Consider the following 72,089-nt stretch of genomic DNA (forward strand, 5'->3'; position numbering starts at 1 on the left):
TAATTACTCTTGATAGCAAGGTGCTAAGTTATTTTAGCTTAAGGATTTAATTGCTACTACTGCCTCCATTAAATTTCAGTATCCTAGAGTAAATCCATGGTCATCCTATCCTTTTTATTGTTTTTCTTGAATAGTAATATCACTTCTTACTTGTTCTTCTCTCCATCCAAAAATTTCTTTCACTGGGCCATTTCCCAGAATGCTATTGCAGTTGTAGAATCTCTATTAAGTACAATCATCAAAGTATTAACTGTGGTAGGTTCCATAAATGATATGCCATTAGAAAAACTTAGCTTGGGATGTAGAAGAGGATTTCCAGGAGCCAAGGTGGAAAAGTAATAAGTAAATTACTATAGCTCTCCCATATGCAACTGATGGAACATAATATTCTGGAGGCAAAGGACCTAGGGCTACAACCAATAATCATTTATCTAGCAAAATTAAGCAAAATACATAAGGGGAAAATGGTCATCTAACAAAATAAAAGGGTTTCAAGCCTTCATAAGGAGAACACCAGAACTAAACAGAAAATTTGATCTTGAATATCAAGGCCCAAGAGAAACATAAACAGGTAAAAAGGGAAAAGAAAACAAAAAGGATTCAACAGAAATAAACTGTTTATATGCCTGAACAGGAAGAGGATATTTGTAACTTTTTAAAATTGTATCACTAGCAGTATAGATTGAAGGCATAATCATAGACAAAGGGAATGGCTAAAAGGTGTATTTGAGGGAATGACAAATAATAGGAGTTGAGAAAAAGAAGTAAAATGGGGACAGAAGGAAGGAAGAGATAGAATGGGGTAAATTATCTCACATGAAGAGGTGAGAAAGACCTATTACAATAGAAGGGAAGATGGGAGGTGGGGCAATGGGTATTGCTTGATCCTTACTCTCATCAGTACTGGCTGAAAGACAATAATATACACAATCAGTTGAATATAGAAATATATCTTACTCAACAAGGAAGTAAGAGAGGAGGAGATTAAATAAAGGAGCAGTAAGGGTGGGGACTGACAGAAGGGAGGGCAGATCAAAGGTGGTGGTAGACAGAAGCAATATATTGATGATATGGAAAAAGGTGAAAGGAGAGAGAGGACAAAGAAGAGGAATAATAGAATGGAGGGAACTACGCAGGTAGTAATCATAATGGTGAATGTGAATGGCAGAACTCTCCCATAAAATGGAAGATGATATCACAGTGGATCAAAAACCAATATTCAAAAATATGCTGCTTAGAAGAAACATACCTGTAGCAGAGAGACACACAGAGAGTAAAGGAAAACCTGGAAAGACTTGTACAAATTGATGTGAAGTGAAATGAGAAGAACCAGGAAAACACTCTATACCATATCAGCAATAACATGTGATGGTGTGATGGTGAGTTACAGATTGAGTTGAGCCTTCCTCAACAACACAATGATCCAAGACTAGTACAAGTACAAAGTCCTTTAGGAAAGAAAATAGTAACCATATACAGATAAAGAATTGATGGACTCTGAATGCAGATCAAAGCATATTTTTTCACTTATTTTATACTTTCTTGTGTTTTTCTTTATTGCTTTGGATCTGTTTCTTCTTCCTCATCTGTGATTAATAGGGAAATGTTTTATATGATAGCATATGTATATATTAAATGAAACTGTCTACTGTATTCAGGATAGAGGAGAGAAGGCAGAGAGGGAGAAAATTTTGGAACTCAAAATCTTGTAAAAATGAAGGTTAAAGGGGGGGGGAGCCAAGATGGCAGAGTAGAAGCAGGAAATTGCATGAGCTCCTGCAACAACCACCTCTAACATGTGTAAAATATTATTCTAAACAAATTTCAGAGGTGCAGAATCCATAAAGTGACAGAGAGAAACAAATCTCCTGCTGAAGGAAGCCTGGCAGGCCAGCAGGAAGATTCTATTACATCAGGCTGGGAGCAGTGGGCAGTTCCACATGAGCTACTTGGGACTGGACCCAGGGCAACCCAGCTGGTGTCCCAGACCAGCTGGAGTAGACTTCAGGAGGGTGAATCACCAGCAGCTGTGGTGGTTTCCAGACTTCTCAAACCATAAATGCCAAAGAGAAAGTAAAAGGTCAGTGGGGGACACTGTTGGAACTGGGTGAAAAAAGAGAGCAGTCTGCCCTCTGCCCCCAGGACAAGAAGTGGCAGAAGTGTGGTCTCTCCAGGTGGCTACTTTAGGAGCTCCTGACCTCAGATTGTAGGGGAACCAAGTGACCATTCAGAAGGGAATTGCCCTTGCTTGACCTGCCTTGATCTGGGTCACAGTCTTTGGTGGTGGTCCTGGGGTGTGTGGCCAGTGTGCCAGAGCTTCTCATGTCTGTAGAGAGAGCACCCTCCTCAAACCTCTGACAACTACAAAAACCCCAGCAATTTGGAACACGGCTCTCTCCATTCTGGAAGCAGAGATCTACCATGGCAAATAGCTCAAAAGTCAATTAAATGGCTGAGAAGATGAGCAAGCAGAAGCACAATCAGACCATAGAATCATTTTTGGGGGACAAAAAAGATCAAAACATGGAACCAGAAGAAGTCAACAAAGGCAAAACTCTTGCATTAAAAGCTTCCAAGAGAAATATGAATCAGTTACAGGCCATGAAGGAGCTCAAGAAGGATTTTGAAAATCAAGTAAGAGAAGTGGAGGAAAAATTGGGAAGAGAAATGAGAATGATCCAAGAAAATCACGAAATGAAAGTCAACAGCCTGTTAAAGGAGACCGCCAAAAATACTGAAGAAAATAACACCATATTAAAAAAAGACTTTCTCAAATGGCAAAAGAGGTCTAAAAAGCCAATGAGAAGAATTCCTTAAGAAGTCGAATTGCCCAGATGGAAAAGGAATTTCAAAAACTAACTGAACAGAATAATTCTTTCAAAATTAGATTGGAATGGGGCAGCTAGGTGGCACAGAGAGTAAGAGCACTGGCCCCAGAGTTGGGAGGACCCAGGATCACTTCTGGCCTCAGATACTTAACACCCATACAAAATAACCAGCTGTGTAGTCTTGGGCAAGTTACTTAACCTCAATTGCTTAAAAAAATTTAGATTGGAGCAAATGGATGCTAATGATTTTATGAGAAATCAAGATACTACAAAACAGATCCAAACAAATGGAAAAATAGAAGGCATTGTGAAACATGTCATTGGAAAACCACTGACCTGGAAAATAGATCTAGGAGAGATAATTTAAAAATTATTGCACTACCTGAAAGCCATGATAAAAAAGAACCTAGAAATCATCCTTCAAGAAATTCTCAAGGAAAATTACCCTGATATTCTAGAACCCAGAGGGCAAAATAAATGGAAAGAATTCACTGATCAGCTCTTGAAAAAGATCCCCAAATGAAAGCTCCTAGGAATATTGCAGCCAAATTCCAGGAAAAAAATCCCCAAAAGAAATTTCCTAGGAATATTATGGCCAAATTCTCAGGTCAAGGAGAAAATATTACATGCTGTCAGGAAGAAACAATTTGAGTGCTGTGGACACACAATCAGGATGATAAAAGATCTAGCAGCTGGAACATTAAGGGATAGAAGTCTTGGAATATGATATTCCAGAGGTAAAAGAGCTAGGATTAAAACTAAGAATCACCTACCAAGCAAAACTGAGTATAATGCTTCAGGGGAAAATAAGGCCATTAAATAAAATAGAGGACTTTCAAGTATACTTGATGAAAAAACCAGAGTTGAACATAAAATGTTTTCTTCCCAATACAAGAAGTAAGAGAAGCATGAGAAGAAATCATAATTAACTTATTACAGTTGAATATTTATATTCCTATGTGGAAAAATGTTAATTGTAACTCATGAGACTTTTCTCAGTATGAGGATAGTTGAAAGGAATATATGTGTGTGTATGTATATGTATATATATAAGCATTCATCTATGTATGTATAGAAGGGTATGTATGTGTGTAATGTAAATACATATGTGAGTGTGTGAATATATGTGTACATGCATACATGGACAGAGGGCACAGGATCAGTTGAATAGGAAGGGATGATATCTAAACAACACAATTAAGAGGTGAGAGAGGAATATAATGGGAGAAGGAGAAAGGGAGAGACAGAATATGGTAAATTGTCTCATAAAAGAGGCAAGAGAAAACTGTTACAATGGAGGGGAATGGAAGGTGAAAGGGAATGTGTCAATCTCACTCTCATTGAATATGGCTTAAGGTGGGAATAACATACACATTCAATTGGGGATCTTACCCTACAGGAAAAAAGGGGGTTACGGGATAAAAGGGGGTATGACAGAAGGGAGAGCAGATCTAGGGGAAAGAGTAGTTAGAAACAAACACTTTTGAAAAGGAACAGGGCCAAAGTAGAAAACAGAATAAGTGGGGGAGGGATATGATGTAGGGAAATTCAGTTAGTCTTTCACAATAGAACTCCTATGGAAACATTTTGCATAACTACACATGTACAACCTATACTGAATTGCTTGTCTTCCCAGTGGGAGAGGGTGAGGAGGGAAGAAGAGAAAGAATCTGGAATTTAAAGTTTTAAAAACAAGTGTTAATTTTTTTTTAACATGCTACTGGGAAATAATATATACAGGCACTGGGGTATAGAAATCCATCCTGCCCTATTAGAAAGTTAGAGGGGGGTATAGGGGAGGATATAAGAGAGATCAGATGGAGGGAAGAGGTATTCAGTAGGCTCACTATTTTGAGGTGGGGCAGGGGAAAGACAGGGAGAAAGTTTGTCACTCCAGTGTCATGGAAATGAATATTGAAGATTTAAAATAAACAAATGAAAGATTAAAAACAACAACACCAGAACCAAAACCACGTCAAAGAAAACAAAACAAAAGAAGACTCATAGACAACAATCCTAAGCATGGTAGGTGTCCTTAGGATCCCTATATAGTATGCCTTTAAATGTTCATTTTCACTGCAGTTTCTCTAGTTTCCTCCAGCAGTAGAAGTAGTCTCCCATTGCTGAATATGCTTAACCTGGAATACTTTTCAGGATAAACATTTTCACCAGAGTTATTACTAGTAGTTGTTGCACATGGAACAATCAGTGTTAAATGCCTCTCCAATGTCTACTAACAAGATTTAGTATTCAAGATGTATAGACCATCAGAATGTATATGTACATGTGTACAATGCATGTAAATTTTATATGCAACATATTAATGTGAAATTGTTCATGTAAATATATAAACACACAATATTAATTATTGAATATATTAGTCATTAAAATACACACATGTGCATAATATTTGCATGTTTATAATTATTATATGCATGATAATAAGCACGTGTGCTTATATATAATATTACATCATATGTAATATACATAAGCACACACATTTTACATATATATTACATAATACATTTATATAATATATATGTCTATCTATCTATCTAAAAGCATATATGTATATGTTTATGTATAAAAATAGAAGGCATTCCTGACTACATAAGTGGTCATAATATAAATAACATATGAAAAAATGGTTCCAAAATTATAAATTCTTGCCAACATATGAAAGAATTTTCAAACAATTAATCATAAAACAAAAACTAATGAAAGCAACTCTAGGATTTCATCTTATCCTCCCAAACTGTTAAAGATGAACAAAAAGGAATAAACAGTATTAGAGGGGCTATGGGAAAATAAGCACAACAGTACATTAGGGTTGGAGCTATTTATTATAAAAATACTGATTAGAAAGATTTATAAATTATGTAAATAAAATGACTTATGTGGGCATGATCTTTCACCCAGTCAATAAAGATTTATTAAGCACTAATTATTTAGCAGGTGCTAAGTGGACATTGTACTACTAGATGCATATATAGCAAGAAAGTTGGTTTATATGTGCCAACAAAAGTAAAGTCTTCATAAACAAAATATTTATAATAGTGCTTTTTTTTACTTTCACATTATACATTAGTCAAGTTATAAAGATGGATTGTATCAGATGGAATGAAAAATGGTAAAGAGGACATAAGACCAAACAAGAAAAGGAAAAAGATCAGGTATTTTGCTTCCATCTGGATATAAACTCAGTTCTTTCTCTGGATGCACATCTTTCTCTCCATCATGAGTCTTTTGATATTGACTTATATCACTGCATTGCTGAGAAGAGTCCAGTCTATCAAAGTTGGTCATCACACATATGTTGTGTCTGTAATTGTGTACAAATTTCTCCTGGTTCTACTCTTCTCACTCAGCATCTGTTCGTATAAGCCTCTCCAGGTCAATATGAAGACCGTCTACTCCTCTTTTCTTATAGCACAATAGTATTCCATAACATGCATATACCACAACTTGTTCAGCCATTCCCCAATTGATGGGCACACCCTTAATTGATAATGCTTTTTTTTCCCTTTGCCTTTTGGAGGGCAATTGGGGTTAAGTAACTTGCCCAAAGTTACACAGCTAGTATTTTTGTGTGGGTAAGTGTCTCAGGCCAGAACCGAACTCGGGTCCTCCTGACTCCAGGGCCAGCGCTTTACTCACTGTGCTACCTAGCTGCCCCAGATAGTGCTTTTTTTTAAAGCAGCATAAAAAAACTAGAAGAAAATTGTGGAACATCATTTTTTTTACCAGAATATTAATTTGCTGAAAGACATGACAAATAAGATGAATGCAGAAAAGTATGGAAGGACTTCATTGAACTGATGGAAAGTAAAATAAGTATAGCCAAGAAAGCAACACAATGGCAACAACAAAAATGGAAAGAAAAATGACATAACAATTAAAAGTAAATGTCACAATTATAAAGAATGATTGTGAAATCAGTGTGTGTGTGTGTGTGTGTGTGTGTGTGTGTGTGTGTGTGTGTGTGTGTGTGTATGGAATTACCTTCTCCTATGACTTGGCTAAGATGAGAAGTCTACAGGTGTGGAACACTGAATACATTTTCAAATTGATTTAATATTATTGATCTTTTTCATTCTTTTTAATCTTTAGCTTATCTTCATTTCTGAAATAATAATATTTTACACATTTTTAGCTGTTTTAAAAGGAGTATCTCTGGCTATTGCTTTCTGCTGGGTTGTGCTGAAAATATAGAGAAATAGTCATGATTTGTGTGAATTTATTTAGCATCTTGCAACTTTGTTAAAGTTTTCAATTGCAATTAGTTTTTATTTGACTTTAGGGTTCTCTATCATTTCACTTCCTACTTGTCTATGTTTATTTCCTATCATTAGTATGACAAGCATTTCTATCATCATATCACAGTAGTGGATATAGTGAACATCCTTGTTTTTACCTTTCATCTTATTGAAAAGGGCTCTATTCATTTGCATTATATTCAATGCTAGCCTTATATGCTACTTAGTATATTAATTAAATGTTTGTTCATGTCTCTTTTGTTGTGTGTATGACAGCAGTAATTATTGCGTCTTCTCAAGAACTTTTTCTGTAATAGTTAATATTATAAGATTTTTGTTATCCTTGTTTTTAATATACACCTTGGTACAAAATCAAGCTAAGTGTAGTGCATTATCTTTTAGATATGTTGTAGTATCCTCTTTGCTTACATATTTAAAATTTTTGAATAAATATTTTTTAGTTATACTTCTAAGTTTTGATTCTCTCTGGTTTAAGTATGAAGACCATATTTCTATCACTGAAGGAGTTTGGTAGCATTTTTTCTCTTCCTATTTTTCAAATTGTTCATATATGTTCATATAATAATTATTTTTTAATATTTGATAGAATATATTTGTCAATCCATCTGGTCTTAGAGGTTTTTTATCTTTAGGAGTTTATTTATGGTTTGTTAATTTTTCTATTACAAAAATCTATTTTCTCTTCTTCATCCCTTCCTCTGGGGAAAAAAAAAAAACATTATTTGGTGCTATTGTAATCAAACTACCAAAGAATTACTTTATAGAGATAGAAAATAAGAGCAAAATAATAACCGAAAAAAAACCCCCAAAAGTCCAGAATATTGAGGGAATTAATGAAAAGAAATGCAAGGGAAGGTAGCCTAGCCATAACAGATCTAAAACTGTATTATAAAGCAGCAATTATCAAAACTGCTTTGTGCTGGCTAGGAAATTGAACAGTGTATCAGGGGAATGAGTTAGGTACATAAGACACAGTAGTCAATGCCTATAATAATCTACTATTTAATAACTCCCCAAACTCCAGTTTCCGGGATAAGAACTCACTATTTTACAAAATCTTTTGGGAAAACTGGAAAATAATTTGGCAGAAACTAGGAATAGACCAACATCTTACACCATGTACCAAGATATGTTAAAAATGGGTACATGATTTAGACATAAAGGGATAAATCAAAAGTTAATTAGGACACCAAGGAATAATTTGCCTGTGAGATCTGTGGAGAATGGAAAAATTATGACCAAATAAGATATAGAAAATATTATGAAGTGCAATATTTATAATTTTGATTACATGAAATTTAAAAGGTTTTGTACAAAGAAAGTGATTGCAGCCAAGGTTAGAAGGGAAGCAGAAAGCTGGGAAACAGTTTTTACAGTCAATGTCTCTGAGCTTCATCTCTAAAATATATACAAAACTGAGTCAAATTTATAAGAATACCAGTCATTACACAATTGATAAATGATCAAAGGATATGAATGGGCATTTTCAGAAAAATATATTAAAGCTCTCTATAGTCATAAAAATGCTCCAAGTCACCATTTATTAGATAAATACAAATTAAAACAACAGTGAGGTACCACATTACATCTATCAAATTTGCTAACATAATAAAACAGGAAAATTATCAATGCTAGAGAAGATATGGGAAAATTGGAACACTAATGTATTATTGGTGGAGTTGTGAACTGATCCAACCATTCTGGAAAGCAACTTGGAGCTCTGCCCAAAGGGCTATAAAACTTTACATTCTCTTTGACCCAGAAATACCACTTCTAGATGTGTATCCCAAAGACATCAAGAAAACAGAAAAAGGATGCACATGGACAAAAATACTTATAGAAGCTCTTTTTGTGGTGGCCAAGAATTGTAAATCTAGTAAATTCCCCATCGATTGAGGAATGGCTGAAAAAGTGGTGTTATATGAATATAATGGAATACTCTTGTGCTGTAAGAAATGATGAGCAGGTGGTTTTCAGAAATAATTGGAAAGACTTGTATTAAGTCATCTTGAGTGAAGTGAGAAGAACCAGGAGAGCATTATATACAATAACTGCAACTTTTTGTGATGACTGACTTTGATAGACTTAGTTCTTAGCAATGGACGGATCTAAAACAACTCCAAAAGCCTCACAATGAAAATGCTACCCACATCCAGACAAAGATTTGTGGATTCTGAATACAGATTGAAGCACACTATTCCCTCTCTCTTTTTTTCTTTCTCTGGTTCCCTCTTTTGTTCTTATTCTTCATTCACAACATGACTAATGCAGGAATATTAAATATGATTGTAAAAAAAAGAAAGGAAAATATTTTGAATACCATGATCCCACACTATAAAAGTTATGTTGAAAGTTATGATACACAAATATGGAGCCAAATAAAAAAAATGGAGAATGGCATACAAAAATATTTAGAGAATTTTTATAGTCAATAACTATATATTTATATTTATTGTTTAAATATGAGCATAATAAATTTTAAAAAATAATGTTAATGTAAACTAAAAAGATAAAAATTCCTACATTTCTTACAAGTAAGGATCACAGGTGTCACATTTCGATTGAGACTTTCAATGCTGCATGTTCAAACTTTTTATTATCTCATAAAGCCTAACTTAATCTATCACTTAACATATTTCTAAGAACTCAATAGGTATTTAATGAAGTAGTTTTGAATGTTTAATCAGTTTATTTTTTAAATGATCTGTATAATTATTAACAAGTACAGGTGGCATAAGTATTAGAGAAACAAGCAAATTAACTCTATGCTTTTACCTCAGACATTTCTCATATTCCTCTTCTCTATTTTACGTGGTCTCTCAGAGGAGCAGAATAATACTATATTTTTTTTGGGTGGAGGGGGGGGAGTGAGACAATTGGGGTTATGCAACTTACCCAGGGTCACACAGCTAGTAAGTGTCAAGTGTTTGAGGTCAGAATTTGAATTCAGGTCCTCCTGACTCCAGGGATGGTGCTCTTAACAATAAAACTTTCAATCTCAGCTTCCATGGATTTAATTTTGCAGGATGTTCTATGCTCAGTATCTCTCTTTAGACCAACCCTATAGGCTCTATTCCTTCCCTTCCTTATAGATTAATAGGATTTCTAGCTGGAAGTGACTTTGGAGAATGTATAGATCAGGTCTCCTCATTTTTAAAATGAAGCTTAAGAAGGTGAAATAACATCTCTATTGTCAAATTGGGAGGAAGGAGAAGAGCCAGGTTTCAAATCTGGGATGTCTGAGTACAGATAAAGTGTCCTTCACCACACTATAACACTTGAATTGGGGGAGTAGCAAATGACCTCCAATTACTTACACAGTAAGACACACAAGAGCATTTCTGAGATCTTCAATGATCTGGAAAACCCTGTTCCCCTTTCCAGAGTTCATCAACTACCTCTCTCCCTTATAGTGTTCCCATATTTTCTTCCTTCTCTAAAACAGTATCCTTACTACATAGGGCCATCATTCCAGAAAAAGAGATTCATTTGCTTTGTTTGTGAAGCACGTGGTCCCTTCTGGTGCTATCTTTTATTCCTTTTGGGTCCATGCCGATGATGTAGCTTTTTAGCCTCTCTTTAAATCCTGGTGAATCTGAATATCTCTGTTTCCTTCCCTGTCTTCAGTCAACAAGAACCCCAAATTATTTTTTTCTTCCTTTCATTGTGGTTGTGTATATCCTTACACACATCTATCTGAGAACAAAGCCTAGATGCATGTAATTTCCTGTTGAGGATATATGTCTATGCAGGACACTCTCTAGGCACTCAAACAGATATAACTCAACATTTCTGTGTCTTTGTCCATCTCTCAGTCCAGATCTACTTGTGCATGTGTGCATGTGTGTGTAGTCATGTGTATATGTTTCTGACTTTCTTCTCTGTTTACCTGAAAGTGCTATGTTTGCCTTCTGACAGGCCACACTTTTTAAAAAATCTGAATCCAGAACATATGACCTGTCAGATGGTAAATAGTTTCTTTTAGCAACTTGAAACCTTAGAAAAAGTAATTTTTTGCTAGGTATGGGGAACTAAAGTGGAATCTACAAGATAAAAGACAGAAAAGTCACCTGAGGTAAAAGTATCACATCAGTGAACTTAAAATACTTAAAGCTCCCACTCAGGCATCTCTACTTCCAACTAATTCTATATGCCCAGTACATGAATTCAAGGAAACCCTCAAGTGCATGATTTATTCCTTCCTTTCTGCTCTCCCTAACGAAGTGACTTAGGCTGAAATTCACTCTCTTATTCTATAAGAGTTGATGGGCACTGATTCTGCCCAGTTAAAGGAAGGAAATATAAAGCACCAGCAAGCAGGCTAGAGGAGGGTCAGAAAATTTAATCTGCATGCAGGTGTAGGATGTTTTCAAGAAAGACTAATAGCTTTGGTGTGATGAATGCTGAATTCTTCAGGGATACTCTCCCCTTTTGCTGTTCACCTGTTCCACCCAACTCTCACTTGTGGATCCAAGAAGTTGTAGCATGCTGAGCAGCCACACCATGGTAAACCATTTGGCAGATGGGCTAAACCAGGTTGCGAATAATCAAGGGGTCTCAAACCCATTGGTGTGTTAGGATGTTGTCTACCCCAAGCCTGTGAAGACTTCCCCTGGTGGAATGGGTGGATGAGAACAATTTGTTCCAATGGCCATGAAGGTAGCTGAATTACACCATGGAGCAATTAGAGATTTGTTAGTCATCAAAGATGCCAAGGTCATCTACTGCATCTTGAGTCTTGATTCTGTCCTTCCACTGGACTATGATGACTTTGAAGGAGGGAATGAGGCCAGTGACTCCTCTCACTCACCTAAATACAATTTACACATGAATCAAAAGACATGAACCTTACCGTGTCTAGCATAGTGATGTCATTTTGTTCCTTTTCAAGAACTACAGACAACAACCAAGTGTCAGAGTCATCCAGAGGGGAAAAGAACATTAAAACCTGAAGGAAAAGAGTGGAAACATAACTGGAGTAAGTCCTCTCCCTCCAGAGCTTACTCCAGACAGTTATCTGGGCCAGACTAACACACACACACACATACATGCACACACACACAACCACACACTCACACACAGGCTAAAGACAGAAACCAAGTTCAGCCTCTGGGGCCCATATAGTAGCAGAGGGGAAGTGAGTATCAATAAATGAGGGGGGAAAAAAAAGACAGGTGCCTGGGAATACAAGAAAATTATTGAAAAATCAAAAGCTCAAGAGAATGTTATAGTAAAAAATCTAACTCAAAAAAAGATTAACAGAAAAAATGAGTAGAAGGAAGATCAAATAAAATAAAAAAAATAATCCAAAACACCATGAAAAAGTATTCCCTTATGAAGGAAAATGAACCAAAATTACTTGATGAAAAAGAGAATCCCATGGACTCCTCAGTGCCATGTAACATCAGTAGGACCTGTGATTTGATCCAGCCATACTGGAAAGCAATTTGGAACAACCTCAAAGCCACTTAACTGTGTATACCTTTGACACAGAGTTAAGTTCTTCTCAGCTTATACCTTAATAAATAAATAAATAAGTAAATTAATAAAGTGGTAAAGGGTACACATATACAAAAACATTTATATTAATGTATTTTTGTAGTGGAATAAAATTCAAAACTAATTGGGGTATCCATTATTTGGGGAATGCCTGAACAAATCATGATATATGAATGAAATAGAATAATATTGTACTGGAAAAAATTTATTAAAAAAGACACTTTCAGATAAAAAGAGGGGAAGATTTAAGTGTAGTTATGGGAATAATTTATACAATTAAAACAACATTGTAAATAATGACTCAAGAACTTTAATCAATGCAGTAACCTATGACTATTCCAGAACAGTGAGGAAACACTCTACCCACTTCCTGAGAGTAAGGGAATGAACTCAAAGTGTATAATAAATTACATATTCTCAAATGGTCAATGGAGATTTGTTTTCTTTGACTCGTGTATTTGATACAGGTATGTGTTTTCTTTCTTCCATTTGGGGGATGGGGACCTGTGGAGTAGAAGTCTAACAATGGAGTTAACGAAATGAGGGGAAAAGAAGAAAAGAGGGTCATTGATGCATTTTCAAGATGCACAGAGGAGAATAGAAGTATACACATTAGGGATCCTATGAACCATTTGAGGATCTTTGAAAATAACAAATGGAATTTGTTCTATACCTGAAAGTATACAAAAAGCTGTGAATGGAGGTTGTATGTGGAATCTTTTTTTTTCTATACTGCTTTTTATAGCAAATACTCATCTTATTTGGTATTTGTTAACTTCAGTTTGATGGGACTCCAGTGCATGTGCACACTACCTAAGAGGGCATTGCCTGCATGGAAGACACGGAATATTCTTCCGGACACTGGAGAACTGAAGTGTGTGTGGACATTCTGCATTGACTTAGTCTAAGCTTGAGAGTCATCTTTACTATTTTCCACATAGATGGAAAAGTTAACATCTTTAATGTGGCCTGAGTCAGCAGTTCAGGTGACTTTTTCCTGAATTGTCATTTGAAGGCGAAGGACTCCTTCACTCATACCATACGGTAAGGGAGGAGGTCCTGGGGGCTATTTCCTTCTATCCTTCCTATTTAGTATAAGTAGTTCAGAGAAATTAGCATTCAGTTTTATTCTTTTCTGCATCCTTTTCCATTCTGTGTAGAGGGAGTGGAATCTCTAACCCAGGAGCTAGAGCCATGGGATTATAGAAATAAAGGCTTTTGTTACAACCATCCCCAAAAGGAATCCCCAAGAAGTCAAGGTCCTGAAATGGAAGCCCAATGAACCTTTGCACTTGAACTTGGTAGAATTAATACTATGAAGGTATTTAGTTAAAGTATAAACCATCTCTTTTCCCCAGAAACTAAGGAGTAGGAGGAATAGAAGACTTTATGCCCCCCCCAAAGGTTTTGACAGACATGTTTGTATGTTATTGCTTTACCTTTGAAGTAAATATTCCTTTATAAAAATGAATAGTGTTGAGTAGTTAAATGAAACTGAGGTGCTAGCCACTTAAAAGCTAAAATTGAGGGGGTACAGTCAATGGAATTTAATATAATGGCAGAGAAAAGAGTCTCCAACTTCCCTCAGACTATTATCAAACATCGGGAGGGGCCTTAAAAATTGGGGGTGTGGGTAAAATGTAGAAGGCCTATCCCTCAGAAAGTACAGTCAGAATTAACCATGTTATAGCACAATATAAATGATTTATAAAGCATAAAATTTAAATAAATATAAAGTATTATTTCTTTCATGTTGTAATTTTTATGGTTTGTTTTACAGATGTAACCGTCTTTCCCCAAAAATTTTAACTAACTTATGGACAGCTGCATGTTCTTTTTTCTTTCCTTATTTGCCCATACTTTGCACAGGGTTTTTTTTTAAGGACAGTTCTTTCCCAAAGGACTCTGATTCTCTGAAGGGGAAAGAAAAGTGAGAAATTAGGACAGTCCTTAAAGCTCATTTGGTCAGGAAGAATAGGTGGGCTTTCTAAGCTGACAATTTGCACACCAGACATAGTTTGGTGTTTGACATTCAGATGGGATTCAGGATTAAAAATTAAAGATGAACTTCTATAATTCTGGCCTTGCCTATTGACATGGGTGTTGAGTTTTTAATATAAACATTTTATAATTAGAGTTATAAAAATTTTGAGGGTGAGTTATAAAGTGGTGTGGCTTTAAGATACCATCACTGATATTATCTTTTCGATATTATCATTGGAAGGAGGAAATTCTCTTCTTGATTTTATGGGATTTAATTTTCTACTCTTTAATCAGTCATTAATCCAGCTAGCCCTTGAGCATTATAAAAGCACTAGCAGCTCTGAAGGACAGTTCAGATCCCTGAACCAGCCATGCAGGAAACACTTGCTCCCAACAAGATGTGGCTGCTTTCGCTGGTCCTGTGCTCCATCAGCTCTATCACTGCTTTCCCAGTTGAGGGTAATGTATTTTATTCTCCTTCCAAAATACAATAGACACTAAAAGTGTCTTCTTAGTATCTTGGGAGAAAATTAGACAGGTATTAGCCTTCCTTTTTTATTATGAACTTAATTTAAAATGAACAAAAGTATTTTAATGAACAGAAAAAAAGGTTGTGTTTAACCCTGGGAACTTCTGTTTCATGAGGACTAGTTTTGTGTCATTTCCTGTGGCTTTCCATGGGAAGGTGTGTGTGTGTGTGTGTGTTTTAATCCAGGATCAGGCGGAAGCTAACCCTTCCAGGCTAATGGATAGCTTACTTAGAACAATTGTAAGTGATTTTTTTAAGTCTAGTGAAGAGGTTCTTAACCAGAAATCTGTGAACTAACTGGCTTTTATTAATATTTCAATAATTACATTTTAATATATTTGTCTTTGCAATGCTGTGCATTTTATTTATGCATTTACAAACATTATTCCGAGAAGGGTTTCAGATTTACCAGATTGCCAAAGGGGTACAGGGCACAAAACAGGCTAAGATTCCATAAACATAGCATAGACAAAACCTGGGGAATGAGTCACTTAAAATAACAAAGTCACCCCTACTTGACATAATGGCAATGTGATTCTGGCAGCAAGATAAAAAAAAGATGGAACAACTATCCATATAATGCAAGACAAACAGGAAAAACAGTGAACTGATATTTCACTTAAATTGTGTAGCTCAGGTCCAGCAATGTGAGAGTTGGATGGAATCTCAGAGGTGATTCATTTCAATACTCCCCTTCTGCAGTGGCAACTGAGGACAAGAAAGAAAAGATAGAAGGATAATTCAGTTACAGAGATTGGATTAGTCTTGTAGCTTGTAGCAGTTGGCTTGTCTTGTAGCCTTTTCATTATTCCATGCTGTCTTTCGGCAGAAAATATTTTAAAATGGCTACCTCGTGTTCAACTTTAGGAAAGAAGTAGTGAGCTGAAAGCCATTGGGTCCTGCTCAGTTAGGCCAAGGAGTCCAGAGAAAAGAGATTATAGGTATTAATAGAAAGGATGTGTGAGAGAGCTGGAGGAAGTTTTTTCTGCTAAACAATACATATTGTCTCAAAAACAAAATGATTTGCCCAATCAGAGACAGAGTTTTAAGTGAATGGAAACTTAAGCAAGTGAGCACAGACAAGTCTTAGAAGTAAAGCTTCCTAGATGCATTAAACATGTAGGTAAGGTGACAAAATGAGACGATTTGCTAAAGAACTCATTAATAATAAGTTTGCAATTTGCTTACTGGGGTATTATTGTTTCTGCATTATCTAGATAATTCACTTCTTATTTGGGGTTTCAACTCCCTCTTAATCATTGTTACATGTTTTCCAATCTGAGGATCACTGTTGTGAGTGGAAGAAACTGGGAAAGATTAAGAATTCTACCTTCTGCATTTAGTTTATGACTGTCACCACATCCATGCTGAGCAATGAACCTGTCCCTGTTTTCATATATATCTTTTTTTTCTCCAGTATAGCTCAAAAGGTCTTTTATGCTTTCTAATGTGTTTGCTTATTTGTTATTTAATTGGACTTTAACCACAAACCCAGGAGGAAGTCAGGGATGGAGTTTTTATCCCATTTTACCTAAGGCAAACAATGCTAGAAATGTCAAGTGATTTGACTAGGGTCACACAGCTACTAAGAAGCAGGATAGACCATGAACTAAGGTATCCTTACAATTAGTTACTGTATTTTTCCCCACTTCACCACCACTACTTTGAAGTAAGATTCCTCTCCTTTCTCTTATTGTCAATCTTGCCCTGCTAAGCCACAATATTGCTTACTTTTATCATTTCCCATTTTTTGCTTCTACATATGTATTGCTAAATGATACTAGAGAAAATTTGAAAAATGTGTCAACTGGATGTACTATGAATTTTTGTTATGTAGTTTCAAATGGACCCTTGCTGCAGCAAAGCAATACTTTTAAACCTATTCTACATCTGCAACTCCTTAGTGGAGAAGAAAAACTAAAACTAAGGTCTCCTTATATTTAAATACTGTTTTCCCCCTAACTACTGAACCACTCATTTGAAACAAGCCCACTCCCCAAATATATGTAGGAAGACAGGTTGACAGAGTAGATAGCATGGCAGACACATAGGCAAAATTACCTGGGTTCAGATCCTAGTGCTAGCATTTACTAGCTGTTCAACCATGAGCAAATCATTTAACCTTCCTGAATCTTGGGGAGAGAGAGAGGCGGGGGGGGGGGATAGGGGGGGGGGGGGGGGGGTTGGGGAGAACAAGAAGATGAAGATTGAGAACAAGAAGAAGAGGAGGAGGAGGGAGGAGGGGAAGGAGGAAGAGTAGGAGAAGGAGAGGAAAAGGAGATAAGAGAGACAAGAAGAGAGAAGAAGAGAGAAAGAAGAGAGAGGTATAACAATGAGAAAGAGGGAGAGATCAATGTGGAGGGAGAAGCTGAGGGAGAGAGGTAGAAAGAGACAGAGAAACAGAAAGAGAAGCAGTGCCCCCTTACTATTAGTAAACCCAGAACTCAAACTCATCTACTAACTCACAGCCCAAATATTTTCTTACCAATCTTTGCTAGCTCACTATTTTTTTTTTTGCTTCTTTAACCCACTTGATGGAAATACAGAATCACAATATTAGATTTTATGTCGGAAGCTTTCGATAAGTGGATTGGATCAGAATGGAGTAGATTCTATCCAAAGGAGTTCTTCATGCAATGGTTGGGTAAATACTTGTCAGCTAATCTGTAGTGGGGATTCCTTTTATGGCTATAAATTGGAGTGTATAGTTGCTGGAATTCCTTCAAAAACTGAACCAATATAATTCTAGTATTTCTCAGTGGCTATCACAAATGTGAAGAGAAGAGGAAGAAAAGAAGATATATGGGAGAGATAATGGTAAAAGTCCAATCTTGAAACATATATAAATAGAATGTGATAGTTTGGCTTATGTCCTCCAAAAGATGACGAAATGTGATCCCATTCTCTTTCTTGTTCACTTATTCATTGATTCATTTAGTCATTCATTCATCTCTTCATTGATTCAATCAGTCAACAATCTTTTTTAATGTCCTACTATGAGTCAGTCACTTTTCTAAGCACTGGAGATAAAGACAAAGGTAAAACTGTATTTGTCCTCAAGAATCACTCAATGTAGCTTTGGTGGAGAAATACATGTATATAAATATCACATACAGGTATCCATCTGTGTATATGCATAGGAGTCAGGAAAACTCATCTTTCTGAGTTCAAATCTGGCCTCAGACACTTACTAGCTGTGTGACCATGGGCAATACTCTTTTCCTCAGTTTTCTCGTCTATAAAATGAACTGAAGATGGCAATGAAAAACAACTCTTGTATTTTTGCCAAAAGAAAAATCCAAATGGGGTCATGAAGAGTCGGGCATATCTGAAATGACTGAACAACATTAATAACTGGGATGGAATGTGTACAAGAAAAGACTTCATGTAGAAGCTAGTGCCTGAATTCATCTTAAAAAGGAATGAGGGTTTCTTAGAGGCAGTGGTTTGGAAGGAGTTTATGCCAGCCATTAAAGGAACAGTCAATGCAAAGGCCTGCATAGAACTACCAAGAATCAGAAGGCCAATTTGACTTGATTCTTAAATGTGTCTATTTTAATGCCAGAAGTTAATGGTGGGTCCAGGCTTTAAATGCCAAACAGAGAAATTCATATTTGATTGTAGAGTTAATGGTGATTGAATCGTTCTTTCAAGTTTTAAATATATATTGAATACCAAATATGTACAAGGCACTCTGCTAGCTTCTAGTGGTAATGGTAAAATAAAGAAGACATTGTGCTGCCTTTGGGAATTTAGAAATCTAGTAGGGGAAAAATAATACTGTTAAAAGTCAGAGTATAAGAAATACCCAGGAAGGGAACTTGCTGGTCAACTAATCGAACTGATAATGGTAAATGAATCCCTGCTTCAATATACCCAACAACTCATTAATACATAGAAGAAAGAAGGAATCACATTAGTCTTAGCCAGGTGCCAAAGGATTCATGTCCACAAATAGCGAAGTATTTGAGACCCTTCTTCAATATGTACTTTTACTCCTTGTGTCCCTTCCTCTACTTCCACTTTTCCATAGTATCCCCAGGGTCCTTAAAGTTGTGGTCAAGTTCTATTCCAAGGTAATTATTCTGCAGGTGACTTCTGAAAACTAGGGCAGTGACTCTTCATTCAATGCCTATTGAATTTGCTTCACTTTTGTCTTAGGGTTCTCTCATTCTCCAGAACAAGAGATCTAATATTATTTTTCCATTGCTTCTTGGAATAATATCTCACATAGCACTAAAATAGTAACAATTTAATAGTTAAATAAATAAGAAATTTCTTTTTTATAAATGTTAACAAAACTACAATAGAGAGCAATGGCTTTAGAAACTAAGGCCTCCCTAACATGATTTGTAGAAATAAGTTACAATCACAACTTATACCTGCATCCTAGTTGCATCGTGGACTTCCCAAAAAGATTTTTTAGAGAGTAGAAATCAGCTTTACTCACATATCAGTGGGATTTCTAAATAAAATGACTCATGAAGGGACTTTATGATAAGTAACATTTAATAATTGCTATTTTTGCATACTTTTAAAAATTCATTATTTTATTTCCCCATGTTACACTTAATTTTTTTTAACATTCCTGTTTAAAATTTTGAGTTCCAAATTATTTTCTTTCTTTCATCACTTTGAGAAGTGATGAGGAAGGCCAGAAATTCAATATAGGATATACATGTATTGTTATGCAAAACCTATCTGTAATAGTCATGTTTTGAATGAAAAATACACAAGAAAAAAACTCAAGAAAAATAAAGTAAAAAATATACTTTGACCTAGATTCAGACCATGAGTTCTTTCTCTGGGGATGGATAGAATTTTTCATCATAAGACCTTTAAAGTTGTCTTGAATCATAGAATTGCTTAGAATATAGCTAAGTTATTCATAGCTGATCCTCTTTAAATATTCATGCTAATTTGTACACAGTATGTTTCACTCTCCATGATCCCGATCAAGTCTTTAGAGCTTTTTTCCAAAAATATCTTACCCATCAGTTCTTATAGTACAATAGTATTCCTTCATAATAACTTACCACAAGTTATTTAGCCATTCCCCAATTGATGGGCACCCACTCGATTTATAATTCTTTTGACCCTTAAAAAAGAGCTGTTATGAATATGTTCCTTTTCCTTTTTGTTTTTTTTTTTATCTTTTTTGGGGATACACTCCTAGTAGTGGTATTGCTAGGTCAAAGGGTATGTCTGGTTTTATAGCCCTTTGGGCATAATTACAAATTGCTCTACAGAATGGTTAAATCAGTTCACAACTCCACCAACAGTGCATTAAAGATTAATTTTCCCCATATTCCTTCCAACTTTTGTCATTTACCCTTTCTGTCCTAATAGTAAGTCTTATAGGTATGAAGTAGTACCTAAGAATAGTTTTCAATTGAATTTCTCCAATCAAAAGGGAGTTAAGAGTATTCCTCCATATGGCTACAAATGACTTTGATTATTCATTTGAAAGCTTATTATATATTTTGATCATTTATTAATTGGGGAATGGCTCTTATTTATATAAATTTGACTCGGTACTCTGTATGTTTGAAAAATGATGCTTTTATCAGAGAAACCTGCCTCAATTTTTTTTCACATTTGCTATTGATAAATGTATGCCTCTATCTTATCCCCCTTTCATTTATTCTATTCTCTCTCTCCTTTAACTCTGTCCCTCCTCAAAAATGTTTTGCTTATAATTACCCATTCCACCAATTGGTCTCCCTTCTATCACCTCCACTTTCTCTTATCCCCTTCCTCTCCTAATTTCCTTTAGGGTAAGTAAGATATTTTTCTGTGCCCAGTTGAATTTATATGCTATGCCCTCTTTGAGTTAATTCTGATGAGAGTAAGGTTCACTCACTTCCCATCATTTGCACCCTCCTCCCCTCCACTGTAAAACCTTTTTCTTGCTTCTTTTACGTGAAATAATTTACTCCCGTCCACTTCTCCTTTTTACTTTATCCCAGTTCATTTGACCAGTTGTTTGACCCCCTCACAGTCTGTGAGCTGAGAGCTCCAGAAACTGCCATTGCTGCTGCCGCTCCTGATTCAGAGGTGCCCAAGCTTTATTACTGATTTGCTGGAGCCTGGCCTATGCTGGTGTGGTCTGTGTTGAACTGTGCTTCATTCTCACCCTGGTACAACTGATCTTTTCTGCAAACCTTCTAAGTTTTCTTGGGCTGGAACTTTGTTTCACTCTATCTTTCTGTGGGTTCTGCTGCTCTGGAATGAGTTTAGAATCATCTTTACAGGTATTTGGGAAAGAGCTCAGGTGAGCCCCTACCTTTGCCTTCTTGGCTCTGCCTTTAGAATTATTATTCCTAACATACTATTGTTGAAAGACTAGGTGCTGATTCCTTGCTGGATAAATCAGGGTAATAATTGCTAGGCTTTTTGTCCTTCTCTAAACAGTATTGCCTGCATTATTTGAAAACAAAACAAAACAAAACAAAAACATAAACAAAGGAGCATATTGGAGGGAAGTTATTTACATATTATTTCAATCTCCTCAAATTGAAAAGGACCTGAATGAAACTATGGGGAGAAAACTGATATCAACTTCCATATGTGAATGTGTGTATATGTGTGTGTGTATGTGTGTGTGTATGTGTGTGTGTATATATATAGCACAGGACCAATTGAAGGAAGGCATTATACTTAAAAGGAAAAATTAAGAGGTGAGCAAGGAATATAATGAGAAGGGATGGGGAGAGACAGAATAGGGTAAACTATCTCATATAGAAGAGGCAAGGGAAAAATGGTTACAATGGAGGATAAGAACAAAAAAGCAAAAGGGAATGGGTCAACATTATTCTCATTGAATTTGGCTTAGGGAGGGAATGACATACACACTAAATAGGACATCTCACCCTATAGGAGAGTAGGGGGGAAGTGGATGAGAGGGGGGATGATGGAAGTGAGGGCAGGTGGGGGGGGAGGGAATTTAGATGTACCTACTTTTGAAAAGGGACAGGATCAAAGTACAGACTAGAACAAGTTGGAGGTGGGATAGGAGGGAGGGAAATATAGTCAGTCTTTTACAATATATCCACTATGGAAATATTTTGCATAGCTACACATGTACAACCTATATTGAATTGCTTATCTTCCCAGTAAGGGTGGGTGACAAGGGAGGAAGGGAATGAATCTGGAATTCAAAGTTTTAAAATCAATTGCTTAATATATATGTGTGTGTGTGTGTGTGTGTGTGTGTGTGTGTACTAATGTACATATATTTATGTACATTAGTACTATATTAATTATTTTAATTATAAGTATAATAATGCACTTAGAACTGAGTGGATCAAATGAAATGGACCCCAAATCTGGCCTATTTTTCTGGACTATAGGATTTAAAAGGAAAGAGGAAAAGGTAGATTTTTCCCCTCACCAGCTCTGTAAAAGTAGATGAACTTGAACTTTCACCCTTTCTTGATGAAGAAGAAAGAGATCTAGATGTAATATAATATTATTTTATTATGTATAAATAAGTAATATACATATATTTAATGTAATATAATATTATTTTACATGTAACTGGGAAATAAGTTATGCAAGCACTGGGGCATAGAGATCCACAGTGCCCTCCTGGAAAGTTGGAGGGGGTATTTGAGAAGATATGGGAGAGAGCACATTGGAGGAGGGGATATCCAGTGGGATTGCTATTTTGGGATGGTGAGTTAGGGGAAAAACAGGGAGAAAATTTGAAAGAAAAACAATTTAAAAAAGAATGATGGTCTAATAGATATCACTGTACAAAATACTCATACCTTCATAACTATTAAATTAAAATTTTTCAAAATACAGAAAAGAAATATACATAAATGCATATACATTCATATATCAGTATATCTGTATCTCTACAAATACCCAAATAAACACAGAAAAATCATGTGAGAATAGAATAAGGTATATATCATCCCTGTCATTCATTCTGCCTGCTCCTGGGAGTCTTACCTCTATTAAAAGATCCTCCTGTACTTGTCTTGCTAGTCCTAATGTCATTCTTGAACCTTGGTCCTATAATACCAACTACCTTTTGGACTTCTTTAATTGGATAGTCTATAGGCATTTATTGCTTAACATGTACTAAATGGAACTGATTATCCCTTATCAAAACACCTATTTCAGATTTTCCCCATTTCTGTTGAGGGGCCCCATCACTTTTTAGTGGTAGAATACCTAGACCCAAAATTCAAACCATTACTTGTGCCTGCACCTAGAACTGAATGGATCAAATGAAATGGACCCCAAATCTGGCCTATTTTTCTGGACTATAGGATTTAAAAGAAAAGAGGAAAAGGTAGATTTTCCCCTCACCAGCTCTGTAAATGTAGATGAACTTGAACTTTTACCCTTTCTGGATGAAGAAGAAAGAGATCTAGAATGCCCTACAATGTTTGTTTTAAAGAGGTACACTCTTTTTTGCTATGCATTCAATGGAAAAAGGCTCTTCCAATGCATGTAGTAGTGTAAGGCAGAATATTTTCTCTAAGAATAAGGTCCTTGCCATCTCCTATGTAGCTGCTTCCATTTTAGCTGATCTGGGCATGCTTCAAAACCTTGTTGCACCAGAAGAGGAAGCTAAGTAGTGTAAAATGTATCAGGTAAATATAATGTGTATATTAAAGTGCCAGTAAGAGGATTTAGGTGACACAGTACTGTAGCCAATATCTATCTTCTATGAGAAGTTTCTGATCTTTTAGCCCGATCTATTACAATCTTTTTAGCCAGCATCTGAGTTCTCCATAGATTGTGCTTCTTCCCTTCTCCATACCTCCTCAAAGATCCAGGCTCTATATGGAAATGAAAGATTAATCATCTATTTAAAAAATATCATGTTTCAGGCAACCTATTTGGAAAAGTTGACCAAAATAAGTCAGAGTGACATCTAGTGGAATTTAAACTGCTTGGTTATGGCATATTATTATTATTATTATTATTATTATTATTATTATTATATAATCAATCCTGCTTTAGTTTGACCAAATCTGCTATCCAGGAGTGATTTAGAGAGGATTTAGCATCAGTGAAAATGTCAAGTGACTATATGACTGGAAGATTATGCTTCTTGGCCCCATATACAATGTAGCCTTTCTGATTTGGAGTGCATAATTCAGCATTCCAAAACCATAGTGAAATACATCTCTAAGTTTCTTTCATTTGGTATTTATTAGTGCTAAGCACAGAGCACTGCTAATGTTAGGTCCTTAATAAATAACTGTTGACTGAATGAACAGATCTATAGGTTTTCCACAGAAGAAACAGAGACTATGTATATGATGATCAAACTGTTTTCTTATAACGTGGGTTGATGTAAAATTCAAAGAACTTCTCTTTATGAAACATTTACCAACTATACAACCTTGGGCAGGTTACTTGACTCCCATGAGTCTGCATTTGTCCATTTATAAAATTCAAATAACATCTACTGCTTATTTATTTTACTAAGGGATATGAAAAGAGTGTTTTTAAAATAGTAGTCTTACAGGAATATGACATATGTTTATTGTAAAATTTTCTGCACATTTTCATGCCCATTTTCTCCATTGAAATATGAAACAAATTAGTAGAATGCTATTATTAACTTTAACTTTCAGGTGAGAAACCTAAAGTCTAGAGAACTGAAGTCACTCTCCCAATATTATCCTGTTAGAAGTGGGCAGAGCTGCCCAGGGCTCCTGGCTCCTAGTGTTTCTATTAAATTCTGTCACCCACGCAGTGAAACTAATTTCCCCTCTCTTGTTGTGGCACAGGGCAAAAGCAGACTTCAATGCCAGTAGTGGACACTGAATATGGGAAAGTCCAAGGTAAACAAATAACAGTGCAAGGATTTGACACACCTACCAATGTTTTCCTGGGTGTTCCTTTTGCCAAACCTCCTCTTGGACCCCTGAGATTCAGACCTCCTCTGCCTCCTGAGCCCTGGAACGATGTGAAGAACACCACTACATACCCACCCGCGTAAGCATCAGTCTTCAGTCTCTTTTTGGGAAGGGAGGGATAAAAATGGAGAAAAACATGAAGAATTATGTTCTTATTCCTGGATTATTTCTAGTCAAATCATCTGAGAATCCTTCACTTTGCCCTCCCCCTGGAAAATATTACTGTTTCTTCTCATTTTCAACCCCTTCCATTAAGCCTTATCAGAGGCTGGAGGGTTTGTTGGAGAAGAACCTCTCAGGTGTGGTGCTCCTGAGATACGATGTGAGTCACTTACTCTGGGAATTTCAGCCAAAATGAATAAATGATTGACCTACTGCAGTGAGCAAACACAGATAAATGCTATGTGCATTGGATTTTTTTTTCTATAAATGAACAAATGCTCATTTATAGGAAATAAAGGCCTGGGCATATTACCTGGGAGAATGGCAAATGAGCCTTGATTCCACTTTTTAGTCATGCCAAGACAATTCTTAGCTACAAAACAGTCTCTTCATTGCCCTCAGGGGTTCAGTGAATATGAAGCAGGTTTTGGGGGATAAAAAAGCCTTCAAATAAAGATGAGGATTCTAGCCCTGACTCAGCTACTTTGCAGATATGACCCAGGGCCAATTACTGAATCTCTCTTTTTTTAAAAAAAATTCTACATTAGACATGAGAGGACTATTGCACCAACCCTATAAGCTCACTATTTAGATGAGATGAGGCATTGGATTTTTTTTTGCTAGAGGATAGCTAATAATTACAATAAAGTGTATGAGATGAAGGCGAGTACACAGTATTGGACAGTCAACTCTAATTATGGTTAGGTACAACTCTGGTTCCCTGATTTTGCATCTGGCTTCCCCTGGACTTACCCCAATATTTCAAAGGGCAAAATAATTTATAGAGTACATCTGCTTTAATATAAACCTCCTCCCCTTTTTGTGTTCTTGTTCTTTACAACAATAAATATTTCATCCATAGATAATCAGAGTTGAAAGAGACTTTCAATATTATCTATGTCTACTCTCTCAGTTTGCTGAAGAGAGAACTGAGGCTCAAGGTAAATAAGTGATATGTTAAAAGTCCAATGTGGGGGGGGGCAGAGCCAAGATGGTAGAGTAAAAGCAGGGACTTGCTTGAACTCTCCCCTAAACACCTCCAAATACCTGTAAAAATTACTCTAAACAAATTGTAGAGGTACAGAGCACCCACAATGACAGAGGGTAAGAAATCTCCACTCCTAGACAACCTGAAAGGCTAACAGGAAGTGTCTATAGCACAATGCAATGTGCTATAGGAAGCGGAGCACAGTGCAATGTGGGCCATGATGGTACAGACAGAGCCAAACAGGCCTCTGGAGCTTGAATCAATTGCAGTTTTGCCAATTTCCAGACATCTAAGCCTATAAACACCAAGGTAGCATAGAAGATCAGTGGGAAAACTGTCAGACCTAGGTCAGAGAAGAACACAGTTAGGCAAAAGCTAGGGGACAGTGGCTGTAGCGGCAGCAGCAGCTGTGGCTGCTTCAGGAGCTCCAGGCTCACAGATGGTGAGGAGATTGAGAGGCAGACCAGAGGAGGATTGTAATAATATTTTTACTGGCACTGAGACAGGATTCTTTTGCTTTGCCCTACTTGGATCTGGGTTGCAATAGTAAGTGGCAGTACTGGGGCAAGGAGAAGCACTGGCTTGGCAAAGCATGTGGCATCTGTGGAGAGAGTCCTCCTCAGAGTTCCAAGGCAGAAAAGAGTGCTTGTAGTTACTCACAGAAAAAAATCACAGGCCAGGAGAGGAGTAAACACCTTTTCTTTGATCATACCAGCTTAGAAGAACTGAAAATTTACAGGTGCCTAGAAGTAACTCTAACAACAGCTGCACAAAACCCCTGAAACTTGAGACAGAGCACTCTCCACTCTGGAAGCAGAGGTCTACCTTGACAAAGAACTCAAAAGTCAAGTAATTGGCTGGAGAGATGAGCAAAGAGTACAAAAATAATCAGACTATAGAATCTTATTTTGGTAACAAAGAAGATCAAAACATATGACTAGAAGACAACAAAGTCAAAGCTTACATCCAAAACATCCAAGAAACATATGAATTGGTCTCAGGATGTGGAGGATCTCAAAAAGGAATTTGAAAATCAAGTAAGAGAAGTAGAGGAAAAATTTGGAAGAGAAATAACAGTGATACAAGAAAATTATGAAAAGTGAGTCAACAGCTTGCTAAAAGAGACCCCAAATATATTGAAGAAAATAGCACCTTAAAAATAGACTAACTGAAATGGCAAAAGAGGTCCAAAAAGCCAATGAGGAGAAGAATACCTTAAAAAGTAGAACTGATCAAATGGAAAAGAAGGCCCAAAATCTCTCTGAAGAAAAGAAAATTCCTTAAAAATTGGAATGGAACAAATGGAAGCTAATGGCTTCATGAGAAATTTAGAAATTATAAAAGAGAACCAAAACAAATGAAAAAATAGAAGATGATGTTAACTATCTCATTGGAAAAACTACTGACCTGAAAAATAGATCTAGGAGAGAAAATTTAAAAAGTATTGGACTATCTGAAAGCCATGATCAACAACACAAAAAAAGAGCCTAGACATCATCTTTCTAGAAATTATCAAGGAAAACTTCCCTGATATTCTAGAACCAGAGGGTAAAATAGAAATTAAAAGAATCTACTAATTGCTTCTTGAAGAAAATCCCCAAAGGAAACCTCCTAGGAATATTGTAGCTGAATTCCAGAGTTCCCTGTTCAAGGAGAAAATATTGCAACCAACCAGAAAGGAACAACTCAAGCACTGTGGAAACATAATCAGGATAACAGAAGATCTAGCAGCTTCTACATTAAGGGACTGAAGAGCTTGGAACATGATATTCTAGAAGTTAAATGAGCTAGTATTAAAAGCAAGAATTGCCTATCTAGCAAAACTTCAAGGAGAAAAATGAATATTCAATGAAATAGAGGTTTTTCAAGCATTCTTGCTGAAAAGATGTGAACTGAATTGACTTTCAAATATTAGAGTCAAAGAAAGCATGGAAAAGGTAAACAGGAAAGAGAAATCATAAGGGACTTATTAAAGCTGAACTGTTTATATTCCTATATGGAAAATGATATTTTTAACTTGTGATACTTTTCTCAGTATTAGGGTAGTTGAAGGGAATGCATATATGTGTGGGTATACAAGCACATGAATATATGTACATATATACATAGATGTGAATGTGTATGTATGTATGTGTATATCTATGTAGACAGAGGGCCCAGGGTGAGTTGGATATGAAAGGATGACATATAAAAAATAAAATTAAGGAGTGAAAGAGGGATATATTGGGAGAAGGAAAAAGGGAGCAATAGAATGGAGCAAATTGTCTCATATAATAGAGGCAAGAGAAAGTGGTACAAAAGAGGGTAAGAGAGGATAGGTGAAAGGGAATGAATCAATCTTACTGTCATTGGATTTGGCTTAAGAAGGGAATAATATACACACCCAAATGGGTATCTTACCCTGCAGGAAAGTATTGTGTAAAGGCTAAAGGGGAGTGATGATCAAAGGGATGGAAGAATGGTGGAGGGGATAGTTCAGAAAAGAAACACTTTTGAAAAGGGACAGACTCAAGGGAGAAAAGAGAATAATAAGTGGTGGGATACAATGAAGGGGAATATAGTTAGTTTTTCACATTATGACTACTATGAAAATATTTTACATAACTACTCATATGTAAACTCTATTGAATTTACTGCCTTCTCACTGAGGGTGGGTGGGGAGGGAAAATGGGAGAGAATCTGAAATGCAAAGTTTTAAAATACATATGTTAAAACTGGTTTTTACAATCAATTGGGAAATAAGATATACAGGCAATGATGTATAGATATCTATCTTGCCCTGCAAGAAAGTAAGGGTGAAAAGGATAAAGGGAGTGATAGAAAGGAGGGTAAGTGGTAATCAGTAAGCATGCCATCTTGGGGTGGAGGGTAGTGGAGAGATGGTGAGAAAATTTGGAACTCAAAATCTTGTGGAAATTAAAGTTGAAAACTGAAAATAAATAAATTAATTAAAAACAAAACAAAAATAGAGTAGAATAGAAAGTTAATGGGACATTAAATACATTGAAGAAAAATCAAAGAAGCATTCAATAATTTGTCAAACCTTTGGTATTGTTGAGGGGAAGCCAGGTGTGGAGGGATGACTGGAATTGTCTTCTCATCTCTATTAATTATGTCCTAAGTGACCTTGGACAATCTATTTTCCCTCTAAGTTTCCTCATTTGTAAAATAAGGATGTTTGACTAGGTGATCTCCAAGCTTTACAACTTCTGACAAGTGATCTCATGATCCAAATATATTTTATTGAGATGCTGCTGAAAAGAATTGATTTTTCTCATATTCCATTGCACAGGTGCTTCCAGAACTCCAGTGTGTCAAAGTATTTTATGAAACTTTTCTCCATTCGGAATGAGAGCATCTCATTGACATATTCTGAAGATTGTTTATACCTAAATATTTACACACCAGCTAACCTGACAAAGAAATCCAATTTACCGGTAAGAAGCCTAGGAAGGGGTTGACTATGATTTGAAATCAATAGATGAGTCATGGTTACCTCTTATTTCTACAGTACAGGACAACAAGGAAACAGCCCTTAATCTGGAGGGAGTAGCAATATATTAAGATCTCCCTTTGGTCAGATCTCCTTTGATTAGATTGCATGATCTTAAAAAGTTCATTTAGTTTTATCTGCTCCACCTCAGTTTTCCTCAGCCATAGCCTAGGACAGGGGTAATATGTACTTGTATTTGGGAGGAAACAATAAATAGTAAAATAATAAAATAATACATACAACAAAGTTTTAAATGGTCTCTAGGTCTCTTCCTTTTCCAATACTTCCACCACATACTGCTAAAATCATCTTATTCCTAAAGCTCAGATGAGACCCTGTCACTTTCTTGTTATTATCAGTAATACTAATAATAATAACTTGCTTCAGAATTGTGAGGATCAAATGAGATAATGTTGGTAAACCTATCTTTCCAGTCTTATTCTAAATTACTCTCATTCAATTATTCTTCAGATCAGTTTAAAATAGCATTTGAATTTTCTCTTAAACATAACTTCTATCTCCCAACTTGGTGCCTTTGCACAGGCTATCCCTGGTGCCTGGCATACCTTTCTTCTCCATCTCTACCTCTTAGAATCCCTAGCTCCCTTCAAAGCTCCATTCAAATTCCATCCTCTCTAATTTCAGGTCATTCTTTATCCCCCAGTTTATAGTTGCCTCACAAAATAATTATCTTCAATCTTTTTTTATACATATCTATATCTATATCTATATCTATATCTATATCTATATCTATCTATCTATCTATCTATCTATCTATCTATCTATCTATCTATCTATCTATCTATCCTTACACATACATGTATGGTCTCGTCTTCTAAAATGTGATCCTCTAAAGCATGGAAACTGGTTTTGTTCTTGTTTCCCCAACACAAAGTGTGGTGTCTGATATAAACTATATGCTTAATAAATGTCTGTTGATTGATTGATTGCCTTATATTTGCAAAATACCTTCATGCATATTCTTCCATTTTTTTAAATGAATGACTGCCTACGTGCATGTGAAAGCATCTCCATGGAGTAACATGGAACAGAATGTCAGTGGTACAGGAAAGTTTAAGAATCACAATCATCATACCAATGGATAATTTAGGATTTAGAAAAGGAAAATCATTTTTCTTGGGTCACAGAACAAGCTAGTGAAATAGTCAATCCCAGAATATTGGTCTCTTGATTCCTATTCCAGGACATTTTCTACTATATAACTAAAAAAGGGTTATGTGGATTATATAATCTGGGCAGCGTACACATTCATTTTCAGAAGTTCTTTTTCATTCTGAGGTCTTTGATCCACGCAATTTTCCTCCTCATTTCCTAGGTGATGGTATGGATCTATGGAGGGAAGTTGCTGCTGGGTGAGGCTTCAACCTATGATGGATTGGTCCTCTCAACCCTTGAGAATGTAGTTGTGGTGACCGTTCAGTACCGCTTGGGAATCTTTGGGTTCTTTAGGTAAGATTTGGAATCCAGGAATTCAAATGTCACTCAGCAAGGATTGTCAACCTACATATCTGAAGTTTTCTGACTAATTCTTATGTATCATATTTGAAAAGCATTAATATGACTTTAACTCTAACAGAGAATATTTTTATTTACTACATTTACTTTCCTAGAACCTGGTATAAATGTGGGCCTATTGTACGGCTTCTATAATGTAATCTTAAAGTCACAGGGTCTGTGGTAAGTCCATGCCAGGTGCTCTATTGTCATATAATTAATGTCAATGTCACTGCCACCTTGTCGTTGGCCATATGTAGCCACGGGTATCAGATGATATCCATCCAATTCATCAAGGATTGGTTAAAGAGACTTTATGTATTTGATCATTCTTTTTGTATATATTGAGTATCTTCTATATGTGAACCATATAATTCAAATTAACAAGCATTTATTAAAAATGCCTAGTATGATCATAACTGATGATTGAGAGAGGGAGTTGGACAAAGCTAGGAATGTCAGTAATCTTGGATTACTTGGATGACATAGGTCATGGAGTTAACAGAAGAAATTAGAAGACCTGATTATTGTCCTCATAATACTTACATCTAATGCAGAAAGGAGGAACTATTTACAGGATATAAAAATAATCAGGTTGAAAGCTAAACTGGTTTTGCTGGAGGTATGGAGGCTCATCATTACACCAAATTTTCCCAGGTAGCTAGTTTTCCCTAATATTGATGCCAATATTTTCAATTTATTATATTTGTTATTAAATTTGCCCCTCACCTAAATTTAGTTACTTGCTACTTTTATAAATTTTATAGATTAAGAAAATAAGGCTTAAATATATTATTTGCCCATGAATATATAGTTAAGTATCAAAGCCCATATTTGAAACGTTTCTCCTATTAGTGAATATTCTTTCTACTATAGTACCTCTCATTTCTTGACACAAACTTTTCATCAGAAGGCCCATCCTTTGATAGCCATTCCCCCCTTCCCATCCATCCATCCATCCATCCATCCATCCATCCATCCATCCATCCATCCATCCATCCATACATACATGTATACATACATACATACATACATACATATGTTAATCTATCCATCTCCTCTCCTTCCCTTTGCAGCACTGGAGATGAACATGCTTCAGGGAACTGGGGTTGCTTAGACCAAGTGGCAGCACTCCATTGGGTCCAGAAGAATATTGACAACTTTGGAGGAGACCCAGGCTCAGTGACCATCTTTGGTGAAGATTCAGGAGGTTTTACTGCTTCAGCTTTGGTGAGATTTCAGAGTGCCATGCTTTGATTCAGAGGGTTCTGTCAATGTTTCTGAACTCAGCGTGGGACCCCAAGTAACACAGAGATTTCTGGTATAAAAAGAGACTTTGGCACTTGCAACAGTATGTAATAACTATTTTTGATTCAAGACAGTGAATTTCTTCACTGACTAGATAGTAGAATACCTTTGACTTAAATACAGAACTGACCATGCCACAATTTTGATTTTAGACAGCAAATAATAAAGATTTATGGAAGTATAGAAAGGATTCATTTTTTACAATGGTGTTCTTTTATAATAACACTAGCTACAATTATTTTTACATAGAGCTTTAAAATTATTTTCCTCACAGACACCATATAAAGTAGGTAATACACACATTATTTTTTTTTATTTTTTAAAGATGAGAAAACTGAGGTGCATATAGACATAATGGCTTTAGTCTCACTGTCATGGAGTGTATGAGCTGAAACTCAAGCCATATCTCTATATTCTAAATTCAGTGTTCTTTCCATGTACACTAAGTAGTTCAGAGTATCATGAAAAATCTCCATAATTCTCCTCAAGATAGTCCAAACAAACTTTATGAAACTAGCACACTCTTGACCATATTTAATTGGCACCTAAAGTATAGAACTATGACTGGTCTTGACCTACAGGCAGTCAGACAAGAACTCCACAGAGATTTCCCTGCTAGTAAGTGACCCCTTCTACAGAATTTCTGGGGTTCCAATATTAGAATTCATTGCCTTAAGTTTGCTCCCCACTTATAATTCAAATGTCGCTTGGAATGGTAGCATATTATGTCCAACTGGCCATTGACACCTCCATGTGAATATATTTATCATGTGTTTTCCTATGAACAGATTTTGATAGGGTGAAGAGGAGAAGTTCTGAGAAAACTAGGCTTTAGATGAAAAAGCAAGGAAGTAATGAGTGGGGAGAAAGGGAATAAATGGAGTGTCTAAAGCTCCTGGGAAAAAATTAACTTTAAAGTTTTACTCAAAATTTTTTTATAAACCAGCCTGCTACACATTTGTGATTCAAGTAGCTCATTCTTGTGTTAATAGATTTGTCTTTTAGAAATTTTCATTGAGAAACTAAATTCACAGATTTATACATAATTGATATTGGAAATATCACTTCCCAAGGCCTAAGAAGAAAAAAAATCTTTAATTTGTTTATTATCATCCCATTTCAGTAAGGTGATCATCCCAAGATATTTTCTGGGTATAAGCAATCTTGCCTTGACCCATCCAACCAGGAGGCTCTTGAACCATGGCATAAAGAGCCATTTTGGCATCTGGGAAAAGTAACATGAAACACGTCTTTAAATCAATATTTTAAGACAAACTGGAGGTAAAGGAAAAAGACCTGAGGAACAAAAACAATAACAAAAAACAAAAACTGTGGAGGGAAAGGTCATAGTACACTTATGCCTTCATGCTAAAAGAACTTATTAAATTTAGGCTATATGCAAGACCATGTACTAAACTAAGAGATACAAGGACAAAAATACAGACCCTGCCTTCAAAAAGTTTCTATTTTACTTCAGGGAAACAAAATGAATACAGATGAGTCAGAGACTACAGTTAGGAAGGCCTCTGTTCAGTAAAGAAGGAGAGCACAGCAGAGCTAAAATGGAGTGTGAGCCAAGGGGAGGAAGTTTGCCCTCTGTTGGTTTCTTATTTTCGTTGATTTTTAGGAAGATTCTAGGCAGAATTTAAACCTATGATTTCATTAGTAATGGGAACTCCTGAAGAGGAAAAAATAAAAATCCTTAATTTTTCTGCAGCTTAAAAGTTGTTATAAATTCTCTAAGTTTAGACTTAAAGAACTCTCTAATGGTACAGACAAGTTAAGACATTTGTCAAGGGTCACATAGCCAGTGGGTGTCCAGGGAAGAACTTGAACCCAGATTTCCCAACTCTAAGTCTGGGCTTGCATACACTATACCAAACCCTCTGTGTCTAATTTAGTAAATTACTTTAATAATTAATAGCTGAAGTCGTGTTTTTTTTAATTCTAGTGATGGAAGAGGCCATATGTTAGCATCCCCTAAATTTTATGCTCAGAGTAAAGTCATGGTTGTACTAACCTAGTTATCGTGTGGCTCTTTAATTGTAATTTCATTTCCATCATTGTTCTCTCAGGTTCTCTCTCCTTTGAGCAAGAATCTCTTCCACAGAGCCATTTTCCAGAGTGGAGTTATCCTTGAAAAATCTCTGTTCACTGACAATGTCAAACCAATTACTGAGGTAGGTCCCTATATTATATGCCATTTAAAATACTTGACTGCATTTATATACATAATGTGGTCAAAGCTAGAACAAGACGTGCAAATTTAGAGAATCTACCCCAAATATTCACATGAATTATTTATGCCCAACCTGTGTTAGAGCATTCTGAGCTTGTATGGGTCTGATCAGTTCCAAATGTATGGACTGTAGCTTGACTCTAACATAGTGATATCACTTCGGTCCTCTTTGACAACAAAACAAGGTGAAAACTGAAAGGGACATTAGAAGTCATTTATTCTAACCACTTCATTTTCCTTTAGAATGAAGGCCCTGAGAGAGAAAGAGATTTACCCATGTTACAGAGGAAGCAAGGGGTAGAGGCAGGACTTGAATACAGATCTTCTGACTTCAGATCCAGCACTATACCATGTTGTCACACATCCGGGCACATAGTGCTTTGGGTAAAACTATTCTATCCCAAAGGCTCATAGGAAAAAATATTCCCTGTTATATTTTGTTACAGAAAATTGCAGCTCTTGCTGGATGTAAAACAACCACATCAGCCATCTTGGTTCAGTGTATGAGGCAGAAGACAGAGGAGGAGATCCTGAACATAACTGAGGAAATGGTAGGTAATTAAAAGTCCTTACCTCTTGCCCCTTTAAAAACTTTCATTGTATGTGGTCGCTTCAGCCTCTCAATTTCTACCATGCAGTGTGGATGTTTTCCAATGGCCAATATGCTCTGATTTCTGGAATGGTAAATAGCAATTTTGGGGGGTGTGTGTTAAAATATTTTTTGCCATAGCCCTCCTAACTGCACTGTTGGGAGCGGATGTCATGGTTGGTAAGAAGGCCAGAAAAGAATTCACCTCCTATACTCCATGTAGTAGACCATCTGGAAGCTTCCTATTTTATTAGTTGGATGCCAGATTTTGTTGTTTCTTTGCTGAGTATTCCAAGCACTACAGAAAGTATCTCTATTTTGGCACAAGGTGAAAAAAACTTGCTTATCCTATCCTAGTTACAGCTCCAATTTTTACAAACTCTACAGACCCTCATTGACTCGAGAATCATCTAAGTCATGGTTTGGGAAATGAATTTCTGGGTTTTACTTCTAATGTCCACAACTCTTATTATAAGAGTCTGGGCCAGAAAACCATTTGAGTTTCCTCCCCCTGAATTAAAGTATCTTAGAGAATACAGATGAGTCAGAGGCTACTGATTGGAAAGCCTCCTTTCAGTGGAGGAGGGGAGCATGGCAGAGCTAAAATGGTGTGTGAGAGCTAAGGGAGGGGAAGTGCGCCATCTGTTGGTTTCTTATTTTGGCTGTTTTTTAGGTAGATTCTAGGCAGAGTTCAAACCTATGATTTCATTAGTAATGGGAACTCCAAAAGAGGAAAAAAATCCTTAATTTTAAGAAGTCTAAGATATGGGGACAGTAACCTGTGTATCTGATAGCTATACAGAACTAGAGATCTTGAGGCCTTCCCTGAAGAGGGGGATATTTGCCATGTGAACTATTTGCTTTCTCAGTGAAGTCAAGCTGACCCTGGATTAAGATTGTTTCCACACATGAGGACAAAATGCAGTCCTGGGATGGTTATTTAGATCTATTCAAGCCCCAAGTACATTGGGATCATAACTCAGACAAATGAAGACAAAGCAGTTTGTTAAGCCTAGAATAATTTGTATATTTGCTACACTTCTCTACTTTGCACATGTGGTAACAGTTTATCAGCAACAGTTGAGGGATCTTGGGAGAATCTGGAGATCACAGAGATGTAGAGAACAAGCATCAGGCATGGTCATAATGCAATGATGGCCCTCTTGCTGCATGAGTTTTAACAACGTTGATATAATTTATACCAAAGGCAATCTTTACTTTAGGCTTATTGAGTAGATAATGTTGTCCTTTTTTCTTTGCTTTCTTTCTTAGAATGGAGGCCAAGTATTATGTGGGGTGGTGATGGGCTATAAAAGAATAGATTTATTCAACAAATTGAGAAAGGAGTGCCACTACTCATTTCTAGGACAATTTACCTCACCTGTATTTTCTTCCAAGGCCTGTGATGTGTTAGGGGTAAGTAGGAGGGAGAAGATTTTGAAATCATGGTTCCAAGCATGATTTCCTAGAGGCCTTGTTACTCTCTTTGTGATTTCACAGCTTGACTTTGCCAGGAGGTGTTGGAGACCAGAAATCTTGTGCATTTCTTCCATGAGCACCTTCTTGAGAACACTGTGAGAATGAATTTCATTATCAAGTGAATTAGTAAGATCAACTCTTTCTAGGAAATTTCTCTCACCCATTCTTCTTTTTTTGTCTTCACAGAAGTTATTACAGTTGGATTTCACAGGAGATCCCACAAAGGTAAATTATTTTTGTTATTTTAATTTTAACTCTTGGTTCCTTTCAGTTAGTCAGTCAGCTAATAAACATTTTATAAGCATCTACTATGTGAGGAGCATTGCGATAAGTGGTATAATTCTAGTTTCTAAGTTCTAGTTAAGTACAGAAAAGGCAATCATCTCTGAATGCAATATCCTTTAACTGAAGCTCTTCTCACTCTCTAGACACAGTAACACATACCTGAAACTTCCTCTTCAGGAATCTGGGACTGACCTTTTCAGTTTCAGAGTAGCCTCTAGATGACGAATTCTTGATGTGATATGATGTGATGTGATGTGATGTGTGTGTTTGTGTGTGTAATGGAGTCCTTTGGCTATTGGAAGGGGTTTGAATGTTTTAAAATCATAAAATAAAATATGTAAAATTATGAGTGAAATAAATTATGTTGAAAAAAAAGTTTATCTATCTATCTATTTTTAAAACCCTAAATTCAGAGGTACCAGTTAAGAAATCCTGGTAAGGTTTTATATAACATATCCCCTACCATCCTAAAATATTTTTCAAAATAGTTCTACAGATGAGGATGCCAGAAGTAACCTTTTCTTTTTTATTCATGTCAGACAATGTGAAGTCAATAAACATTCGAGATAAGGGAAACTTTTTAGGTGGGTCAAAGATGACTTACATGTTCTCCAAGATGAAATGAAGGCTCCAAGCAATTAAAGCTATTCTTGCCAATCTCTCCCACCCATTGTATAACCTAAGAAAACAACTGTGATTGCAATAGGAAGCTTTTTCTTTGTGCTAATTATTAGGTGGAAAATATCTGAGATTGATTGGCCATTTGAGATTCCAAGCCTTGTTGACTCATTTCCCTAGCCTACCTCTCATAATCTTTACTACAAAGTTATCTGGCCTCTTAGGCAAGTTAGAGTATGTAGATGACATTAAGACTACATCTTTTCTTCAATATTTTCCTAAAATTCCAAGAAGTCCTCTTGAATTAAGCAGAAGAGGCTTTATGATAAATTCCCTTCAACCCCACTGTCTCTATGTATGGTCCTTTAAATCTTTCTACCTCTTTGCTCCATGACTGTACTCAAGTCCTGATTTGTACACAATATAAATATTTCCTTTATTCTTGTTTCAGTTACCATATTCCATTGATAGTATACCTATGCAGTCTGGTTTGCATTTGTGGCAGTGTGCTATAGAGGAAAGTCTTCCGGTTTAAAATCAGGAAAACTGGGATTCATCTATATGGCTGGGCTTTGCCACTTTCCCCTTAGAGCCTCAATTTTCTCATTTGTAAAAGAATGTGATGCAGAATTTCTTACCCTATAGATGAACATAAAAACTTCTTAAGGGCAGGACTGTTTGGGTTCCAGCTCTGGAATCCATCTATCATTAACACATAATTATAAAAATGTCCATAAAATAGAATGTTTGTTGAATAAGGGAGTTGGACTAAGTGATCCCAAGGGTCCCTTCCAGGTCTGTCTTATGATTCTGTGATATCCTTGAACCTCAATTTGCTTATATGCATGTTAATGAAGTATAATAGTCCTTCCACTGGCTATCTCATGACATTGCCAGAACCAAATGAGGTCATAGATACCTATGTGACTTATAAATGAGAAAGTGCTATACTCATACCATGAACAATTTTATTCCTGGATTCACAGAATCATAGAATTTGAGCATTGGAAAGACCCTTATTAGCACTCATCTAGTTCAACTCATACCTGAGAGGACTCCTCTCTACCACGTGGTACCTGATGAGTGAGATCTAACTTCTTCTTGTGGACCTCCAATAAGAGAGAAATCGCTACCACCCAAGGAAGTCCAGTCCAATTTTAGTTATTGTTGTTCAATTGTTTCAGTCAAGTTCAACTCTGTGTCCTTATCTGGAGCTGTATCTACTGTGCCACCTACTTGCATATATTCCATTTTTGAACAGCTCTAATTAAGAGATTTTTTTTTCCTGTCATGAAGCCTAAATGATTTCTTCAGAACTTTCCCTCATTGCTCCTGATTTTACGTTCTGGAATAATTCTCAAACTTGTACCTGACTGTCATTCACATACTTGAACATGGGAAGCATTAGCTTACCCTTCCCCCCAAGACTTGTGTTTTGCAATATTTTCAACAAATCTTTATATGTCATGGATTTCAATCCCTTTACCATTTTGACTGCTCTTCTCTGGGTGCCCTCCAACTTATCAATATTCTTTGTAAATAAAGGTGTTCATAATTGAGCAAAGTACTTGGGATGATGTCTGATGAGGCCAAAATACAGTGGGATTATCACCTTCTTATTCCTGGAAATTATGCCTCTCTTAATGCAACCTAAGAAAACATTAGGTTTTTGTTTGTTTGTTTGTTTTTACTTCTACACCCTACTGCTGATCCATATTGTCTTTGTAAAAAGTCTCTAGATCTTTTTCATGCAAATTGCTATCTAACCATATCTTCCCTGTATTTTAATTAAAGAATTTATTTTTGAATTAATGTGTAAGATTTACCATTTATTCCCACAAATTCAATTTTGTCAGATTCAGCCCAATGCTCTTTCAAGAAAATTTTGAATCCTGACTATATTTCAGTGTGTTAGCTTGCCCTTCTATCTTTGGATCATGTGCAAATTTGATACTTATATAATATATACCTTTATCAAAATCAATGATAAGAGCTTCAACAGCACACAGCCAGGCAGGGGTCCCTGGAACACTCCAATGGGCATCACTTGCCTATGTGATACTGAACCATTGTAATGTTAAGGGAATTTGAAAATCTTCCCTGCACTTTAATAGGCACATATAGTCCTGACCCAGATCAGGCTCTGGGCTATGGGGAGTTTCCAATTAAGTGCTGGGGCACAATAATTTTTAAATTCCTTGGCACTCAGTCAATCAGATATATAGTCTTTGATATGCATTCTGGGAGGTTAGTGTCTTGCTTTGAGGGTTCCCTTATGAGAAGGACCTTGTGATTCCCTGATTGAGACTCTGCGTGGTTATATGTTCAGGACTCCCTAACTGCTCAGATGTAAAGGCTCCCTCAATTTCTATATATTTCTATGATGTATGTAAAGTTTGTAGTCATATCGCTTTGATTCAGGCATCCAGAGACCTGTCTGTTTGTCTTTATGCTAATTTCTCTGCTTTTTATCTCTGTATTTTCTCTTCTTGCATTTTCTCTGACGTTCAGGGTGCTGACTTTTCCCCTGAACTCATGATTGTAATTAAAGAAGATTTTTGACCTCTTAAAAATTGCTGTCCTTTAAGAAATGCAAATCCCAGAAGCTGTGCTGGTAGGCCATCTTGAATGTGCCAGGGTTCTTGCTGTTACAACCATCAAGGGTGAAGGCCCTCCCGATTATGCCAAAGAAATGAGATTAAGAAATGAAGCATATTTAGCCTGGAGAAAGGAAGAGAGAGGAAGGACACAGTAGCTGTGTTGAGGTAGTTGAAGAGCTGTCACATAGGAAAGCAATTTGATTTTTTTTCCCTTTTGACTCTAGAGATCACCTGCAGGGGCAATAGTAGAAGCTACAGAGGCTTGGTATAAAAGAAAACTTTGTAATATGTAGAACTATTTAAAAACACAGTAAGTTGCCTGAGGAGGGGCATTACAGAGGAATTCTAGTTCATATTTAGGTTGGAATAGACAGCCTCTGAGCTCTCATGATTCTCACTCTAAGATCTGGAAATTCTGGGACAGGATGAAAAAGCCAAACAAGCAAAATACAATGAGTGCTAACTAGTCAGTTGAATCTAAGATGATATGTGTGTTATATGTGTGAGTGAGTATGGGCATGGGTATGTGTAGATGTATATCATGTATGCATGTATAACCATACATATATCCATACATACACACATGTATATATTATACATATACATCGATTACATGATGCTTTTTTCTTATGTGTTTCTACAATATGTGTATATTAATATACATATATTATCTGAGCATTTCTATATGTCTTCATACAAATATGTGTGTGCTTTATATATTTCTATGAACATGTGTTATGATACTAGTTCAGTTCTGTTTTTGATTGCTCCATAATTCTGTGAGGTACATATTAAAAGGACCATCCCACCTTACAGATAAAGAAATTGAGATTTAGAGATGGAAAGGGATTTTGGACTTCTGGTTGCTTCTGAGCTTTTAAGGGAAAGAAATCTATATAAGTTACAACGACCTAGGGATCCCTGCCTAATAAAGTGGCACTTAAACTTGACCCTGAAAAGATGAGGAAACAACATAGTCTTATCCAATAATTTCTCCCAAGGATATCCTTTATAATGGATTTGATTTTATACAATAATGCTTTCCTGCATTTTCGACCACACAACGATTAAATTGTTTTTTTTTTATGTCCTAATCTGTTATGCTGAAATTAGTTGCAAGAAAGTCAGAAATAATTTATTCAAAAGTAGAAATTCAGTGGTGAGATAAATGCAATGCCCACAACTGTACTTGCAATTCTGACCCCAAGAGTAAAATTTCAGGTCCCTTTCCCTGCTGACCTTACCAAAGGATAAGGAGACAGGGTCCCTGCATAAGCTATATAGAATTGACATAAAAATGAATTCATTCTGGGTTGGGGAAAAGCACCCCACCTATATTACTACACTTTTTTTCTTCCAGAAATATATGTACATTCCTACAGTTTTGGATGGAGTATTTTTCCCCAAAAGCCCAAAAGAGCTCCTGGAAGAAAAGCAACCTGTTGACATTTCCTTCATGATGGGAATCACCAGTGATGAGATTGGCTCGTTTAGTCACACTGTAAGAGCATTGTTTTTATTCCAGAATCTTGTGTTCTCCTTTTCTACCAAAGACCAGAAATTCCCCATTGGTTAAACTGAGAAAAGGCTTCATTCAGTGTGTTGGGACTCCTCTGCTACTGATTCTGAGTTAGCAGCCCTACATTTCTCTCCCCCAGCACGGGACTCCATTTCTAAGGAATTGCTTGAGGTAGTTGTTAAGTCGTTGCAGAGGTGAAACTTTTGTTTAGTGCTCTCCTACTCAAAGAATCTTAGAACATTGGAGTTGGAAGCCACAGATTCCAAACCACTCATTATCCAGATGAGAAAACTAAGGCCCATTTAATGAAGAGAAGGCCTCAGACTGGTGTATTGTGTTAATGTCAGAACAAGGATTAGAGTCCAGATCTTCTCCCATTTTGTATTCTATCCTATGATCCATAAAGCATATAATGTTCTTGTTATCCATAGAGATTCCCTCCTATTAAAGTCAGAAATTTTTGTATGAAATCTTGGATTTGAACCTTTCTATTTCCTCAGTGTGGAAGCAATATTACACTGCAGAAAGAGTACCAGATTTGAGATCTGTAGACATGTGTTTAAATCCTGGTTCTGTCACTAGCTTTTATGTGACCATGTGTATATCATTTAATGCTCTTTTGTGATCTTCAATTTCCTTATCTGTGAAAATGAATTGGATGAACTAGATTAAGAAATTATTCATTTCTAAATCTTGTGGAAAATTAACTCACTAAAATGGTGAGGTATTCTATGAAATATAGCTGTAGTTACTCATGTGTAAATGGTTCAAGGCTACCTCTACCAGGTACCTCTACAGATTCCAAAAAGTGACATCCAAGCAAACTAATAGAATGTGGTTCTAATATCAGTTAGTTCCCCTTCAAGTTTATTGCTATATCAGGAAACTAGAAGCTGTTCATTGACCAACCCCCTGGCCACCATGGGAATCCCTGTTCTGTATTCCTGGAAGAAATGGCATAAATGCTACTTTTAAGAGTTGAAAAAGTGCTATTTTTCTCATTTTTCTTTTTACTTGTGTGGTTTCCTGAGATATTTGTTGAATCATGTTAATCCATTAATCTAACCCTACTCTTCAGAGAAATATACTTCAAATTTGAAGTTAAAATAAAATCATTTTCCTCATTTTATCACATAGTTTTAATTACTCTCATTAACCATTAATGCTTTATAAGAATGTTGGTTCTTTTCTTTTTCTCAGGCACAGGGAAGTCCTCTGTCAAAGGATGGATTGGACCAAGAGACAGCAACAGCACTATTATGGGCCTTCTATCCACTTGTTGTAAGGATTTTAGAGACATAAATTATAAGATCTTGGAGGAATTTAAAACATAGATGGCCAGTGTTTAAAATAAAACTCAGAACATAGAATTTTAGCACTTAAGGGACCTCAAAGCCCAGTGAGCACAAAGCCCTCATTTGAGAGATAGGGAAACTGAGGCCAAGATAAGTAAAGCATTTTCCCAAAGGTCACACATCTAGCCTATGATGGAGCTGGGACTTAAACACACGCCTCTTGATGCCCATTCCAGTGCAATTTCCATAGCACCATTATTCTTTCCATCTCAGGGCAGACACTAAGTACTCAAAGTAGTTTAACTGATAGATGTCCCTTTAGGTTAGAAAACTGAAACCTTTGTGTTTTGTTTTATATTTTTAAAGCAGATTTTGACATAAGTGTCAGAGGGCAAAATATTTTAAGATATAACATTCAAAAACTAAATCTATTACACATAAAGAAAAAAAAGAGGTGTGTCCCTCTCACTTCTAAGGCAAAACCAGTGAAAGAATGCACATAATGAGTTCATCATATCTTCTCTAACCAACACCTCCACTTAGTTTGGAAGTATTCTTTTTATCTTTAAAGTAATACAATAGCATTTTGCTTATATCTTTTTTTAGGTGTTTATCCAAATATATGTTATGTTATACTTATGTGTTGCTGTTCTAACTCCCTCTTAGATTATAAATTCTAGGAGGGGAAGATAGGGATAGGACTTGACTTGTGATTTTATTGGAAATTCCTGATGAGAAAAATTCTTCTTCCAATTCATGTTGGCAACTTCTCCATAACTTATAGTTTTAGAGAAGACCCTTTAGCACCAAGAAACTAAGTGACTTGTTCAGAGTCACAAAGCCAGTGTGTTTCCAGAGGCAGGGTTTGACCCCAAGTAGTAACTCCCTATCTACCATGTAATGCAGTAGGAAATCTTTCTTCTTCATCTCTATGTTCTGATTAATGTTTACACAGGGACCCAGCAAAAAAGTAAGAGTCCTTAAAATAGGCATCTTCCTCCAAGTGACAATAATGTATTCCACAAAAACAAGATTTGAGATGAGATATTTCAAGTTAAATTAACAATAAATAATATTACAAATAAGTTATAGGCTTGAACAATACATGGCAGGATTTCATAACATTATGAATGGGCTTGTTTATAATGCATCCACAATGTTGTGGAAGGTGTGAGTTGTAGCAACTTTAAGTAAGATATCAGCTCAATGGAGAGATGAAAAGATGGATAAATGAGAGAAATGAATGAATGTGTTCTTGATCACATTTCCCTCCTTGCTCCATTGACCATTTCAGGAAATCCCCAAAAACCTTACTTCTGTGGTAACTCAGGAATATCTTGGAGTGACAGATGATCCTGTCAAAAAGCAACATCTTTTTCTGGACATGATAGGAGATTTAACGGTGGGGATCCCAACTGTGATTTTGGCTCAGTATTACAGGGGTAAGTTTCTGAGAAATATGAAGGAGGGGGTCGTGATACAACATGGTATATCTCTTCCAATTTTTAGGGAGAGATATCAGCTCACTCCACAGCTACTTGGGACACACCCTACCCAGAAACATTTTAGAGACTTTCCCATATAATAAAAAGTTTAGGGATTTGAAGAACTGAATTGAAATTCTTGCTTGAATATTTCCTCAGAAGAAATGCATAGTACCAGGACATGAAGTTTATCATGCAGGAGATAGGAACAGATTTTGAGAAAGGGGCATTGCTTAACCTAGATTAGGGACATTGGTCAGGTAGGGGGGAGGAGCACTCTGAACAACATTTCAATGGTAACCATGGTTGATAAATATTGACTACATGGTATTCAGTTATCTCTTCAACATCATAATATTCCCCACAATGATTTCCATGTATTATGGGTTTGCAAAGAAATTAAATGGAAACTTTGGGGAAGTTTTGCAAAAACCTCAGATGATACAGGGAAAGTTTAGAAAATCAGAAATGCATATCTAGAAATGTATAGTGTTTTAAAATATCAATTCAAATTTTATAGTAAGGTATTATAAGCACTCCATAAAAGAAAAATAAAAAAAAATTCAGAATTCTTCTCTGGTGTGAAGGAAGGTCAAAAAATTAATTCTGATTTTGTAGATCATGGGGAACCCATACACCTGACCCCCAAGATGTGGAAGTGGTAACTATATAAGACTTTATAGCTGGTAGCACTTAGCTGCTTGAGCCCCTTCCCTTTGCAATTCAGGATGCTGAGAGTCAAAGAGAAGGTGACATGACCTTCTCAAAATTACACCTGTTGTGTGAACAACTAGATCAGGCTGCCTTTATCCAGCACTGGCTAGATGACTATATTGGGATGGTACCAAGGGAATTTCCATGGGAAATTGAAGTCTGAAAAAGGTGGACTCAATGCTCACAGCCAGATCCAAGATTCTCTATCATGAAGGCAGGGCTCATGCTTTTAATGAATTACTCTGGGATAAGCCACAACTTTAGAAACACCATACTTCATTCAATGTAGGCCATTATTCTGCTTGCCTCTATTGACACTTCAGTTACGTTGTATGTCCTGGACCTAGGCTTTCATATTATTAAAATGGCTTAATGTCCCAGAGCACAAAACCTTTTTTTTATAACTTTCTAAAGGGAGTTTCAGGAGTTGCATTTATGATAAAATACTCTAGAATTTCCCACCACTTTCTTTCCTTTCAGATTTAGGTGCACCCACCTATCTGTACGAATATCAGCATCGGCCAAGTATTTGGAGAAACGTGGAACCACCTTCATTCAGGGCAAACCATGGCGATGATCTCTTCTTTATGTTTGGGTCTCCATTTTTAAGAGGTAATAGATCTTTATTCATATATAAGCTTCATAAAAATATTACCTACCAGCCTTTTCTGAAAAATAACCTTTAGTCCTTACACGTGTTCAACCCCTTTAGGTTACCAAAGTGCCTTCCTATCCTTTATCTCATTTGGTCCTCACTCACCCCTGTGAGGTAGAAAGAATGATTTATTATTCCCAAATTATAGATGATAAAACTGAAGGGCAGAGAGTGAATTAGCTTAAGTATGGTGTGTTAGAATTGGAACTAGAACAAACATCTGGCTCTTCACCAAAAGTCTTCAAGCAGAGAGTAGATGACCACTCATCAGAAAGATAGATGGCAGTCTTGTCCTGAGTGGGTTGGATTAGAGGACATCTGAGGCCCCTTCTGACTGTGAGATTCTCTGATGTTGAGCAGAATGCCACAAGTATTCGAGAGAGCTCTGCTCCAGGACTCTGATTTCCTTTAATGACTGTCCTGCTTTAGAAAGTGAGGTCAGGAGAGCAGAGGGCATTCATCCTTCAAAATCAAAGAACCCATCAGTGCTCTTGACATTTATTCTGTGACCGTATTGTTCCACCTCCTTCCATTAGAGTTTGGCCCTTGAAAAGCTAGGCACAAGCAACTTTCCAGAGGACTGCTGCTGCGAACAGCTTTCAAGTTTCTGATGACACAGTATAGCACACTTTCTATTTATTCAATAACAAATCAGAGCAAAACATTCAGAGAAAATTAAGGTGCAGCATTCACAATATTACAACTTATCCCAGAAAAACAAAATACAGCATTCAAAATGACTTATCACTAAAATGGCCACATAGTTTTCAACAAAGTGGTCACAATAGTTTTCAACAAACTACAATTATTTAGTCAATCACAAAATCCTTAATTCAATCACAAAGTACAAAAGTCAAAGTTCTCCACCTGTAGGTCACAGTAAATCATAATCTTCCCAGTCAGTACACAGTATCCAAATAAAGTCTTCTTTCAGCTTGACTTGAGGCTGGCTCTCCCATGGTCCCAAATCTAACTGTCATCTTAATTCAAAGGCAGGCAGCTCCCAGTTCCTTGTCCAGCCCCTTGTGCAGTTCTTCGTCCAGTTCCTGTTCCATATTGAAGTTTATGGTATCCAGTCCACTTCAAGTCCTTCACAGTTCCTGTTTCTGGGAAGACAAAGCACAAGTTTTCTCCTTCTTGACTCTGCCACCACAAGAGTCCTCTTCTCAGTTTTTTCTTCTGTTTCTAGTCCTGGGGCTCTCCTTATATAGTCATTAGCTCCTCCCCAGGAGTTCACAAGTTCTGGGGTTCACAAGTTGTGGGGTTCACACATTCCGTTTCTTAACAGATTGACACAAGGCTCAAAAGAAATTTGAACTGAAATGAGGTGTTAATTCAATAGCTGAAACAAGGTGTGAACTACTTCTGTGCTTGACATTACAGGCCTTTATACTTTTCTCCAGTTTTCTGTTTAATATATTAGGTTCTAATTGACTTCATGGGGCTCCCTAAGGACTTCCTAAGTATTTCCCACTCAGAAAAAAAAAAATAACTGACCCAATTTTTCTCTTGATTTTACTTTTCCATTGTGGTACCATGAATAGCCTTCAGATAGAATGTTAATACTACCTATAACCCAGTTTTAGATGCCTATCTGGAATGGGATATAATTACAACAATAGATTTGAAGACTTAGAATTTGGGTTCAAATCCTGCTTCTGTTACTTATATGATCTTGGGAATTTCATGTAACCTCTTCTTTGTCTCTTAGCTTCCCAAAGTGTAAAAAGAAGAGGCTCAACTAGATCAGTCCTAACAGCTTTAAAATCTCATATATCATGCAATCAATATTTGTCCTCCATGGTTAAGGTTAATGTGTTGTCTGGGAAGAACACACAGGAAAAGAGGCATTGTGTAAAGGAGAGGTCCAGAAGTTTGGAAGGAGGAGAGAGTTCTAAAGAGGCAATAAGATATGAAAGCAAAGATAAACTTTGCAGTTACGTTCATTGACACTTTCTAATCCAATTCTCATACCTATAATCCTCATTTTCAGATGGTTTCTCAGAAGAGGAGAAGCAACTTAGCGGGAGGATGATGAAATATTGGGGCAATTTTGCTCGGAATGGGTGAGATTCAGAACAAAACATTTTTATTGATATCTTTTATTTTTATATCATCTATTCTTCCCAATATATTCCTCCTTCCTTCCCCAATTCTTGAGCTTTCTCTGATAATAATCATGAAGAGAGGAAAGAACAGTTCAGCAAAATTAACTAAGTTATGAACCTTATCTGACATTAAATTATGAAATACCTATTCATGGTCCCCCACCTCTGCAAAATAAGAAGGGTGTGGAAAAATTCGCACATCTCTTCTTTAAAATCAAACTTGGCCATTGCAATGTCCCAACATTCAATTTTTAAGTGTCATTATTATTCTTTCAATTTATATTTTTAGTCACCCTATAGGTTTTTTATGGCTCTGCTTTCTCCTTTTACATCAGTTCACATATTCTCATGTTTCTGTACATGTATCAAATTCATTATTTCTTCACCTCAATACTATTCCATTGCATCCATGTACCGCAACATATTTAGACATTCTTCAATCTGTGTTGGAATGTGGACTTTGACCACCAATTCTATTATATATATATTTACCTTTTGGATCTTTATTTTTTGTCATTAACCTCTTTGAAGCAAATTATTATAATGGGCTTTTTAGATGACAGAGTATCAACATTTTGCTCACTTTATTTGTGTAATTCCAAATTGTTTCCTAGAATAGTTGGAGCATTCTGCAGTTCCACCAATAATTCATTAGCTTGCCTGTCCTTCTTCGACCTCTCTTAACATTGGCTTTTCTTGGGGCAACCAGGTAGCACAGCAAGTAAGTGCACCAGCCCCAGAGTTGGGATGCATATAGTCAAGTATAGGATTTGTAAATATTTTCACATTATACATTAGTCAGGTTATAAAGACAGATTGTATCAGATGGGATGAAAAATGGCAAAGAGGACATAAAACCAAACAAGAAAAGGAAAAAGATCAGGCATTTTGCTTCCATCTGGATATAAACTCAGTTCTTTCTAGTCTTTTCTCTGGATGCACACATTTCTCTCCATCATGAGTTTTTTGGGGTTGACTTATATATCACTGCATTGCTGAGAAGAGGCCAGTCTATCAAAGTTGGTCATCACACATACGTTGTGTCTGTAATTGTGTACAAATTTCTCCTGGTTCTACTCTTCTAACTCAGCATCAGTTAGTATAGGCCTCTCCAGGTAAATATGAAGCCCATCTGCTACTCTTTTCTTATAACACAATAGTATTCCATAATATGCATACACCACAACTTGTTCAGCCATTCCCTAATTGATGGGCACCCCCTTAATTTCCAATCTTTGTCATCACAAAAAGAGCTGCTATAAACATTTTTGTACATATGGGCCTTCCTCCCACTTCTATGATCTCTTTGGGATATAACCCTAGGAGTGGTATTGCTGGATCAAAGGGTATGAAAGTATTTATAGCCCTTTGGGCATAGTTCCAGATTTCTCTCCAGAAAGGCTGGATCAGTTCACAACTCCACCAACAATGCATTAGTGTTCCAATTTGCCCACATCCTCCACAGCATTTGTCATTTTCCTGTTTTATCATCTTAGCCAATCTGACTGGTGAGATGTGGTACCTCAGAGTTGTTTTGATTTGCATTTTTCTAATCAATAGTGATTTAGAGCATTTCTTCATGTGCTTATAGATATCTTTAATTTCTTTCTCTGAAATTTTCCTGTTCATATCCTTTGAATATTTATCAATTGGGGAATGACTTGTATTCTTATAAATTTGACTCAATTCTCTGTATATTTTAGAAATGAGTCCTTTGTCAGAGACATAGGTTATAAAGATTCTTTCCCAATTTCCCATCTCCCCCTTAATCTTGGTTACATTGGCTTTGTTGTACAGAAGCTTTTCAATTTCATGTAGTCAAAATTATCCATTTTACATTTTATAATGTTCTCTAATTCTTGTTTAGTCATTAAGTCTTTCCCTCTCCACAAATTTGACAAGTAAACTATTCCTTGTTTTCAGAGACTGCTTACAGTATCAACCTTTATACCTAGATCATGCACACATTTAGACTTGATTTTGGTATATGGTGTTAGATAATGGTCTATGCCCAGTTTCTGCCATACTATATTCCAGTTTTCCCAGCAGATTTTGTCAAATAGTGAGTTCTTATCCCAAAGACTAGGGTCTTGGGGTTTATCAAAAAAATAGATTAATATAGTCATTGACTTCTGAATCTCGTGTGCCTCATCTATTCCATTGGTCCACTCCTCTATTCCTCAGCCTGTACCAAATAGTTTTGATGACTGCTGCTTTATAATACAGACCGAAATATGGTATAGCTAGTCCACCTTCTCTAGCATTTCTTTTCAATAATTCCTTTGATATTCTGGACCATTTATTCTTCCAAATGGATTTTGTTACTATTTTTTCTAGCTCTATAAAGTAGTTTTTTGGTAAATTAATTGGTATGGCACTAAATATATATTTTAATTTAGGTAAAATTGTCATTTTTAATATATTAGCTCGACCCAGCCATGAGCAATTGATATTTTTCCAATTAGTTAGATCTGACTTTATTTGTGTGAAAAGTGTTTTGTAGTTGTGGTCACATAGGTCCTGGGGTTGTTTTGGCAGGTAGATTCCCAAATATTTTATAATGTCTACAGTAACTTTAAATGGGATTTCTCTTTCTATCTCTTGCTGTTGAATTTCATTGGAAATATATAGGAATGCTGAGGATTTATGTGGGTTTATTTTATATCCTGCAACTCTGTCAAATTTATTTATTGTCTCAAGTAGTTTTTTACTTGATTCTCTAGGATTCTATAAGTATATCATCATATCATCTATAAAGAGTGATAGCTTGGTTTCTTCCTTGCCTAATTTGATTCCTTTGATTTCTTTTTCTTCTCTAATTGCTACTGCTAACATTTCTAGTACCAGATTGAATAAGAGGGGTGATAGTGGACACCTTTAATTCACCCCTGATCTTATGGGAAATGATTCCAGCTTCTCCCCATTACATATGATACTTGCTGCTGGCTTTAAATAGATGCTATCTATTATTTTAAGGAAAGCTCCATTTATTCCTATACTTTCTAATGTTTTTAATAGGAATGGATGTTGTGTTTTGTCAAAAGCCTTTTCTGCCTCTATTGAGATGATCATGTGGTTTCTGCTAGTTTTATGGTTGACATGATCAATTATTCTGATGGTTTTCCTAATATTAAACCATCCTTGCTTTCCTGGAATAAATCCTACCTGATCAAAGTGTATTATTGTTGAGATAAGTTGCTGTAGTCTTTTTGCTAGTATTTTATTTACAATTTTTGAATCTATATTCATGAGGGATATTGGTCTATAATTTTCTTTCTCTGTTTTATCTCTTCCTTATTTAGGTATCAGTACCATATTTCTGTCATAAAAAGAATCTGGTTGGACTCCTTCACTAATTTTCCTGAATAGTTTGTAGAGTATTGTAATCAATTGTTCTTTAAATGTTGGATAGAATTCACTAGCAAATCCATCTAGCCCTGGAGATTTTTTCCTAGGGAGTTGACTGATGGCTTGTTCAATTTCTTTTTCTGAGATGGGGTTATTTAAGTAATTTACTTCCTCTTCAGTTAATCTGGGCAACTTGTGTTTAGGTAAATATTCATCCATTTCCCTAAGATTGTAAACTTTATATGCATACAATTGGGAAAAATAATTCCTAATTATTGTTTTGATTTCCTCTTCATTGGAGGTAGATTTGGCCTTTTTATTTTTGACACTCATAATTTGGTTTTCTTCTTTCTTTTTTTTTTATCATATTGACTAAGGGTCTATCAATTTTCTTGTTTTTTTCATGAAACCAGCTCTTAGTTTTATTTATTAATTCAATAGTTTTCTTAATTTCAATTTTATTAATCTCTCCTTTGGTTTCCAGTATTTCTAATTTAGTATTTAATTGGGGATTTTGAATTTGTTCTTTTTCTAGGTTTTCAGTTGTATGCCCAATTCGTTGACCTCCCTTTTCTCTAATTTAGTCATTTATGCACTCAGGGATATAAAACTTCCCCTAAAAACTGCCTTCAATGCATCCCACAAATTTTGTTATGCTGTCTCATTATTATCATTCTTGAATGAAATTACTGATTGTTTCTATAATTTCTTGTTTGATCCACTCATTCTTTAGGATTAAATTGTTTAACTTCCAATTAGTTTTTAGTCTGTCTTTCCATGGACCTTTATTGCATATAATTTTTATTGCATCATGATCTTAGAAGGATGCATTTAATATTTCTGCCTTACTGCATATAATTGTGAAGTTTTTATGCCCTAGAACGTGGTCAATTTTTGAGCATGTGCCATGAACCACTGAGAGGAAAGCATATTCCTTTTTATCTCCATTCAGTCTTCTCCAGAGATCTGTCATACCTATCCTCTCTAAAATTCTGTTTGCCTTCTTATCTTCTTTGTTGTTTATTTTGAAATTGTATTTCTCAAGTTCAGAGAGAGGGAGATTAAGGTCTCCCACTAGTATAGTTTTGCTATCTATTTCTTCCTCTAATTCCTTTACCTTCTCCTCTAGAAATTTGGATGTTATACCACTTGGTGCATATATGTTAAGTAATGATATTGCTTAATTCTCGATGGTGCCTTTTAACAAGATATAGTTTCCTTCTTTATCTCTTTTAATGAGGTCAATTTTTGCTTTTGCTTTATCTGAGAGGATTGGTACCCCTTCTTTTTTACTTTAGCTAAGGCATGATATATTTTACTCCAGTCTTTTACCTTTACCCTGTGTGTATCCCTCTGTTTCAGATGTGTTTCTTGTAAACAGCATATTGTAGGATTATGATTTCTAATCCATTCTGCTGTCTCCGTTTTATGAGAGAGTTCATTCCATTCAAATTTACAGTTATGATTGTTATCTCTTTCTTTCCCTCCATCCTATTCCCTCCCCTATTAATGCTCATATTATTCCCCACTTCTCCCTTAACCCCTTAATAGTTTTCCTTTTAACCACCACCTGCCTCAGTATTCCCTTATCAGCCCCCCTCCCTTTTCCCCTTACTTCTTCCCTCCCTGCTAGCTACCCCCCCCCCCCTTTTTTAGCTCTTTCCCCCTCCTACTGTCTGTAGGATATTTTTATACTTAATGAAGTTTGTTATTTCTTCTTCACAGCAAGAGTGACAGGAATAAATCTCATGCGAATCTCCTCTCCCTCCCTGCTTTCCCTCTAAAATGATACTTTTTGCACTTCTCCTATTCTTAACTGCTTGTTATACCCTCCTTGCACCAGAACCAATGAGGGAAAATCTCATATGATTCTCATCTCCCTCCCTTATTTTCCTCTGCTATACTGTATTTATGCCTCTTTATGGGGCATAACTTACCCTTTTCCACTTCATTCATTCCTCTTCTTCCATTGCAGTCTTTTTGTAGCCCTTAATAAGTTTTTTTTATCACAATTTTGTGTATTTTATACTCATAACCTCTATTTGTCTATAACCAGTTTGCTCTTATCAAATATCAGGGTGTGGGTATGGGTGTGTTTTCCTTGTTTACCTTTCTACATCACTGTTAAATCTCATAATTGGATGTTGAATTTTCCATTGCGTTCTGGCTTTTTTGTCAGGAAGGTCTGGAACTCTGTTATATAGTTGAATGACCATCTCTTTGCCTGGAAGAATATGCTTAGTCTCACTGGGTATGTGATCCTTGGTTGTAACCCAAGAACTTTTGCCTTCTAGGAAATTGTATTCCACTGCTTCCTATCTTTCAGTGTAGAGGCTGCCAAATCCTCACTGTGGACCCTCAATTTTTGAATTGTTTCTTTCTGGCCACTTGAAGTATTTTCTCTTCTATCTGGTAGTTCTGGAGTTTGGCTACAACATTACGAGGACTTTTCAGTTTGGGATCTCTTTCAGCAGGTGTCCGGTGGATTTTCTCGATTTCTATTTTACCCTCAGCTTCTCGTATCTCGGGGCAGTTTTCCTTAACGAGCTCTAGGAGAATGTTGTCCAGGCTCATTTTTTCATCATGATTTTTTGGTAGGCCTATGATTCTCAGATTATCTCTCCTGGATCTGTATTCTAGGTCAGTTATTTTTCCATTAAGATATTTTACCTCTTTTTCTAATTTTTCATTCTTCTTGTTTTGTTTGACTAATTCTTGGTTGCTCATAGAGTTATTTGTTTCAATTTTGTTGATTCTAGTTTTTAGCAAATCATTTTCCTTGGTTAATTTTTGGAATTCCTTTTCCATATCGCACACTTTTCTTTTTAGAGAGATGTTTTCTTCATTATGATGTTTTTTAAATTCTGCTATTTTTGTTTTGGGAGAATTATTCATTTTGTCTTCTATCTCTCTCATTCGGTTTTCAAAGTTTAATTTCATCTTCTCAGAACTACCTGTTCATATCCTTCGACCATTTATCAATTGGGGAGTGGCTTGTATTCTTATAGATTTGACTCAATTCTTTGTATATTTTAGAAATGAGGCCTTTATCAGAGACATTGGTTGTAAAATTCTTTCCCAATTTTCCACCTCCCTCTTAATCTTGGTAACATTTGCTTTATTTGTACAGAAGCTTTTCAATTTAATGTAATCAAATTATCCATTTTGCATTTTATTATGCTCTCTAACTCTTGTTTCATCATGAAATCTTCCCCTCTTCTTAGTAAACAGGTGAACTCTCTCTTACTTTTCTGTTTTTTTTTAACCAATACAAATATACTTTTTAAAATTTTTGCTTTATTGTATTATATGGAGTCTTTTTTGGGGGAGGGGGGCAATAGGGATTAAGTGACTTGCCCAAGGTTAAAGTTCCTTTTGATCTCATCTAGGAGAGCCTTCTGTGCTTGGGACCAGTTCCCTGTTGAAGTTTCAGCTCTGGGTGGGGAGTCCACATTGTGTGTCTCTGAGTTTCCTTCCTCCCTCTGAGGATAGTAGGACTCCAGAATCTGTGTACTCTCCTTTCTACCCATTTTGAGGCAGGGCCCTAGCATGCCTTTCCTCTAGAGATACCAAGCCTTTTCTGTAGAAGGTTTTTCCCTGGGGCAATAGTTACTATGTTTTCAGGGTGGGGGCGGGGTTGGAGCAGGTGAGGTTCACTCTGTCATGTTGGTCTTTGGAAGTCCTGATAGAGGCTCTTTTTTTTTTAAATTTCTGGACTATGAAGTGGTAGCCCCAGGAGTATTTGCTGTCTGGGACAGGGGCCCTGCATTTGGTTCTTACCTTGCTCTTTCCAGTCCCAGCCCTTTGGTGATAGTCCTGGTAGTGGCCCTTGTGGTTGGTGGGACGACTTGCCCTCCGAGTTGATCAGACGCCTTCTGGGCCTGTGTGCCGCGCCTTCCGGGCCTGCCTCTGCATCTTCAACTTTGATTTTTAAGGAGTCATTCTCGTTGGTGATTTTTTTTTCCATTTTGTCAATTGTATTTTTTAGATTATTGTTCATTTTTTCTTCTACCTCTCTAATTTGACTTTTAAAATCCTCCTGAAATTCTGTGGCTTCTGGGTCTGTCAGTTAGAAGTTACAAAATGTTGAAACTCACCTGGTGTTGATCTGTAGCTGGCTTGTGTGTGACAAGGCCTGGTGATGCCTTTCTGAGTTTCCCTGGGGTTACACTGAAGTTCAGAGAATGAAGTGTGGGGGAAGGATGGTTTGGCCACTGGAGGTCTCCATCTCCCCTAGGACTGCTGTAGAGCACATGTAGGTTCAGCCACTAGTCAACACCTGTCTGTGCTGGTGTCGATTCTTTGGGCTGTGCTATGGCACCCATGGGGTACTGGTGTTGGTGCTTCCTGGCTCCACCCCTCTGGGGCTCAGGATTTCTAACCCGTCTACTGGCGTGGGCCTTGGTGGGACACCTCCTGTTCTGCACTGATTCTCTTCAGCCACAGCAAGAGGCACCATTCCTGTAGATCTCCCTAGTGTCCTGAGCTGAAAGATTAATGTACCACTTCTGCTGTTTTCCCTATGCAAGAATTTTTCCTGGGGCAATATTCTCTGAGTTTTTCAAGTTCAACAAGCTGGGGGAGAGGGGGAAGGATGAGAGCACTTACAGTTTACTCTGTGATCTTGGCTCCCTGATGTTCATGTAGATGGCTTTCAAACATTTTGTCTGTGGACTGATAGCCCCAGGAATAACTGCTATCACTGCCACAGGCCCTGCTCTTGTTTCTCACCCAGCTCTGACTAATCCCTGTTCTGCACTGAAAGGTTTGGGAATAGCCACTGCCATGGGTGATTCAGTCTGCCAGGGCACCCTCCTACTCCACTGTCATCAGTCTGTGCTGGTGCAGCATGTGAGCTCTGCACTCCCCCCCTTCTGGTGTAATAAATCTTTCCCAACCACTTTTTGTGCTATCCTGTGTGGGAAATCTGCAGTACTCTATTTCCTAGTGTATTCTGCCCCTCTAAAATTTGTTTAGATTCACTTTCTAGGGATATCTGAAGGAATTTGTAAGAGAGGTAATGTAAGTCGCTGCTTTCATACTATCTTCACTCCATTTTCACTTGAGTCTGCCTCACTTTTATGTTTTTATTAGAAGTTGACATTTTTGCATTGTTTTACAAAAGTCTTTACACTAGTAAATTGGAAAAGATGGCAAAAGATGAAAAGAACCTATATTGGAAGGGTTAGGGGAAAACAGAAACACTAATCCATTGCTGATGTAGCTGTGAATTGGTGCTACCATTCTATAGACATCAATCTGGAATTATGCTAGAATTATTAACAGAAAACAACTAAAATGTTCATAACCTTTTACCCAGAGATTCTTCTGCTAAGAATAACCCCAAGGAGGTCAGGGACAAAAAGAAATACCTTAAACAACAAATACTTAGAAAAGCACTCTTTGTTTTTTTAGTAGCAATGAACTGAACTGAAAAGTGAAGAACTATACTTTGGTATGCAGGCACTCATTTTCACATATCTGAACTGTTGAATAGCCTTATCTTTAGCCTCCTTAACTAGTATCATCTCTTTCCAATTCATCCTATATTCAACTTTCAAAGTAATTTTCTTTTTTTTTAAATTTGTTTATTTACTTTTAGTTTACAACATTCAGTTCCACAGTCTCTTGAGTTTCAAATTTTCTACCCATCCCTCTCCCCCTTCCTCCCAGTCATGGCGGCATGCCCTCAAATATAGGATCTACATATATCTTCACATTAATCATTAGTCAGGTTGTAAAGAAGGATTATAACTGATGGAATGATCAGTGGGAAAGAGGAAACAAAACAAAACATGAAAAAGAAACAGAGCAAGTAGTTTGTTTCAATCTGCATTCAGACTCCGCATCTCTTTCTCTGGATGTGGATATTCCTTTCCATCATGAGTCTTTTAGAGTTGTCTTATAACCTTATATTGCTGGGAGGAACCCAGTCTATTGAAGCTAGTCATCACACATACATTGTGTACATGATTATGTACAGATTTCTCCTGGTTCTACTCTTCTCGTTCAGCATCAGTTTATATAAGTCACTCAAGGCTATTATGAAGTCTGTCTGCTCCTCATTTCTTATAGCATAGTAATATTCCATTACATTCATATACCACAACTTGTTCAGCCATTCCCCAACTGATGGGCATCCCTTTGATTTTCAATTCTTTACAACCACAAAAAGAGTCACTATAAATAATTTTGTACATATGGGTCCTCCTCCCACTTCTCTGATCTGTTTGAGATATAACCCTAGAAGTGGTATTGCTGGGTCAAAGGGTATGCACTTATTTATAGTCCTTTGGACATAGCTCCAGATTGCTCTCCAGAAATGTTGGGTCAGTTCACAACTCCACCAACAATGCATTAGTGTTCCAATTTTTCCACATCATATCCAGTATTTATCATTTTCCTGTTTTGTCATCTTAGCCAATCTGGCCAATGAGATGTGGTACCTTAGAGTTGTTTTGATTTGCATTTCTTTAATCAATAGTGATGTAGAACATTTTTTCATAAGCTTATAGATATCTTTAATTTTATCTTCTCAGAACTACCTGTTCATATCCTTCGACCATTTATCAATTGGGGAGTGGCTTGTATTCTTATAGATTTGACTCAATTCTTTGTATATTTTAGAAATGAGGCCTTTGTAAGAGTCACTGGTTGTAAAATTCTTTCCCAATTTCCCCCACCCTCTTAATCGTGGTAACATTGACTTTATTTGTACAGAAGCTTTTCAATTTAATGTAATCAAAATTATCCATTTTGCATTTTATTATGCTCTCTAACTCATGTTTCATCATGAAATCTCCCTTCTTCATAGTAAACAGGTGAACTGTCTCTTACTTTTCTGTTTTTTTAAACCAATACAAAATTACTTTTGAAAATTTTTGCTTTATTGTATTATATGGAGTCTTATTTTTTTTTGGAGGGCAATAGGGATTAAGTGACTTGGCCAAGGTCACACAGCTAGTTTTCATGTTAAGTCTCTGAGGCTGCATTTAAACTCAGGTCCTCCTGACTCCAGGGCCAGTGCTCTATTCACTGCCCCACCTAGCTGCTCCCTATCATATGGAGTCTTGAAGTGTTCATTGATAAGGGAGAAACTTATTAGTGCCCCAACACTAGAATTTTTTTTTCTGCATTTTAGTGGGTTCCCCACTCCTTCCCTTTTATCATGACCACTATTAGCAATTAAATGGTGATCATTAATTTTATTTTAATTTCCAGAAACCCCAATGGAGAAGGGTTGCTGAAGTGGCCTCAATATGATCAGAATGAAGAGTACCTCCAAATTAACATCACCTCCAAAATAGGCAAGAAGCTGAAGGAGAAGGAAGTGGCATTTTTGACTGAGCTCTTGGCAAAGGAGCCACAGGAAGAGTAGAGAGATCATATTTAGACATTGTCTGGATAGATCAACTTCCTGACCTTCAAAAGTAGCCTCAGTAGACCTGGACAAGAAGAAAATTTTGCCTTGGTATGGTGGCAGGGGAACTTCTCAACATGAAAATGGAGGGGCCAGAATGGTATTACAGAGAAGTGCTAAAAAGCTATATCTCAACACTATTGGGTGTGAGGGTGAGAGGTCCCAAAGCTTGACAGCCTGCTCCACAAGGAATACAGAGTCTGTAGTATTTTCTTCTTCTCATAGTGCTCCAAAGAATCAGCTTTCAATGGTTGTGGTTGGCTTGGGGTTTATTAAATAAAATATTTCTTTTATGATTCTTGATACTTATACCAGTGTTAGTGTTTTATATGGGAATAAATCATCCTTTGAAAGAACCATTATTAGTACTTACATTTGAATTACATGAGTTTTTCTTTGTAATATTCCCTGGAAGTTTGGGGTTATAATACAAATAGGAATTTTAAGTGTTACATACAAGAAGGTCTATTTTCCCATGTGACTTTGTTTATATAAAAGAATAGGGAATCCCATTTGCTCAAAATCTAATTGAAATCCCTAGAGTCCATATAGTAACTCTTATATACTCCTTGTAACATCTGTCTATTCTACCCTCTCAAACCTATTAGGTAGAGTCAGATACTCTATATCAAAATCTACACCAAGTTCTACAGTACCTGTAGCACAATTCGTACTCAGGATTCTTCTTCTCTCTGTCTTCTTATTCATATTTTCTCCCTCAATTCATTTTCCTCTTGTTGTTTACTTCCTCCTTTTCCTTGTAAAATTCTTCTTTCCTCTTCTTTATTCTCTCTTTTTCTTATTTTTTTTTTCATTTGATCAACATTGATTAAGTACTTGCTATTTGTAAGAACCTATTATGCTGGCTGCTGTGCATTCAAATGTATGAGAGAGACAGGCCTGTCCACCAGAAGCTTATATTGGAATAGTATATACAAGACTTCTCAAGAGAGATGTTTTAATCAAGGGATTGTAAGAAGAAATATAGGGTACGTGACTGTCATGTCTCTTTCCACTAGGAACAGTGGTATTGATTTGATCCTGTTCCAGTGCATGAGGGAAAGGGAGAAAGTGGGAGGAGGGACTGTGGTTATCTACTAAATGGCAGTGCCCTGGACAGGCTCTGGTGTCATGGTAGATAGCTGGGTGGAATGTGAAACATGGTTGGAAGCCAGATCACACACACACACACACACACACACATATATATATATATATATATATAAACATACATACATATGGGGTTGAAGTGAAACAATAAACTTGCTTTTTTCTTCTTTACTTATCTTCTTCCTCTTTTTGGCATTCTTTCTCTCCTTTTCTCTTACCCATTTTTTTCCTTTAAATCCTTTTTCCTTTAACTCCTTTTTCTCAATTCTACAAAAATATGAAAATATTGTGCTAACTTTTTTTGGAATCTGTAAAACATCCAATTAGTGCTTTTGCACAGATGGAGCATTTGACATTTGAAATGAACTTAATTTGAATCCTGAATACTGTCACTTCAATAACTCTAAAACTGAGGTCTATTTTTTGACTTTGGGGCAAGCACAAGACAATGAAGGTAGGAAGAAAATTTGGGGCCAGGCTGCATAGAAATATAGGCAATAGGAAGCAATGGAAATTTTTCTTGGGGAGGGGAGGGTAGGAGAGTCATATATTCAAATTGGCACTCATGAAAAATTATTTGACAGCAGTTTATATGATGGACTAGAGTGGTGAGAGATTTGAGGCAATAAGGTCAATTAGGATGTTATTGTAATCACCTACATAGGTGGTAATCTAGAAAGGACCTGAAAAAAGGTGATAGTTACATTATTGGAGAGAAGTAGGTGATGTAGGAGATATGGGGAGGTAGAAACAAGATTTGGCAAGTGATTGGATATGTTGGCTGAGGGACAATAACCACAGGATGATAGTTGAGATTACAAGCCTAGAGACAAGCTCTTGGAAGAAAGAGAAACTACCCAAAGAAATTTTAGATGTGGCTTATGCCACATGTTTTCCCAAAGATGAGTTTCATGGTTTCTAGTTCCCATAAAAACAATTCAGAGTAATAAATGCATATTGTGTAGGGTCCCTTTTGCAAACAACAACAAATGCTGATAATGCAAAGAGGTTACAGGAGTCATTAAACAGATCCTAAAGATATGCCACTTAATGGGCTCACAGGAATGTATAAGAAGACAGAGAAAATATACAAAGCACTCAGAAAATACACATGCAAAGCTTTTTCCATAGAAAGCAATGGCATTTTGGGGTTGCTGAAGAACCAACATCTCTTTCTCCTGGGTCTCTTCAATTTGAATCACTTTCTATAATGGAGGCAAGGTACAGTTCTCTTTTTTTCCCCCAAGTTGTAGGTTTCCTTCACTGCTCTTCTATTTTCAGGGTCCATTAAATAATTTTTATATCTCCAAGAAGCAATACAGCCCAGGATATTCTTTTTTTTTATTCCTCTAAAAGTTCTAATTCTTGAACTCTCAATCTTAGAAACTCTTGTCCTCAAACTTCCTCATGTGGTGACTGTTGGAGTCATTGCTGCCGCCAACAAGAAAATTTTCCTTTTCTATCCAAAAGTCTACATTCTCATAGCTCTAGTATTATATTTACTCTCTAGTAAATACACAGGAGGCTTTGATTCAGGAATATTGTCCATGAGCTAAGTTTTTGGACTGTGTGAGCCAAGACATATCTACTTTTTCTATGGCCACCTTCAGGAACTGTCTTATAACACAGGTTTCCGTATCTTCTTTTGGAAACATCACTCTCAGGATGATTGTCTTCTAGGGGATAAAAATATGTGGACTAGGGGCAGCTAGGTGGCGCAGTGAGTAGAGCAACGGCCCTGGAGTCAGGAGGACCTGTGTTCAAATCCAGCCACAGACACTTGACACACTTACTAGCCATGTGACTTTGGGCAAGGCACTTAACCCCAGTTGCCCTCCAAAAAGCAAAGCAAAAAAAAAAAAAAGAAAAGAAAAGAAATATGTGGGCCAGCACACTCATATGCTTTTCACCAAGGAGGTTATTGCAGATTCTTGTATATATGTCCATGCTTCCCTTCCAGTCCTAGTCTTGCTCTACAGTATTCTGGTCTGCCTTCTGAACAGGAAAAAGTTAGCAGAAGTCCCCAAATGACTAAGAAAGTCTGTCATATCACTTTTATATGCCCTTGAGAAAAGGTAGATCCCCTGATGAGTCCATTTTTTCCTTATCAGTAACTACCATCAGTAATTTCTGGGGCAATCCTATTCACTGAAAATCAATTAGGAATTCTCTGTGCCTTTTAAACAACCTATGAGCATTTTCAGTATCTCCATAGAGATGTTACTCCCTTACTCCAGGCAAAAGTTTATGCAATGTAAATCATAAAATTGACCAAATTGACTTTTGGATCAGCCCCTTTGACATAGAGATAAAGAGACAGGCCCAGATAAATGAAATGAAAAATAACTACACTGAAACTAGAGGGAAAGGGTAGTAAAGAATTTCAGTGATGTTGTAGAAAGGTGGTTACTATGTATACCTGGTGTTGATATTAGGCACCAAGAGAGACCTAAGGACCCATAATCAAAATGCTGAACCTCATGTTGAGGCCCACGGATGCTGCAATGATATAATGTTTTGTTAGTTTGGGCTACTGAGGACTAGGTCATTCACGGACTCTGAAGAAATAGTCTCACAACTTCCCAGCTCCTGCTTCAGTCATGAATTTTTTTCTACTTAGTTCCTTTGTTTGCAATCCTTAAGTGGTTTTAGATTTTCTTTAAGCAGGTGGTGGGAAGTAAATTTTGGAAAGAGGAAGCAGCTGGAGGAGTACCTCTTCTATGTACACAGGTCATTCAACATTCCCCTTATCCTCCAAATGCTGATTTATTGCCTAGGAATAAACTGAGTCTAGTGTGTTTTTTGCTCTAGGAAGTTACACAAAAGTGAATCAATAATTCTCTTTTGTTCAGCTTGAACCTTTAGCCAGGGAAATGACCTTGGCACTTTCTGTCTCACTTCTTTCCTCCACCTCTCCTTCCCACTGCTAATGATTTTCCTTTACTGCATATGAGTAATGAAACACATAGATCACAATAAAGTGGTTGACGACATTTATTTTAGAGAAAACCATCTATGTAATGAAAGAGAAACATTGAGCAAACAAACTCTTAAGAAATGGAGATTGGGTAATCTCTCTCCCAAGAAAGAAGAGTAAATGTAAGAAAGAATGATAAAATAAGGAATTACCAGCTCTGTTCTGAGCAATCTGAAGAGTTCCAGTACCTCATTCTTTTTTTATCCACATATCACCTACATTCCTTGGTCACATATTCCTTGTCTTGGTGTCCAGGCATTCACTCCTGGCTCTTATTTGCAGGTCTCTTGGTACAGATTGTTGGTCCCAGTGATGTCTGGGCCTTCACTTCTTTCCATACTAAGGCAATTGTAGCAGCAAGCACCCCAGCATCCCCAGGGTGGCTGCCAGCACAGGTTCTTAGATCTGCTTTTCTAAAGGAATGCAACTCAAAATGGTTTACCACAACTGGGAAACAAAAAATTATCCCAGCCCCCATACTTTCCTTTCACTCTGCAGATCCTGTTCGTGACACCATTTGTTGCAGCAAGCACCCCAGCATCCCCAGGGTGGCTGCCAACACAGGTTCTTAGATCTGCTTTTCTAAAGGAAAGCAACTCAAAATGGGTTAACAATCTTTCTTTAATAAAACATATCATTTACCTAGTTCAAGGGGAAAAGTCAGCACCCTGAACTTCAGAGTGTACAGACAGAAATATTTCAAGTAGACAGGCCTCCAACTGTCCAACCATTACATCCATACCAAATCACAGTTACCAGAGAGGGAAGCATCAACATTTGGGTTTTCAAAGCTGGGGTGATTGATGGTGGTGGTGGAGGAGGGCTCAACAGCTGCCCAGAGTCTTGTCTGGTCAAATCACACAACACTTCTCAAAGTGAGCCCAAATACAAAGTCTCACATCAGGGATTATATAGCCTTCTCCTGGGTCAGAGAATGTCACAACCCTCTTGACCCACAGCCCAATAACAAAATACCAAGGTGTGGGAGTTCCTGAAAAAACAAGACTCCCACAACAGGCTCCAGGTGCACTTAACCTAGGAGCAGGGAAGATCTTAAAAATTTACATTCCTATAACAGCAATTACAATGGTCCTTGCTCCACCTGAATCCAATCTGTTCCTCAGTGCTTTTTCTCTCTTCCAGCCCATGTCAGCTGACACTAAATGTGGCTTTTATCCTCTCCTCTTGGAATTATTGTGTATGCTTGGCAGTCCAGGGGAAATACTAATTTTCTGAGGGATAAAAGTGAGAAAGCAAGAGGATTTCCACCTTGACCAGCAAATAACAATTTCTAGCATTCGTATATGCCTGGAAAACATAAGAGGCATTATAAATGAATTCAACATCATGTTCCCCATAAAAAGAAGATTGTATTAACTTTTTTCCTTAGCTTCCCTTCCTTGATAATTGTAACAGAGTATATTCTTGCCCAATATAGATACTAGGGACTGTGAGGAATAATACTTACTTTAAAGTGTCCTGGGCATAGATATCATTTGAACATAGGATATTAGAGCTATGAGAGACCTTAGATATCATTTAATCTAACCTCCCCATTTTATAGATGAGGAATCTGAGACTTGGAAGGGGAAAGTTACTTTAGGATGAGGGACATTAGAACTAGAAGAAACTTTGAAACTATTAGTGTTAGAAATAGAATATAGGGTATTAGAATAGGAAGGCAACTTAGATGCTTCTTTCATTGACACATCTTGAATTTTTATGGTCCTGAAATGTGTATATGTCCTTTTCTTTACACAGCACAATGTTTTGCACATAGTAGACCTAATTATAAATTCCCATTCATTCATTCATTCAAAGCAGTAGCTCTGCAATGTTAAATGACTTGCCCAAAGTCACACAGCTAGTGTCTGATGCTGCATTTGAACTTGGGGTTTGTAAAAATAATTTTAAAAAATTTCACAAGGTTATCAAGATACATTGTCTCAAGTGATCCTCCTAAAATCTTTATAAGACAGACAAGATAGAGTTTTTAATCTTCATCTGACATAACAAGGAACTGAAGTGATAAAACATCAAATGATTTTTTTGAAGGTCATATGGCTAATAAGCATTAAATCCAAGTCTAGAATTAAGATCTTTTTTTTTAAACAGGAGAATGCAATTTATTTACACCAGCAGCTATGAGAGATGGGGAATATACAGAGTTTACAAAGTTAGCTACCTGTACAAGATGGATTACATACGCAAAAATAAAATTTCAAAACCACAGGACAGCAACACTCCCTCCCTCCCAATGGCCCCAGCATGCATTAATGCCAGGCAGGTGGCCCCTGGGCATGCAGGGGGGGAGTGATGCATGGAAGGAGAAAAACCACCAGCCACAAAAAAAAAATCAATTCAGAACCCCCAGACCCATGCTCAGACACATGATAGGCTACAGGATGGACAATACATCTAGCTGGGAACTGGGGGAAGGATGGGAAGCAAAATCCAGGTAGCCTGTTACTAGAGAAAGGGAAGGGAGAGTCCTAGAAAGCTCCTAACCCAGCAATTAAAGGACAATAATCCCTTTCCCCAAAGAGAAAGAAATTGTTCCCTAAAGATCCCAGCTGGGCCAGGCTCATCATATAGCCCAACAGGGAGTGCCCAGTGAGGTGAACTATGGTTGGGCAAGTCAACATCCGGAAATTTCCCAAACTGCTTCCTAGCTCTCCCTCTACAGACAAGAAAGGGAAGGTAGGGACCACATGAGCCTCAGTATAGTAAAAGGAGTATCACTGGGCCCTGGTAGCTAAGGCGAGGGTTCCATGCCCCCACCCACCCAGCACATTTGCCCCTTTCTTTCCAATACCAACCTGGCTTCCAAGACATGATTTGGAAGGGCTAAGAGGCACTGGGTTCCCTCCTATAAAGGAGGAGGGATATGGAAAATAAGGGGCAGGGATTGCCCTGGGCCCAGCCTCTACTGTAACTCACTCAGGTTTGGTTTTATTTCTCCCTTTTAAAAATGAAACAAAATTCTTGGGTTAAAAACCAATCTGTAACTGATGGGGGACGGGATCCCAATAGGTTCAGCAGGAATTCTGATCTTATCTAAGACCAGAAAACCTGCAATATCGGCTGGAAAGAATTCAAGGTCTCGGGCTTAATTGGAGTGAGAGTTGTAGAAGTTTATTGTTATGCTTCCAGAAGCGGGCAAGAGTCCTTTAGGGGACCTGCAAGTGAGAGGGGTACATGCTTTTACCTTTAAAGGGTAGGGCTGCCATTGTCAGGGCTGGCCTGACAGGAGGGGCCTCACTGCATAGACAAAGGTCAGAGCTGACCAAGAGGAGCATGTGAATAGATAGTTTAGATAAGATTTGGGCCAGGTCGAAGGAGACAAAGGCAAGGACAAAGGAGGGTGTGGGCCAGGCCCAGAAGAAATGAAGAGATTAAGTAAGAACAAAGGGGTTACAAGATGTTGCCTAGGTGGAGTGTGGGATAGGGAGAAGGGGCAGAGCTCAAGGATGGAAAAGGACAAATTGCAGTTACAACTTTACAAAACAAAGTGCAGTTACAAAGTCACAGACTGGTTTTACAAGTTGGTTTCACAAATTGACATAGACCCCAGGTACCCCATTAAGACCACAAGAAAGTCTAAACATATAGAAAGGGGAAGTTGAATTGACCTCCAAATTTACTTCAGAATTTTCACTTAGGCTGGCTGTATGTTGGAATAATGGAAAGAACATTTGATTTAAAGTCAGGAGGCCTGGAAATTCAAGTCCTATATGTGCTACTTCCTCTATTAGTTTGAGTAAATGACAGTCTCTCAAATAGCCAGTTTCTCCATCTGAAAAATGGATAAAAAAATAGTACTTGCCCTACCTCTCTTACAGAATCTTGAGGAAAGTGGTTTGCAAAATTTAAAATACTTGAGAAGTTGTCATTTCTATTTATTTCCCTGATTTGAGTGTTTTTCCCTAATAAATATTAGCATTCTCAAAGTTAGACACTTCCTTTTCTGTTTTCTTCCTTTACCCCCATATTATACTCAGTCTTCAATAAGTACCCAGTATGCCTTGATAAAGGCATGTTAGAGAAAAAAAAAAGATTTTTTTTTCTCTAAAGAACTAAATTTCTTCATGATTTTTGCACTGATGAAAAATTAAAAATGACAAAAAGCTGAGAGTCCTTAAAGGTCACTCAGCAAGCCAATGGGTAGATAAACTCAGAAGGCTTTTTTAAGTCCTTAGTTTGCCCACTGGACCCCATTGACTGTCACCATACCAAGCTGTAGGACTGACTTTATGTGTACTGGAGATAGAAAATTCAAACTTCTTTCAGGGTTAAAGTACACTTTATGTAACATTGGTCTTGTTTACTTATGTGGGTATTTTGTTTTGTCATAGAAGCACATTATGATTAGAGTCCCTCAAATGAGAAGGATTAGTGAATTGTGGGTGGAGATTTTTGGCTCTCACTGGTTTAATATTTAAGAAGAAGATAATTTCCTCTTTTGTTTTTGCCTGACTTGTAGTTTCTGTGATTCAGTAGAGGAGTTAGTCACTCAATCACTTCTGTGCAGCACAGAAGCAACCTTAGTGCTTTAGGACAGCATAGATCCCTGCACCCAATATGTGGGAAAGAGCTGCTCTCCACAAGATATGGCTGATTTCCCTGGTTTTCTGCTCCATTATTGTGTTCATCACACAGGGTAAGGTTTGGGGTTTTTATTTTATTTTATTTCCTCTTCCAAAAAGAAAAGACAAAGAGCTACTTAAAATTCTTAGTAGTATCTCAACTGAAAAGTCAGTAATGTCAATTTTTTAAAAATAAAATTATTTTTAAGGATTTTATTATTAACAACCACAAGTATTTCAATATACAAAAAATGGGCACAAAACTAATAACTTCAGATACATAAGGACTGGTCTTTCTGATAGAGTTCCATATCTTTAACTAGATTTTTGTGGTTTTCCATTGGAATAAGTTGCTGATTTTATGAATACAGCAGCAGGTAAAGGGAGCTGACATTGTGGGCCATTTCCTAAACTCTAGAATGTCCCACTTAGAGCAGCCACAAGGGTTTTTGGCTTTGGTCTGATCAGGAAAGACTCACTTAAAACAAGAACCAAACAAGCAAAAATAAAAATATCCTCTGTTTAAAGACAATGGGTCTAAAACTATTAAATAGAAACATTCCAGCAATTTTCTAGCTCTTTTAAGACAAAAGAAAAAAATTCCTTTAACTCAGATAATTAAAATTCTGGAATTCTGTAATTCGGGATGGGAAAGCACCTCAGAGACAATCTATTTCAACAGTCACATTTTACAATGGGAACTATGGCTGAGAGAGAGTAAAGGGAGGGTCAAGTCAGTTGCAAAGAGTAGACTAGAAACCAGGTGTCTCGACTTATAGCCTTTTTAGTATTAATCTATGCTGACTCTGCAGAAGCCATTTAAAAAACTCTCTTTTTGTTGTCATGGACTATAATGTTTAATTGTAGTAAAGGAGTGGGAACCTGAAGGACATGTGGTCTTACTGAGGGAGGTCAAGGAGTCCAGAGAAGGGAGAAAAATCAGTGTTAATGATAGAAAGAATGAGAGAGGTGTAGAAACAGTGCTGGGAGAGATTGCTTCTGAAAACCTTTAAGTTCCCCCTCATGGTCAAAATCATTGGCCCAGTAAGATTTAGAGTGGGTGAATGAGTGGGAATTTAGGGGGCTACCACAGACAAGTCTTAAAGGTAAAACGTTCTTGTTAGAATGAACATGTAAATCAAGTAGTAAACTGAAGTAATTGCCTAGAGAACTCATATTAGAAATAAGCTTGCAATTTGCTTATCTGAGTATCGTGGCTCTCTATTATCTAATTCAGTTCTTCAATTTGTGTATGAGTGTGCATGGAAACAGATTCAGAGATGGAGGTAGGGATGTAGAATAGGGCCTAATCCTACTGGCCTTCAATTCTAAGTTATCTGCCACTTTCTTTGGGGAAGAGGAAATAAGGGTGACTGAGGACCTCTGAAAGGAAGTTGTTGGACCAGCCAATCAACTTGGTCCTTTTCAGATCTATCTGTCTAAAAGGTTCTCAGGGAGACACTGGAAGAACGAATGCTAAGGAGAATGCAGTGTTGACTGGAAGGAGATGAGTCAAGAGAAAGTCTTCTGGACAGTACTAGAAACCTTTTAACATTTGCGAGGAAAAGTGTAATTTAAGAAAGTTCTAACAATATTATTATGCTATTCTCTGACCTGAAGTGCCACCATCTGTACCATGAGGGAATTAGAAAAGATGACCTGAAAGGTCTCTCATACCTATAAATTTTATGAGTCTATAACTTTGATGGTCCTGGAGTTAGAACTAATGGGAATGGAGAAACAGAGATGTTTAAGCTATAGGCTAGCAAAAAAGATCTCCGAACAGGCATATTTTTTAATTATAAATTTAATAATCAACAAAATAACAACATTTTTACATAAAACCTACAACTTTTAATGAAGCAGATAAAACAAATGAACATGCAAAGAAAAGAAAATATTCTTGTTCTTTGCTTCCATGCATGCCTGAAGTTCCTCTACGTTGCATACAGTAATAGGGATATTGTTTTAAGAAAAACTTTGAGTGAATAAGTCACTTTGACTATTATAAATACCCAAATTAACTACAAGGAACATAAGAAGGAAGACACTATCTGCGTTGCAGATAAAGAACTGATAAATAGAAGTTTGTATAGATGCTATAATATTTGGTGCATGTAGATTCAGGATTGATATTGCTTTATTGTCTATGGTACCTTTTATCAAAATGTAGCTACCTTGTTTATCTCTTTTAATTAAATCTATTTTAGCCATAACTTTTTCTGAGATCATGATTGCTATCCCTGCCTTTTTTTGCTTCAGTTGAAGCTTAAGATATTCTACTCCAACCCTGTATTTTAATTCTCATTTTTAAATGTGTTCCTTGTAAACAACGTATTGTTGGTTTCTAATTTTTAATCCATTTTTCATCTGTTTCCATTTTATGGATAAGTTCATCCCATTCACATGCAAAGCTATAATTATCCTTTGTGAATTTCCTTCTATCTTATTTTTACTCACAATTTTTATTTTCAGACGATTTTTTACCCTATCCCTGTTAACCTATCTTTTCCCCTTACCCTCCTATTCCTTATTTTACCTACCGTTCTAAAAGTCCCTCTCTTATCATTTCCCCTGCTCTCCTAAATCTTCATCTACACATAATTGTAAAAGTCCCCCTTCCCACCCTTTCCCCTATTCCTTTCACATCTTCACAAGTCCAGAAGACTCCTATACCCCTCCAGATGTTGCTTTTTCTTCAACCCAGATCCAATGAGAGTAAGGTTCCAACACTACCAGCCCTCCACCTGCTTCTTCTGTATCAGTTCTTTTCTTTCATGCCTCATTTTATGAAATAATTCCTCCTTTTTACTTTTTCCTACACAATTTTGTGTTTTAGAATTGCCCTATCATACACAGCTTAGTCCTGACCTTTCCTTCATATTATCCTAGTAATGATTACAGTTTTAAGAATGCTGATAGCATTTTCATGTGAAAAAATTAAACAGTTTGACCTTAATGAGTCTCTTATAACTAGTTTTTTTTAAATGTTTTCCTTGTTTTTTTTTTCTGGATTTTTCACATCAAAATTTTCCACTGAGTACTGGTCTTTTTGTCACAGATACCTGAAAGCCTTTCAGTTCATCAAATTTCCATTTTTTGTTTTCATTAAGGATTATACTGAACTTTGCTGAGTAAGTTATCCTTGGTCACAACCCCAGCTCTTTGGCTCTTTGAAATACAATGTTTCAAGACATACGGTCTTTTATTGTAGAAGTTGTTAGGTCTTGTGAAATCCTGATTGTATTTTGGGAGTATTTAATTTTTTTTCTTGTTGTTTGGAATATTTTCTCTTTAACCTGGGAGTTTTGAAACTTGGCTATGACATTCCAAACCTACTCTTGTTTGAAAATAGAAGAAAAATGAAACCTGCTACAAACATATATAGCCAAGCAAAACAAATTCTTGCATTAGCTCTGTCCAAAATAAGGAAACAAAAATACCTTATTCTGTGGCCCAAGTCCATCATCTCTCACTCTGGAGGTGGGTAACATATTTTATCATGATTCTCCAGAATTATCTTTGGTCCTTGAATTGATTAGAATTTCTAAGTCTTTCAATTTTGTTTGTCATTATAATATTGTTATTTAACATCATTGTCCTGGTTCTACTCACTTCACATTATATTCTATATGTTCATATATGTCTTCTAAGGTTCTTTTGAAAGAATACCCTTCATCACTTCTTATAGCACCATAGTATTCCATCACATTCACATGCAATAATTTGCTCCATTGTTCCCAGTTGATGGGCATCCTCTCAATTTCCAAATATTTGCTACCATGAAAGAAGTGCTATAAATATTTTTGTACCTATAGATCTTTCCTCCTTTTTTTTAATCCCTTTGTGGTATAGACATACTAGTGGATTTTGGGGGGGTCAAAGGGTTTACAAAATTTAATAATGTTTTGGAGCGTCATTCCAAATTGCTTTCTAGAATGCTTGGACTAGTTCACAACTTTACCAGTGGTACATTAAGGTATCTGCATTTCCACTGCCACTGTAGAATATGTAATTTTCCTTTTTAATTGACATTACCAATTTGGTCAATGTAAAGAAATACCTCAGATTTGTTTTAATGTCTGTTTCTTTAAATAATAGAGATTTAGAGCATTTTTTAAAAGATGTATTGATAGTTTAGTTTTCTTCCTCTGAAAACTACCTATTTATATCCTTTGATAATCTATTGAATGAAAAAATGGCTCTTAAAAAATTAGAATAGGCAAAGAAAACAAAGCTATCACTCACTGGAGATGATATGATGGCATATTTAGACAATCAAGTAAAAATACATTTGAAATAATAAAAAAAAAATTAGCAAAGTTGCAGGATACTGAGTACTGCTCTTTTTGTCACAAATACCTGAAAGTCTTTCAGTTCATCAAATTCCCATTTTTTGTTTTCATTAAGGATTTTACTGAACTTTGTTGAGTAAGTTATCTTTGGTCACAACCCCAGCTCTTTTGACTTTTGAAATATAATGTTTCAAGACTTTTTCAAGTCTTTTACTGTAGAAGCTGTTAGATCTTTTGAAATCCTGTTTGTATTTTGTTTAAACACTCATATCATACTTATCTAAATTAATTTGCTCATT

At 36.6% G+C, this 72,089-nt stretch overlaps 2 protein-coding genes across 3 annotated transcripts in view; both read left to right on the forward strand.

Annotated features, from left to right (window-relative positions):
• The first annotated feature begins 14,955 nt into the window (after positions 1–14,955).
• On the forward strand, positions 14,956–59,131 carry LOC138157032 (liver carboxylesterase 1-like). Its single transcript, XM_069082451.1, has 14 exons — positions 14,956–15,046; positions 24,875–25,082; positions 29,446–29,590; positions 30,983–31,116; positions 32,238–32,391; positions 34,545–34,649; positions 35,155–35,259; positions 36,963–37,001; positions 41,640–41,780; positions 42,999–43,079; positions 44,388–44,535; positions 45,772–45,903; positions 47,940–48,012; positions 58,624–59,131. The coding sequence occupies exons 1-14, from the start codon at positions 14,959–14,961 to the stop codon at positions 58,778–58,780; spliced, it is 1,710 nt and encodes a 569-aa protein (XP_068938552.1). The 5' UTR covers positions 14,956–14,958; the 3' UTR covers positions 58,781–59,131.
• An 8,288-nt stretch (positions 59,132–67,419) lies between these two features.
• Positions 67,420–72,089, forward strand: part of LOC138157033 (liver carboxylesterase 1-like) — a 280,580-nt gene continuing 275,910 nt past the window's right edge. For both annotated transcript variants that reach the window (XM_069082453.1, XM_069082452.1), the window contains exon 1: positions 67,420–67,569. In XM_069082453.1, coding sequence (XP_068938554.1) covers positions 67,491–67,569 — 79 coding nt within the window. In that variant the 5' untranslated portion in view covers positions 67,420–67,490. The remainder of the gene's footprint in view (positions 67,570–72,089) is intronic.

The sequence above is a fragment of the Petaurus breviceps genome, unplaced genomic scaffold (assembly GCF_028583685.1).
Source record: "Petaurus breviceps papuanus isolate PSGF00001 unplaced genomic scaffold, PetGlider_PUasm1.0 171, whole genome shotgun sequence".
In the NCBI taxonomy this organism is placed as follows: Eukaryota; Metazoa; Chordata; class Mammalia; order Diprotodontia; family Petauridae; genus Petaurus; species Petaurus breviceps.

Excerpts from the sequence above, each read along its gene's own strand:
- LOC138157032 (XM_069082451.1), top strand. The coding sequence starts at position 14,959 with ATGCAGGAAACACTTGCTCCCAACAAGATGTGGCTGCTTTCGCTGGTC. Across the intron at positions 29,591-30,982 it reads CAAAGAAATCCAATTTACCG|GTGATGGTATGGATCTATGG; the intron begins GTAAGAAGCCTA and ends CTCATTTCCTAG. Across the intron at positions 43,080-44,387 it reads GGGCCTTCTATCCACTTGTT|GAAATCCCCAAAAACCTTAC; the intron begins GTAAGGATTTTA and ends TGACCATTTCAG.